The sequence below is a fragment of the Miscanthus floridulus genome, chromosome 5 (genome assembly GCF_019320115.1).
Source record: "Miscanthus floridulus cultivar M001 chromosome 5, ASM1932011v1, whole genome shotgun sequence".
Taxonomy (NCBI): Eukaryota; Viridiplantae; Streptophyta; class Magnoliopsida; order Poales; family Poaceae; genus Miscanthus; species Miscanthus floridulus.
The window spans coordinates 4,964,601-5,035,802 of NC_089584.1; the positions used below are offsets into that span (position 1 = coordinate 4,964,601).

At 43.4% G+C, this 71,202-nt stretch overlaps 5 protein-coding genes, 1 long non-coding RNA gene and 6 other non-coding genes across 12 annotated transcripts; all 12 read left to right on the forward strand.

The window, feature by feature from the left end:
* The first annotated feature begins 17,340 nt into the window (after positions 1-17,340).
* Positions 17,341-18,278, forward strand: LOC136451392 (RING-H2 finger protein ATL39-like). Its single transcript, XM_066452097.1, has one exon. The coding sequence runs from the start codon at positions 17,401-17,403 to the stop codon at positions 18,103-18,105; it is 705 nt and encodes a 234-aa protein (XP_066308194.1). The 5' UTR covers positions 17,341-17,400; the 3' UTR covers positions 18,106-18,278.
* Positions 18,279-19,616: 1,338 nt separating this feature from the next.
* Positions 19,617-20,559, forward strand: LOC136451393 (RING-H2 finger protein ATL39-like). The gene has a single exon (XM_066452098.1). The coding sequence runs from the start codon at positions 19,692-19,694 to the stop codon at positions 20,274-20,276; it is 585 nt and encodes a 194-aa protein (XP_066308195.1). The 5' UTR covers positions 19,617-19,691; the 3' UTR covers positions 20,277-20,559.
* Positions 20,560-22,022: 1,463 nt separating this feature from the next.
* LOC136454165 (eukaryotic translation initiation factor 3 subunit I-like) lies at positions 22,023-22,874 on the forward strand. Its single transcript, XM_066454697.1, has 2 exons — positions 22,023-22,538; positions 22,672-22,874. The coding sequence occupies exons 1-2, from the start codon at positions 22,139-22,141 to the stop codon at positions 22,872-22,874; spliced, it is 603 nt and encodes a 200-aa protein (XP_066310794.1). The 5' UTR covers positions 22,023-22,138.
* Positions 22,875-36,614: 13,740 nt separating this feature from the next.
* LOC136451394 (uncharacterized) lies at positions 36,615-38,824 on the forward strand. The gene is made up of 5 exons (XR_010758589.1): positions 36,615-36,780; positions 36,853-36,942; positions 37,542-37,628; positions 37,748-37,827; positions 38,720-38,824. It is a non-coding gene; the product is annotated as an uncharacterized lncRNA (long non-coding RNA).
* LOC136455721 (small nucleolar RNA U54) lies at positions 37,947-38,029 on the forward strand. Its single transcript, XR_010759196.1, has one exon. It is a non-coding gene; the product is annotated as a small nucleolar RNA U54 (small nucleolar RNA).
* On the forward strand, positions 38,354-38,433 carry LOC136455723 (small nucleolar RNA U54). The gene has a single exon (XR_010759198.1). It is a non-coding gene; the product is annotated as a small nucleolar RNA U54 (small nucleolar RNA).
* On the forward strand, positions 38,519-38,601 carry LOC136455719 (small nucleolar RNA U54). Its single transcript, XR_010759194.1, has one exon. It is a non-coding gene; the product is annotated as a small nucleolar RNA U54 (small nucleolar RNA).
* A 5,760-nt stretch (positions 38,825-44,584) lies between the features above and the next one.
* Positions 44,585-47,206, forward strand: LOC136454166 (eukaryotic translation initiation factor 3 subunit I-like). The gene is made up of 7 exons (XM_066454698.1): positions 44,585-44,613; positions 44,748-44,838; positions 45,043-45,162; positions 45,235-45,324; positions 45,924-46,010; positions 46,130-46,209; positions 47,102-47,206. Exons 1-7 carry the CDS (start codon positions 44,585-44,587, stop codon positions 47,175-47,177), a joined length of 573 nt encoding a protein of 190 aa, XP_066310795.1. The 3' UTR covers positions 47,178-47,206.
* On the forward strand, positions 46,329-46,411 carry LOC136455722 (small nucleolar RNA U54). Its single transcript, XR_010759197.1, has one exon. It is a non-coding gene; the product is annotated as a small nucleolar RNA U54 (small nucleolar RNA).
* Positions 46,736-46,815, forward strand: LOC136455724 (small nucleolar RNA U54). The gene has a single exon (XR_010759199.1). It is a non-coding gene; the product is annotated as a small nucleolar RNA U54 (small nucleolar RNA).
* LOC136455720 (small nucleolar RNA U54) lies at positions 46,901-46,983 on the forward strand. The gene has a single exon (XR_010759195.1). It is a non-coding gene; the product is annotated as a small nucleolar RNA U54 (small nucleolar RNA).
* Positions 47,207-48,709: 1,503 nt separating the features above from the next.
* On the forward strand, positions 48,710-49,242 carry LOC136451395 (RING-H2 finger protein ATL40-like). The gene has a single exon (XM_066452099.1). The coding sequence runs from the start codon at positions 48,769-48,771 to the stop codon at positions 49,231-49,233; it is 465 nt and encodes a 154-aa protein (XP_066308196.1). The 5' UTR covers positions 48,710-48,768; the 3' UTR covers positions 49,234-49,242.
* The last annotated feature ends 21,960 nt before the right edge of the window (positions 49,243-71,202 follow it).

Sequence of the window (71,202 nt, forward strand, 5' to 3'; positions counted from 1 at the left end):
CTGGAGTCGACCGGACGTTGGCCCTCAGCGTCCGGTCACTTCAGCTCTCAGCGTCCGGTCACTTCCAGACGACTTCACCTTGATCAAATAAACTGATCGAACTCTGCGCCAGCGTCCGATCACACCGAAGCCAGCGTCCGGTCAGTATTTGACCCTCTATTCACTTCTAACTTTCGAACGTATGTGAATGAAGTTTGCTCCAATGGATCTAAGGGCTTTTTAGGACCTACCTATTGCTAGGTTTAGTAAGTGCGCACCACACCTAACCCACTAGACTCACCTAGGTCAAGCTACCCGTCCATACCTCCCTTAATAGTATGGCCAAAGGAAAAACAAAGTCGTAAACTACTATAAGTGTCTCTTCAACACCAAACGACACTTAGAACTAGTCCATCCTTAACCTTATCGTCCATCCTTTGAAAACCAAAATGATTTCCATCGTAGGGGCATGACCGCCATGATAGCCCAATCGATCTCCATTACCATGACCTAACTTAATTGCCTCTGCAAAACACACGTTAGTCATAGTAATCATGTATTGTCATTAATCACCGAAACTGAAGGGTCGAGATGGCGACTAGAGGGGGGTGAATAGTCTTTTCTAAAACTTAATCACGTCGGCTAACCGATACAAATGCGGAATTAAGACTATCGGTCTAGCCAAGACTATACCCCACTATATATGTTCACTAGCACCTTGCAAAGATAACAATTATGCAACAAAGGTGTCAGGCTAGCTAGAGCTCTCCTAAACAATTCTAGGAGCAAGGTTACACAAACCTAGGCCACTAGTACTTTAAGCGACAAGGGAGCTCCTACACATGCTAGTAAGCAAAAGCACAAAGCTAACGATGCTCACTAGCAATGCTCAATAACAAGGCAACCAATGCCTAATTAGAGAGCGTAAATACTTAGCTACACAAACTAAGCAATGTGACTAACAAGGTTACTAAAACCAAATTAGCCATGCAAGGGAGCTACTTCTATGCTACACAAGCAAGAAGGTAATTAGCAAGCTACACAAGCTATCTAATTACAAGAGCAACTACACAAGCTTAATATGTATAAAAGTAATTGCAAGCTTGTGTAGTGGGGATGCAAACCAACGGGAAGAACAAGGTTGAAACGATGATTTTTCTCTCGAGGTTCACGTGTTTGCCAACACGCTAGTCCCCGTTGTGTCGACCGCTCACTTGGTAGTTCGGCGGCTAATTAGCATCACCCGCTAAGCCCGCACATCGGGCGCCGCAAGAACCTACCCCTTGAGTGAGGGTAGCTCAATGACACGCTTTACTAGAGTTGCTCTTCGCGGCTCCCGCGGAGCGAGCACAATGCCCCTCACAAGCTCTTCTCCGGAGCGCCGCACAAGCTTCTTGCGGGCTTCCACGGAGACCACCACCAAGCCATCTAGGAGGTGGCAACCTCCAAGAGTAACAAGCACCACCGGCTTGCAACTCGATCACCTAGTGCCACTCGATGCAACCTCACGATGTAATCGCACTAGAATCGTTCACTCACACAATCAGATGATCACTATCAAGTATATGTGTGATGGAGGGCTCCCAAGCACTCATAAGCATGGACACTAAGTCCCTTGAGGTGCTCATCACCAGCCATGGCCGAGGGCCACTTCTATTTATAGCCCTAAGGGCTAAACTAGCCGTTACCCCTTCACTGAGCAACGGTCGGGCTGACTGGACGCTCCGGTCGTGTTGACCGGACGCTGGACCTCAGCGTCCGGTCGCCCACAGACGACCACGTGTCCCAGTTCTAACAGTTACTTGACCTAACCGGACGCTCTAGCTTCAACTGACCGGACACTGGACCCTCAGCGTTCGGTCGTTTCTAGTAAGCTCCCGAGCATGACCGGACGCGTCCGGTCGAACACGATCGGACGCAGCCAGCGTCCGGTCACACTCCAGCTACTGCGTCACCATACGTCAGCCTAACCGGACACAGCCATCCAGCGTCCAGTGCATTCAGATCCAGCGTCCGGTCAGTTGACCAACACCAGCATCTTCTCCATTCTCTTCACCCTTGCTCAAGTGTGCTAACCACAAAAATTTGCATCCGGCGCAATAGAAAATAGGCATTCCATTTTCCCAAAAGCGCCGAATCCCGCCGACCCAAGCCCATCTCAACCCTGCAAACACCACCTCCTTTGTAAATGTGCCAACACCACCAAGTGTACACCATCATGTGTAAGTGTGTTAGCATTTTCACAATCATTTCCCAAAGGATGTTAGCCACTCAACTTGCCACGCCACTCGATCCTAGCGACAATGCAAAGTTAGATCACTCGAGTGGCACTAGATGACCGATATGCAAACAAGTTTGCCCCTCTTGATAGTACGGCCATCTATCCTAAACCCGGTCATAAACTTCTCTACACACCTATAACCGGTGAAATAAAATGCCCTAGATTATACCTTTGCCTTGCGCATTCCATTCCATCTCCTTCAATGTCGATGCAACACATGCACCAACATGATCAACAATGATATGATCCACTTCATATCATCACATGATCATATTGGTTCATCGATCTTGACTCTACTTGCTCTTCACCGTTGCCATCGTCCATCGGCGCCAAGTCTTGCTCAAGCTTCACCGCCACGCGGTCCATCACTCCAAAGCCTTCGACTTGCCCTTCACGCTTGCAACCGGTCCATCAAGCCAAGTCTTGTCTTGATCTTCTCCACCTTGATCACATGACTCAATGTCATGTCTCATGTGCATTTAAGCTCCTTCACCATCATATGTGTGAGCTTTGCAACATCTCTAAGCCATTTTCACCTTCATGGCATATGTTACTCACACATATGTACCTGTGGACTAATCACCTGTGTATCTCACATAAACACAATTAGTCCACCTAGGTTGTCACTTAATTACCAAAACCAAACAAGGACCTTTCAGAAACCCAATTAGGGGCCTAGATACTTTTAATCTTCTCCTTTTTGGTGATTGATGACAATACCACTTTGAGTATGTGAAAGAGTTAAGGTTTTAACATGTTTGGTTTATATAAGCTTTTGACAATAAGAATAAAAGAGTTAGGCAAGCTTATATAACCCAAGCCAACATGATGTACTCAAAAGATATGAAATAAGCATGAGTACAAGTAATAAAGCTCATTTGTATCGGAGTAAAACGCGGAAGCAAAGCAAATGAGCATAGCACAAGTGATATGACATATAAATAATTTAAAGTAGAGAGCACATATGTCATATATCACGGTCACGTAGACATCACTATCACATAAATATAGTTTGATGCATTAAAGTAAACACACGAATGCATAATAGTGTATCACACATAAAACTCCAAATGTAATAGATAATCTAATAGATAAACTTCTAAGCTTCCCCTAGATATGTCGCTCCTCCTAAGACTAACATACTCGATCCCTCTCCTCCTTTGGCGTCAAACACTAAAACCTAAGGGTCGGTCAGCGGAGCTGCAGCGGACGAGTCGGACGCTGAGGTACGAGGAGCAAGCTAGAACTGAGTGCCATCATCATCTGAACCAGAGCTCTGAGCAGTCTGACCCTCTGTAGCTGGAAGCGACGCTGAAGCGGTCTGGGTCGGATCATAGTGCTTAAATAAAGTTTGAAATATAAACTTTGTAGACATAAATGAAATACTTGTTGTAGAAAAATAACATTGCTAGCCAATATTTATAATAGCCTAGAAATGCAACTTGGAATCAAATTCAGCTCATAAACTTAGAAGATTTTTAAGTGTATAGACAGCTAGACAATGCCATGTTTGGTAATTTATTTTGCGAAATCGGGTTAAGAAAAGGTGTTATGTTTTAGCTCGGGTTGGTAGCCTCATATGCCATCTTGAGCATGGTGAAGATGGTTAAGGTTTAGAAGCAACCGTTTAGTGTTTATAGGCGCTTTAAAATTCATGCACGACACGGTCTTAGGCTGGTCGGTCGTGTGGGCATGGTCACCACGCTTGGGCGTTCGATGTTGCCAAGCTGGCTATCCCGCGTGCATGCGTGCCGCCGCACGTGGATGGCCACTGCTGCTTTGGCCTAGCTGTGGCCTAGCCGCCACTGGCTCCTATCGCGTGGAGCCACCGTGGCTGCTTGCGTAGCCAGGCGGTGCTGCCGCCGACCCTGCCGCGCTGCCGCACTGTCGACCCGCCCCATGCCTCGCCATCATGTCCATGCCTCCCTCTGCATCTCTGCGCCACTACCGGCCCAGTGCGATGCCGCCTCTGCTGCACGCACATGGTCGCGTGGGCCTCCACGATCACATCGACTGCATCCTGCCAAGGTGAGGCTGAGCCGAGCCCACTTGCCACGCCCCGTCTCTCTCTTTCTCTCTTTCTCCCTCTGCTACCGCCATGAGCCGCACCATCAAATTACCTAGCGAGCGATCATATCCATTTAATTCATCACATCCGCATCTTCACCATCACGTCCTCTCACTGCTCGACCCCACCTAGCCATAAAGAAGGCACTGCCAAGCTCTAATTTTAGAGTTTCCATGCCGGCGTGGAGACAAGGCCGCATCCGACCGTGGATGTAGACAACCCTTCTACCGTCCTTCCCATGCTAATTCGCCTGCACCACTAGCTTTGCCTTGTCTCCCTCTCCACCTTGCGCACGCCAGTGGAACCGCTACCGCCTCTCCGTCGTTGCTGGCGCGACTGTGCCACCGTGGTGCGCCGCCGCATGGCTCGGCCGCATGTGACCATCCTTCCTCCATCATCCTCCACACCAACTGTCATCTTGGCCTAGTCCATGGTAGCCTCCTGATACTCACGCGCTAACCAATTAGGCCTGTAACCACCCTAGCTCACCGGAACAGTGGCGCCGCCATCGTAGATGCCCACACGTCGCTGTAGCCTTTCCTAGCTAGTCATGTCACTCTACACCACCGCTTAGCATAGCTGCTCCGGTTAGAGATGGTGACCAGCCTATTAGGTGGTTTGTCGCAGGTCCCTGGTGGCCGGCGCAGCCGCGTTGTGTCATCGGCCATCGCACCGCCGTGCGCTGGGTCGTCGGGGGTGTGTGTGAGGGAATTCCAAGAAAGCCAGGGGGTTAAGTAAAAAGGTTTGAGAGAGAAAAAAATAGTGTTAGTACTTTGTTGTAATTCGGGAGAAGTTTGAGGTCTCTTTTGCTAAATCGCTAGGGCGTGCGGGCTTTCCCCGACGCGGGCTGTCTCCGCGTGGGTCAGACTCGCGTGGGCCACGCCTATGGGCTGCTGCGCGTGTGTGCTGTGTCATGTGGGCCGCTCGAGAGAATTAATTTTTCTTTTTCATAAGGAATTAGAAATAGTTTTCTAATTTAATTTCTGAGCTAATCTTGGCCAATTAATATAAAATTATGTAGGTGTCCAAAAATTATGAAATAAATTTTGTTAGGTTCCAAAAATTATGCTCTACCTGTTAGTGTATTTAGTATATATATATAAATGTTGATACCAGTAGCTATTAAATCATTTGAGAGTGTTCAATATTATCAGGTTAAATATTGTATGATTTTTTTGTGGTAAATTGGTGATAGCTTTAGTCCTAAAATTTTTATGGTAGCTTCATTGTATTATTATATGCTCACTATAATTTTTATAGCCTTAGAATAAACTAAACATTAGGGTAGTTAAATGCTCTTTGTTTCAATATATATTAAATCATTAGTAAAAATATAGATATATCCTTTATTTGTAAAGTTAGGTGTTTGTAGTTGAACCCAACACTTTGCTTGGTGAAGATGATAGTTAGCTTAGTATCTTAGTCATTAGAGCTAGCTTAGTAGCTTAGCATGTGTATTTTTATTTTAAGAGTTGATGTTGCCTAAATGCTAAGTGTTGCATCATCATCGCATGCATATAAAGAACGAGTTGGTGGAGATAGTGACTACTGACGATCACGAGTTCAAGGAGATCGTTGAGGAGTACGAGAAGAAGATTCTCGTGCAGGAGGAGGTCCCAATGCCACCACTGACTGACTCAGCTGACACCGCGCCTGTCCAAGGCAAGCCCCGATGCATAACTCCTTATTTTTTATAATCACAGTTTATATATGTTATGTGCATTTACGTTATAGAAATTTTATGAAAACCACATACATAGATATACTTGTCCTAAGAGTCTTACTAGTGCAGGTTTGAGTAGATGTTATGCTTAGGTCATCGATAGCGTGAGTAACCTGCCATTGCTCATAATAGGTGATTATTAAAATTACTCTCATGATAAAATGATGAAAGGAAAATGGAGACCAGACAGAGATATGGTATGGACATTGGTGGGTGTAACAGGTTGTGTCCCACGACCAACGGGGCTTAGCTTGGTTACAATGTTTTCCCTGTTCGTGTTGATTAAGGCACGTTCATTGCTGTGGATGGTAGTCAGGTCACATACTTATTATCCTCAGCACATACTTGCTTATGGGAGCGGGAAGGCTCATTACGCTCTTGCCGTGGGTTATGGCTCTTTCTGAACCGAATGATTGAAGGCAGAGAAAGGTGAAGGTCTAAGCACTGTATTGAGACCGTGTCTCAAGTGTGGGGGCTTGGAGTCCAAGTTTAAACGAGGACCTAGATCCCATGACATGAGTAGAATGGATTGATCTTGTTTATGCCTGTGGTATAAACGGGGCATGTGTTTCGAGGTACCTAGCTAGGATACATTGGTTCACGAATCGTTATTTCTGTGAGACGGTATGACTTGGCTATGGTATAGCACCGTAGTAAGAATCGAAAGATGACAGATGGTGAAATGGTTCTGATTGCTCAACCCTTGCTTGATAGCAGAACATGTGCTTACCTAGAATGGTTAGCTAATGAAGTAATCACGACTAATAATTAAACTTGATCTTAAGGACATACTTCTAGTAATGCTTTTTGCAAACAAAAAAAACAACAAACCCATATTGTCCATCATATCCTTGAGAGTTAGGAAACTATTTCCACTAGTCGGGTAAGTCTTGCGAGTATATTATGTACTCAAGGTTTATTTACCCCTGTTGTAGGTGCAACTTGAGGAGTAGCTCTTGTATGGAGGATTCTTCTGGTGAGCATAGACGGATTCTTGTATCGTTTTCGCTAGATGTTTATTTTTATTCCATTGTTTAATTATCGCACTCTGAACTCTGATATTGTAATAAATAATTTCCAAGAACTCTTATTGTATGAAATGAACTAAGTATTGTAAGCTCGTACTCATTATTGGATTCTGGATGTAAAACATGGATTGTTTCGAGTTCTCTCTTGGGGTGTGCTTGACAGAACTGTCCGATCTAGCTCACTTTCGAGGTGTTTAGTGTTTAGTGAAATATGAGCGTCTCCAAAAGCATGTTATTTCGGACGGTTCTGCCACAGAAAAGCGCCCGCCGTGGGGGAGGTAGCCGCCGGGCCAGGGTGGAGGACGGAGCCGCTCGGTTCAGTCGCAAGATCAGGGTGGGAGAGGCGAAGAAGAAGATATAAGGGTATTTTGGTCTTTGTATAGTAGCTTTAATGCCTTTAGTCCCTGAAACCAAACAGGATAAGGCTAAAGTTTAGCCCCAGGTTGAGTAACTAAAGTTTAGGAGGTCCAAAGCCTTATTCAAGCACAATGCGTCATCTCCTTGAGGATGCAACGCTCTCCCCTCCAGCCTGCATCGTGCTCCACGACCTCCCGGCCGATGCGTCCGACGTTCGACCCCGCTGCCTCTCGGGCCAGGCAATTATAGCCTACTGAACCTCGGGCATCCGCTAAGCCCGTTGCGGCCCGAGTTAAGAGCGTTTTGCGACGGAAAAACTCCACATTGCCTCCCTCAACTTTCACGAAAGTCTATTTTTCCTCCCTGAACTTCAAAACCAGGCAAAACACCTATCTGAACTTTTAAAACCGTTCATCTTAACTCCCTGGTCATGTTATAAGCAGTTTTAAAGTCGGTTTTGTCTTTTTCTTTTTTATTTATTTCAGCTAAATTTTTGAAAAATCATAGTAAATCATAGAAAATTTATAAAATAAAAAATCTAATTTTGTTGGACTTCACATGAGTAGATCTACACAGTGAACTTATAATATGGTATGCTTTAGTACAAAGTTTTTGTTGTGGCTTTAGATCTATGTTTTTCTATAATTAATCAGAATAATTCATACTTCAGTTTCTATGGTCCAATTGTGATGAAAATTTTATGTTTGGCTAATGATTGTATGATTGAACTGTAGTAAAAATTTTATACTCATTGGATCATGTATATCTTAGTTATAGATTTATTTATATTTAACAAGCATAAACCTAAATAAAATCTTTAACTAAGCTATACATAATCCAATGAGTATGAAATTTTTACTATAGTTTAAGCATATAATAATTAGCCCACCATTAAAATTTCACCATAATTGGACCATAAAAACTACAGGTATAAATTATTCTAATTAATTACAGAAAAGTATAGATCTAAAGCAACAGCAAAAACTTTGTACTAAAGCATATTATATTATATATTCACAGTGTAGATCTACTCATGTGGAGTCCAACAAAATTAGATTTTCCATTTTATGATTTTTCTATGATTTACTATGATTTTTTAAAGATTCAGCCAAAATAAATAAAAAGAGAGAGAAAGCCGCCTTCAAAACCGCTTATAACAAGACTAAGGAGGTAAGATGAACGGTTTTAAAAGTTGAGGGAGATGTTTTGCCCAATTTTAAAGTTTAGAAAAAAAAACAGATTTTCACGAAAATTTGACAGAGATAATGTGGACTTTTTTTCCTTTGACGACTTGGTCTGACTCCTCCATGACTCGAGCCTTCGGCCTATCACGCTCCCACGGCCCGTCGCGAGGGGTAGCATGCGACTCGGGGTCCAGTGAGCCCTCCTCACCTTCTTTTGTCTGGTTTTCTCAAAAAAAAAAAATCTGCTTGATTAGTACTCCAGTGATTATTAAGCCGAGAAGGGTTCGGTGAGAAACAGCGACACTTGAGTTGAGGTTGAGGCATGATTTTTTTTTCTAAGCCTGCAGCCTGCACACAGCATCAGCAAGGACGAGTGCACGACACGTCAACCAAGCCAAATGCCAAAAGCACTGGATCTGTCTGCGGTGTCTACTATTCAGAGCTTCCCAGCTCCTTCGTCGTGAGTCGAAAAAAAAAATGAAGAGGCTCGATCGTCATCAAACCCTGGGCGCGTTAAGTTCGGCAAAGTTAACTTTGCATAGTGCACGATTCTCTACTGTAGCATTTCGTTTGTATTTATGAATTATTGTTCAAACATTGACTAATTAGGCTCAAAAGATTCGTCTCGCAAAGTTAAAGCAAACTGTGCAATTAGTTTTTGATTTCGTCTACATTTAGTACTCCATGCATGTACCACAAGTTTGATATGACGGGGAATCTTCTTTTTGCATAGTGCACTTTTGGAGAACTAAACAAGGGCCCAGCCCCATCGACGGAATAAGCCACACGCCTCTGTTCGATTTCCTGCGACATTGTGACTACGCTTTTTTCTGTAGCGTTGCATCGTTCCTTTCTGTCTAAGCTATAATTGCCCTGTTCGCTTTGCTCATAAGGCATGACTGAAAGTACCGTTGGCTGATTTGATGTTAAAAAAATACCGTTTGTTGGCTGAAAAAATATGACTTATAAGCCAAGCGAACAGGGTGAATAGACCTAGTTGCTTTTAATCTGGCTTGCACAAGTCAGTCAGCACAAGCAAAATAACATGGTTGACTCCTGAGTCCTGGATCCCAGAAACTTCCCTGCCCCTTCGTACAAACACTAGGGGCCTGTTTAGTTCCCTTCCAAAACGTCAAATTTTTCAAGATTTTCTGTCACATTGAATCTTTGGACGCATGCATGAAACATTAAATATAAATAAAAAATAAAACTAATTACACAGTTTAGACGAAATCCACGAGACGAATCTTTTAAGTCTAATTAGACTATGATTGGACACTAATTGTCAAATAACAACGAAAATGCTACAGTATCGTTTTGCCAAAATTTTTGACAACTAAACTGGGCCTAGATACATAAGCAAACTCGAAATCCAGGATTTGGCTACCGCTTACTAGCGTGAAAGGCTACGCCTGCTTGCACCTGAATTTTCTGACCTTCTGATCAGAGATCAACAGCTCCTATTTGTCTTTGGCTAGGACGAGAAAAATCGAGTGCCAGAATATTTTTTTTCACCCGAGTTGTATCAGAAGCACAAAGGTCGGTTTTAATTGCTGTCAACTTACGATGTATTTGCCTGATTCTTACATCACCTTTTAATCTGGATCTGGAACTTCTTAAAGCATCCAATTTTTTTTTTTTATAATAACACATGACTTGGATGCATGAGGCGTGCTGACCTTCACGACCCAACGTTGTGCCAAGGAAAAGTCATTTGCCTGGAACAAACTCGACTCCAGCTAGACTTCTTCAGGGCTCGTTCGTTTAGGGCTATTCCTGATATGAATCAATCCTGGTGAGAGTTAGCTGTATAATTTACCGAAGCATTCCTGGCAGGATTGGTTCCAGGGGGTGATTCCCTGGGAACCGAACAGGGCCTCAAGCGGCTCATTCGGCTCTCAAGCTCACGTCCGGGAACAAAGCCATGGACACGTGTCAGAAAACTGAGCCATGTATGCAGGGCACCAGATACCGTTTCCACGCAAATTTTTTTTTGCCGAGTGACCAGGGAAACCAATTACGTCGAGACTCGAGAGGCGTAGCTAAGTGGTGATCCTGATACGTGCGGGGCACCAACCAGAACCACCCTAGTATTTTGGACCAAGGTATAGTAAGGCCCTGTTCGGTTCCCAGGGAATCACCCCCTGGAACCAATCCTGCCAGGAATGCTTCAGTAAATTATACAGCTAACTCTCACCAGGATTGATTCATGTCAGGAATAGCCCTAAACGAACGAGCCCTAAATGTTTCAGTAGCATGCTATGTTAAGCAAATTTCTTTGTTTATTGCTCATTTATTTATTTTTAGAGTTCAAGGGCATTATGCCCCGGCCTTTCAATTAACATCGAGTTATTACATTGGATTCAAAGCCTCAAGTTCGTCCACCAGGACCGAAACCAGAAAAGATACAGCGAGCACTGTTTTAACAGAAAAACAGCTAGTGACTAGCCCAACTTGCAGACAAGATATACAGGTTCAGCGAGGTATCCACCGAGCTCCACTGGGCACCTTCTTCGGACCCTGATCAGACCATGAGTCTTCAGCCATCATGACATTCCAGGACCGGTCTTCACCATCACATCTGTGGAACTTCAGGTGTTGGGGGACGCAGTCCCGGCACAGCTCCTACCGCAGCGCTCGACCCTTTCGTTGGCCTGGACAACTAGCCTCGCGGCGAACCGCAACCTTCGTCGCGAGGGTTCTTAGTTCACCTTGTGTTCCTTGTTTTCAGGAGACGCCGAAGGATCATCGTTTTCAACTGGGAGGCTGCCGCAAGTGGAGCGCTGTCCTTCGGTGGACAGCGAGCCTTCGTCTGGGGTTCCACAGAGCTATGCACAAGTCACAGCAAGGGGCTAGCCTAGAGACGGCGGTGGGTCCACCCAATCGATTAGGGTTTGGAGTAATTGGCCAAGGGAGGGAGATTACTGCCGTACCCTTGGCCATAGTGCCGTGATCGTGTTGTAAGAACTAACCCTAGCGTTATTTCACTGCGACCCTGGGTATGGCCTATAAATACTCGAGGCGCTCGTGTAAGAAACATAGTTCTTTTTCGAACAATTTAAGGGGCATTTAATCCGCATTTGTGCTTTGTCTTGAGCTCGGGAACCTTCGCCTTCTCGTTTGTGCGACCGAATTCCTGTGGGAAACCCTCGGCCTCTCCCCGTGTGATCCTCATCGAGGACGAGAGGCCAGGAGTGACCCCACATCAGGTGATGTCTTGGGTCACATACGGCAACCAGAGAGTCTTCCCTGTCTCGGCCTTGATCTTCTTGATGTAAGCCACCAGCAAATCCTTCTTGTCGGATGGGCACAGTACCACCCAATTCAGCAAGAGACCAGTACTCCTGAAAATGAGCATTTCAATGCTTCTCCAGCCAATCATCTGAAAACAGAGATCATTTCTAAGTTTCCAAATAGACCAAATGGTAGCTGAGGTTATCATATTCAAGATACAAAATTTCTTATTGCTTAACCAGTACTTCCCTATATCTATCATATTTCCCCCTACTTGGTAACCTAAAAGATCTGAAAGAATTCCCCAACATTGATTAGCTACCACGCAGTCAAAGAAAACATGCTGAATTGTCTCTTTTTCTTCACAAACCAAGCAACTCTGATCTTCAACTTTCCTTCTTTTAGCTAGGTTATCTCTAGTTAAAGCTCTATTATTAATCACTAGCCATAAAAAGAAATGCCCTCGGGGAGGGATTTTAAGACTCCAAACAGCTGAAACATGCACAGTTTTAATAACCCTGAAATTTATAACTTTATAGAGTGACTGAGAAGAATAGATACCATTTGTAAAGTGCCAGACCATATCATCCTCCTCATTAGTTAACTGAATGGTTGCTACAAGCTCTACTATCTCCAGCCAAGTCTGATACATCTCACTAGAAAAAATTCTTCTGAAGGTGCATTTCAAATTTACCCCATCAGATAACTCAGCTACAGTTTTCCCTTTCTCCTTAACAATTCTGTATATAGGCCAGAATTGAATGGCCAGACTTGAAGATCCCAACCAATTGTCCTCCCACAGCCTAACTTTCTGACCATTCCCTATCCTCCACCTATAGCCCATCTTAGCAGCTTGAGCTGCCCACATAAAACCTCTAAAAAAGCTTGAAGCACCTACTGTATTAGAACTAAAAATGTTAGGATTAGTAGTATCATACTTATAATCTATAAGCTCTTTCCAGAGCTTGTCTTTATCTACTTTATATCTTTTTAACCAGGAGGCCATCAAACTTATGTTAAGATCCCTAAGATTTGGAAGACCCAACCCCCCATAATCTTTACACATAGAAACTAACTCCCAATTAGCTAAGTGGTACTTGTGACTTTCTACAGAGTCATTCCGAAGATAATTGCTCATATGGGTGTTAATGATCTTGATGGCCCATTTAGGAAATTTAATAAAGGATAGAAGGTACACCGGTATACTTGCTAGGCAAGTCTTAATCAACATGGCCCTAGCTGCTAAAGAGAGAAGCCACCCTCTCCAACCTACAATTTTCTTAAAAAATTTATCAACCAAAGGTTGTATATCTTCTCTAGTCAAATTATCATAGTGAAGACGCACCCTTAGATATTTAATAGGGAAAGATCCTAGCAGGCAGGAGAAGATATGAGTTCACCTATGTGCCTCATTCTGTTCTAAATTTAAGGGAACTAACTCACTCTTTTGGAAGTTAATTCTCATCCTGGAGATCTGCTCATACCACATTGGCACGCATTTCAGATTTGTTAGGATAGATTCCTCTGCCTTAGCAAAAAGAATAGTATCATCAGCGTACTATAAAGAAATTATGCCTCTAGGCCTAAAACCCTCTAACGGACCTTTAACTAACCCTTTATTAGTTGCTTTAACCAACATCTTAGAAAGTCCATCACCAACTAAATTAAACAAGAAAGGGGATAAAGGATCCCCTTGTCTAAGTCCTTTACCGGTCTTAAAAAAAGCACTATCTTCCCCATTCAGCATTATGGCTATTGATCCACCTACCACAATCTGCTTAATCCAACTAATCAGCAACGGGTTAAAATTTCTAGATTGGAGCATGTCAAAGAGAAAAATCCAGCTAACTCTATCGTATGCTTTTTTCATAATCAAGTTTAAGGACAACTCCTTGTTCCCCAGACATGTTAATGCTATGAACAATCTCATGGGCAACAACAACGCTTTCTAAGATATATCTACCTTTAATAAAGGCAGACTGGGTAGGAGCAACAATTCTTTGGACTATAGAGCTAAGCCTAAGAGTTAAGATTTTGAAAAAAAAATTAAAACTACAATTAAGAAGACTAATTGGCCTAAAATGTTTCATATTGGTGGCTTCCCCAACTTTGGGGATTAAGGTAACTAAAGCACAGTTAAGTCTATAAAGGTCTAGTTTTCCTTTATGAAAGTCTTCAAAGAGATCTACTAAATCCTTTTTTAACTAAATCCCAAAACTTCTGGTAAAAAAGAAAAGGGAGGGCATCAGGGCCAGGGGCCCCTTCTGGGTAACAACTAAAGATGGCCTCTTTAATCTCATCCTCTGAAAAAGGAGCTATTCTCTTCAAGGGTAACTTTGTCTTGTTCATCCCAAAAGTTAGCACTAAGTTTAACACTAACATCATCTTCTTTATCAAACAGCTTTTTGTAGAATTCTACTGCTATTTGCATCATTCCTTTTTGATCATACACTAAACTTGTTGGACCTTCAAAGCAATCTACTTTTTTTCTTTCTACTCCTCTGGTTTGCTATAGCCTGGAAGTATGCAGTATTCCTATCTCCTTCCATGAGGTCTCTATCTCTAGACCTTTGTCTTGCTTTGATCTCCTCTAAATTCCAGATATGTTCTAACTCCTTTTCTACAGCTCTGAACTCATTGGGTTCCTCTGAATTAAGCTCTCTAGATTCAGACAGAATTTCTAATTTACTGAACTTATCCACCAGCACAACCTTAGTTTTGTTCATAGCAGCAACCTCATTGGCTGCCCATCCCCTCACCATCCTTCTAAGGGTTCTGATTTTAAACGGCCACCTATCCATACTATTAGCTAGCCTACAAGGTGTATTCCAAGCCTTTTTCACCATATCTTTAAAAGAGTCCTTCTCCAACCACCATTTTTCAAATCTAAACCTCTTCTTCCCAAAATTAGCATTCTCCCCCGAGTTAATAATTAGGGGGTTGTGGTCACTGGGTAATCTCTCTAAAGCTTTCACACTAACTAATGGAAAAGCAGCTTCCCAAGTTGTTGTGACAAAAATCCTATCTATCTTAGCCAAAACTGGAAAATCCTGGTTGTTGGCCCAGGTATATTTCTTATTACTAGCACTCAATTCAATCAAAGCCCATTTATCTACCCACTCATTAAAACTATTAACCCATCTGTGATTGATTATCCCATTATTTGTATCACTCGGAAATCTGACTAGGTTAAAATCTCCTCCAATAAGAATTGGACCTTGCCAACTATTCATCACTAAATCAGTAAATCTAACTCATCTAAAAAGGTTTGCCTCTGTTCATCATAGGCAGGACCATACACCACTATTAACTTCCAAGAGAACCTAGTTTTCTTACATGTCATAATTACACTAACTGAGTAGTTCAACATCTCTCCTATAGCGATATTAAAAAGATCTGTGTTTGCACCCATCAGGATTCCTCCTGCTAAGCCATTTGCTTCTAAATGAATCCAATTAAAAGAGATATTATGTGTCAGGGATTTAAAAAACCCAGATGACAAATTGTTCTTCTTGGTTTCCATAATGCCAACAAAATCAAGATGATGATCTCTAATTCTACTCCTTAAAGCAGGTAATCTATCAATTTTCCCTAAGCCTCTAATGTTCCAAAACATACCTATCATTTTCCTTTTTTCTTCCTATTTTCTACTTTAGACCAACCCATTTCTTGGTCAGTTTTCTGAATGTCAGGGTTTCCATCCTGGCAGTTCTTTACAGGAGACTGAGAAATTGTACTACTAGAGGTAATCTCAGTCTTATCCATTCAGGGCAGAGATCCACCACATGCTAAAAACTATGACAGATAAAGCAAACTTTCAGCCTATTGCAAGCAGAACTAAGATGCCCAATTTGCCCACAAAAGAAACACACGACATGCAGATTGCCGCCTTTGGACTTCCCATCCATACCTTTCTTAGCAATGGGTTGAACCTCTTCTTCAGTTGTGGGGATTTCTTCTCTAGCCGGTTCATTCACTTGCGCTTGATTTGGAAGTTGGTTCTGAGTCTGCCTGGGGATTTGTTGTTGTCTCCCCCAACCTCTTCCTTGGAAGCCACCCCTGGGGCGTGCTCCTTCGAACTGCCTGTTGAAACCCGCTTGCTGATGAACAGGGAGCGGAGGTGGAGGTTGGTTGGGGTAGAATCCATAAGGCGGCGGCGACGGATTGTAGAACGGCTACGGCGGGGGTGGGAATTGCTGGAATTGGTTCCAGCTTCCACCGTCCCACCTCCCCCCAGTCCTCCTACGCCCTTAGCCTGGGACCTCTCCCCCTTCCTCGTCCCGCCATCGCTTCCTTCACCACTTGAGCAAAATTCTTCTTCTTCTCGTCACCCCCGACCAACTCCTCAAAGCGCAGCTTGGACGGGGGCTCACTCTAGGAACCCCCCTCACCAACGGGATAGCAATCAGGGGGTTTGAAGGATTTTTCTCTCCATAGGTCTCTCCGAATCCACACTAAGTTTTCCCGGTCTCTCACCCTAACCCTAGATCGAGGAGAGGTGAGCTGCGAGTTGGGGATATACCACAGTTGCCCCAGAAACTCTGGATGTCATCCTCTTCGCCCGACGGGTTGTAGGGTTTGGATCCCACGTCAATCCGCTTGCGGATCCGCCATTGTCGAGAGCTTGCCACCTGCTCGCTCCTCGACGCTCCACGTCGTTCCCAACTCGACAGGAGGCTTGCAGGCGGGGCCCGACGTGCAAAAGCACCTCTGGACCGAGGTGGGGAGCCACGCTCACGAGTGGGTGAGTCCGGGGCCCTTCTCGCCGGCGACGAGGGGGCGCCGCCCCGAGTCGCCGTGGGGTCGCCCGAGCGTCCGGTTCTCTCTCCCGTGTCTATCATCCCAGTCCTCTATTTTCCAAGACAACCCACAGACATGTCACCTGAAATCACGAGTGGTAAGTCTATTGCTCATCTAATCTGTGCGTATTATGTTTCAGTACGTACTCACTCCGTCCGCAAAAGAATACAATTATAGAACAGTGTGATGATTTAGTACTTCAAGTTTGACTGATTATAGTTAAAAAATATAAATATTTATAATATCAAATAAACATCATTAGATTAATTACGAAATATATTTTTATAATAAATTAATTTAAAGTTATAAATGTGAATACTATTTACTAGAAATATGGTTAAACGTGAAGCATTTTAACTAGCACGTATACCATAGTTACTTCCTTTCACAGACTGAGGTAGTATTATTGAGCAAATATATTTTGAGTTGGATCATCCTAGTTAAAAAACTTCCAACGTCAGTGATCGCGTCCCTAGCCGCGCGGCGACCGTTCTCGCGCACTAAGTACAGAAGTGGGCGCTTGGAATTCTCGGCACCATCACACAAGTCATCGGCCTCTCGGTATGGACACAAAACATTTTTTTTTTTCTAACACGCGCCGGCGTTGACCACGTCACTACCTACAAACGCTAACGTATCCTACACTCCATTGCAGACAAGAATCACTTATCCCTCCGCGTCCTGCCAAGTTCTTGATTACAAAACTTCTAGTTGGCCTTGGCCCGTGCGGCCGTTCGTGCCCATCCATGTCGAGCCCTCCGCCGCTGGTGCCCGACGGCGGCGGGCCGATCCCGTTCATGAACCGGCAGCAGCAGCAGCAGCAGCATCCGGACTACAGCTTGAGCGGCCACGTCCTGCTCACGGCCGTCGTCATCCTCGCCATGATCACCGTCGTCTTCGTCCTCATCCGCCTGCTGCTCTACCAGTTCGTGGCGCGCGGCCGGGGCAGCCTGGCCCTGGGCGTCCGCCGCTCCTTCGGCTCCTTCGGCAGGAGGAGCGCCCGCCACGGGCTCGACGCGTCCGCGCTCGCCGCGCTGCCAGTCACCACGTACCGCGTCCGCTGGGCCGACGACGGCGGCGGCGACGGGCCTAGCTCCGCCTCCGGCAGCGCCGGGACCGGGACGTCGTCGGCGGCCGCGGACTGCGCGGTGTGCCTGTCGGAGCTCGCGGACGGCGAGAAGGTGCGAGCGCTGCCAGGCTGCGGCCACGTCTTCCACGTCGACTGCGTCGACGCGTGGCTGCGGTCCCGGACCACGTGCCCGGTGTGCCGGGCCGAGGTGCGGCCCAAGGCGACGGCGGGGGCGGACGCGCGCCCGTCGCCGCCTCCGGCGTTGATCGGTGCGGAGGGGGGGACGTTGGTCGTGACCGTGGAAGGCGCCGCCGTGGGGGCCGGGGACGCGCGCCGCACGTCCGTGCTGGGTTTCGGTCAACCGTCCAGTGCCGTAGGGTAGAATCGGCGAAAACGACGTTGCGACTGATTAGCCCTTGTTTAGTGTATTATATATACGAACCAAATACATGTAATGTAATTAGAATTATTGTGTACTACTTTATATTGTGTGAAGATGCATGATACCTTGTTAAAGCATCTCCACCAAAATTAATTATCCATCGTCTTCGAAAATTCTATATGGGTGATATCCTATTATTGACAGTGTGGTTTTTTCCTTTTCTCATCCAAGAGATTACCAATATTTTAAAGTGGGTATTAAGTGGGATTGGATTTCCTGCATTTAAGAGAGGGATGGGTGGAATTTGAGTAATTATTAAAACTTTTTAGGTATTGAAGAATATGGTTAATCTGTTCGAGCAACCGCAATTCTTTATATTGCATTTTTTGTATTAGGATGAGATAAATAATATTTTGGAGCTACCACAATCCCTTATACTGTTTTTTGTGTGTGTTAGGATGAGATAAATAATCTGTTGGAGATGCTCTTAAATTTCTCTATAATAACTTTGTGCTTACTCTTCACATATTATGAATGAAAAGTTGGCAATATAAGATTACTTACAGAAACTCAACGCGCTTGGGTCACCATAAGGACCTATTGGCCCAAGAGGGTTGAATTGAGTTAATAAAATTTAAGCAATAAATCTTAATTTATGTAACAACTAAAAACCTCTAAATCTTTTTAGCTCTTAAGTTCTTTCTAATTTCGTAGAGAATTTAATGAAACTTATTTTATGTTGCAAATATTGGTGTAAATTTTTTATTAATAATTTGCTTAAAGTTAGACTAGTTTGACTTAGGAAAGCTAAAGCTAAAGTGAACAACAATTTGAAACAAAGTGAGTACAACAACTGTGTGGTCTTTCCATGGATGCAAGCTTTTTACTTAATATTTGGATAGAAGACAAACAGATGATCCTCATATCATGGGCATGGCAGATCAGTGTAATCCTACGGAGAGGAAGTCCTGCTATATGCGTCCTGTTCGTTTGGGCTTGTTTGGCTAATAAGGCATGGCTGAAAGTACTGTTGGCTGATTTATTGATTTATTGTGAGAGAAAAATATTATTCGTTGGCTAAAAGAGTACGGCTTATAAGCCAAACAAGCCCAAACAAACAGGGCGACGATCCTCCTCCGTATGTTCAGCTAGCAAAAAATAAAAAAAAAAAGTAGCCATTGATTGACATGGGCAATGGCACTGCTTATGTAAGGCCGGCCTGAAGACACACAATAAATTTTTCAGTTTTTTTATTTATTTGAGAATATATGTGCTTATGATAAGCCATTCTCTAATCTAGTCAACGCTCGTATATACACACGAATTCCATCTGCCAAAGCCCATGAACGGCTAGACCGGCCAAATGTGAAAGAGGCGCGCCAAACTTTCAGCTTGAGATTTGACAGCTACCTTATTTTTCCAAAAAACAATTTTTGCAACAACTAAAACTCTCTTAAAACGGGGGGGGGGGGGGGGGGGGGGGGGGGGGGGGGGTGGGGGGGGGGGGTTAAACCACCTTTGCTAAAATAGCCAAATAATTCGCTCGCGGCTTACGAATCCTCCTATACTCCGTGACCACCGCGACCATGTCCTCCAACGGCACGGCCTCGCCGGGAGCCGGCGGCGGCACCCGGTGCTGCAAAGCGACGACGCTGGTGGCCGTAGCCGCCACGTCATTCGTCTGCTGCTTCATCCTCGTCGTCGCCTTCCTCTTCGTGCGCTTCCTCCTGCTTCGCCAGCGCTGGCACCCCCGAGCGAGAAGGCTCCTGCAGGAGCAGCATCATCGGTCCAAGCCCGGCCTTGACGCCGCGGTCATCGCCCTGATCCCGCCCTTCCCGTACCTGCGGCAAGCCGACGCCGAGGCTGAGGGCTCGACCTCAGTGCCGGCCGCCGCCACTGAGTGCGTGGTCTGCCTCGGCGTCCTGGACGAGGGGCAGATGGTGAGGCAGCTCCCCGGCTGCAAGCACGTGTTCCACCAGGAGTGCATCGACGTGTGGCTCGCGTCGCGCGCGTCGTGCCCGGTCTGCCGCGGCAAGGCCGAGCCGCCGGCGCCGGCACGGGCCGAGGACAGGGCCGCCGCAGCTTCCACGCCGGCGCGTGTCGCGGCGGTCGATATGTTCGGCGACGAGGAGCGTACCTCGTCGTCCACGCCGCGAGGCTCGAGAGGCTGAGAGGGCACCGTGGACGACGCGGCCGGAGGCCGGAGGCCGGTGGCGGCTTGGCTTGACTTGACAGCGTCCCGCCAACAGCCTTGTGTATAACAATGGCCAATCGCAGTGATTGCCTGGTAGAAGCTTCATTGTCTGTTGGTCAAGAATCTAAGATAGCAACATCTGTAGGTCGTCGCTCTTGAATATTTTGCTACATTTTGACCATTCTCTGCTATCTATATTACGTGTCCATCTAAAATTCTGTATTACTTGTGAACAACAAGTGGATTAAATCAATCGCAAAAAAAAGAGTGGATTAAATCTGGTACTTCTCGATTGCTATGATCGTTTACAAAAAAAAAATCGAGAAACGTGCGCTGCAATCTCGATCGGTCATGTTTACAAATCTTGATCAGGCGTTTACAAATCTGGTGCATGTTTATAAATCTTGATCGGGCGTGTTTCTTGTGCTGTCTTGGCCAGAACGACGTCGTAAACATGTACTGTCTGCCTGTCGCTACAATTCTCCCTGGCAAACATGAACACAAACGCACAGAGGAATTATTAGGCGAGGATTATGGCGGTTTACGCCACTACTCTCTCCCCGTCTCAAAAATATGCAAACTCTATAGTAATATTAAATCAAATGATTTGAAATTTGATCAAATTTATATAAAAAAGATACTAAATTTTTTAATGATCTGAAACCTGACCGATGGACCGTCCGGTCTTCACAGTGGCATAGTCTACAAGAAATTAGGGCTCCTATGCAAGCTATTTGTCACTGAATCACTCTGTTTGTGATGTTTTCCAAGAGTTGGTTCAGCTTATGGACGAAAATGTATCGCTTGTTATTGATCACGATCCGAAATCATCATAACCTACTTTGTTTTATAACTATGGTGACTTTGTTTGTCATAATTGTTTAATTGTTATAGCAAATATAAAATTATCACTACACGGTAGTTAGATGATTAGTAATAGTAATGGATTAATATTTTGCACATTTTTTTCTATGTCATATGTGTAACAATGCAAAATAAATCACATATTTGAAAATGTCCTCTCTTATGGAAATGCCTCCTGATTTTTAATGATTTTTTCTCACATGTTGATGCATTTAAAATATCCTTGTGCATATATATTATAACAAAGGCGACAAAGAAATAAGACTAAAAAATTAGTTATCCAATTATTCTTCGCACCAAATATATTTGGTAAAATTCCTATGATCTTTTTAATCAAATTCAATCCAACTAAGCTTTTATTAAGTTTGAATTTGAATACAATAGCTTCAAACAAATGTCAGATCCTCTCTCCCTCTCCTATCAGAGCTTGGACCTAATTAATCTTTTAACGTGCCTAGTTTTTTTTTTTTTTTTGAGAAGGTAATGTACCCTCCTTATCCAGCTGCGGCCCAACTGCTCACTCCTCTTCCTCCCCACGGGCTCGGCCCGCACCCCCCTCTTGGAATGGACAGCCGACGCTCTCTCTCCCCTCTCCTTCTTCCCTCCCTTAATGGGCCAAGTCAGTGCAAATTTTCTAGTGGCCAGCAGACGGATAAGCCCGCTTGCACACCTAAGGCACAGCCGCAACAGGCACGTCTCAGCTTGGAAGGAGAGGCCGTTAAAGGCCCAGTTGTCTCTGCCTCTCCTCCCTGTGCCAGCCGCCGTGCTCTGCCTCTCTCTGGGCTACCGCCGCCATAGCCGTACAGCTACGCGCCTACGCCAGTCAGGCAGTCACCACTCACCATTCACCACTTCACCAGGTGCCGAGGCCTTCGCCGATTACCAGCAGCGGTGAGCACCACCACCACCCAGATCCGCCCCTGCTCCTCCTCCCTTTCCGGCGGTGGTGAGCACCACCACCAGCAGCGCGCCACGATGAGGCCGATCCTGATGAAGGGCCACGAGCGCCCGCTGACGTTCCTGCGCTACAACCGCGACGGGGATCTCCTCTTCTCCTGCGCCAAGGACCACACCCCCACGGTCTGGTACGCCGACAATGGCGACCGCCTCGGCACCTACCGAGGCCACAACGGCGCCGTCTGGACCTGCGACGTCTCCCGCGACTCGGCGCGCCTCATCACCGCATCCGCCGACCAGACCGCCAAGCTCTGGGAGGTCAGCACGGGGAAGGAGCTCTTCAGCTTCCGCTTCGACGCGCCCGCCAGGTCCGTCGAGTTCGCGATCGGGGACGCGCTTGCCGTCATCACCACATACAACTTCATGGACCACGTCCCCACCGTCCAGGTCAAGCACATCGCCGAGGACATCGACGACCGTTAGTGCTTTGCCTTCTCAACGCTTCATTTATGCCCTCCTCTGTTGTTTTGTTTGAATGGCACAAGCCAGCACCCTTGAGATCCTGTGTATGAATGGAGTTTTTAAGCAAAGTCATGTGTTGGTGGATACAGAGCCGGACGAGTCTGCACTCGTCATCACCGGCATCAAGGGGAGGATAAACAGGACCGTTTGGGGGCCACTGAACAGGACCATCATCACTGCCGGGGAGGACGCCACCATTCGCATCTGGGACTCGGAGGTTAGGATAGCATGCTGTTATATGCCTGCACATTTTATTTGGATCCAGGGACTAAAGATTAGATTTAGATACTAATTAGAAAGACTAAACATGAGTCTAATTAGGCTTAATAGATTTGTCTCGTAAATTAGTCTCAATCTGTGCAATTAATTTTGTAATTAGTCTACGTTTAATACTTTATGTATTTGTCCAAATATTCGATGTGACATGAACTAAATTTTAGTAGTGGGAACCAAACACCCGCTTACTGATGGCCGCTATATTATAATTTGGGTATCTAGCCCTAAGAATGCCCCTATCAATTGCTTGTTGGTACGGGGGCATCCGGTGGGAATCGAATTCTCCATTACTATATAGGCCTTGTTCGCTTATTATAATCTATACTTTTCAGCTTGTTTTTTCGACCGAAACAGTGTTTTTCTCTCACGACAAATTAGTCGGAACAGTGTTTTGGCTGGTTTTTTCAGCGAAGCGAACGGGCCCATAATATGCAATGTTTTTTTTAGGGGTCCTGTTCAGTCACAATCGGGTTAGTTAATATGTTTAGCTGTATCCGTAGAAGTTTATAATGTCAAATTTCACCTTACTTTTATCAGCTTAGTGAACTGAGACAACAACCAACTAATATGGTAGTAGTACTAGTATCTGCGGAACTGGACACATCCTTACTGATTACTGCTTCCAGTGTAACTATAGTCTATCCAACGAGGGATTTTTAACTTTTTGTCATTCTTACGGATGGCACTCCTTCGTTTGCTAGTTTTATACGTGCTCCTATATAATTGCCATCATAAACAATGAACCTCCCGCGCTTTTGCCATTTTCGTTGATGTGGCACGCCAGGTGGACATGCCAGCGTGACAGTGAGGCTAGGAGTCCTAAGAAATAACCTATTTACCCATGGTGCTTCTCTCCCTCTGCTCTGTGACGTGTGGGTCCCATATGTCAGCTTCATCTTCAACCTCCGGCCATCACCACGCAGCGAAGGGAGGGGAGGAGCTCGTGCGGAGTCCCACGCAGCGAAGGGAGGGGAGGAACTCGTGCGGAGTCCTGTCCGCAGCCTGGCCTCCTATGCCTCCGCAGCCTGGCCTAGAGTGCGCCTGAGCCTGCGACTCAAGCGAGCTCAAGTCGGCGAAGGCGTTCAGACATGGAGCGTGGCCTGCGACTCCAGCACGAGAGGCGACGCGGTGCGCCGTCTCCTTGAACGTGTCGAATCGGTGGAGCTTCTCTACGAGGTCGTGTTCTACATTGTAGCGCGCACCCCACGGCTGGTAAAGCCCCCATAGCGACAGGGGCGGACACAGTGGTGGGGCGGGGGGGGGGGGCTCAAGCCCCCCTACCCATTTCGCAGCAGTGGAGCCCCCATGAATTTTTAGGCAAAATTCTATAGTGTAGGGGGCTGAGACTTAAGATCGAACAACAGTGTTGTTCAGCCCCCTTGAAATATTTTCTGGGTCCGCCGCTGCATAGCGACGCCTCGGAGTTGAGGTCGTCGGTGGTGAACTTGACGCCGGCGGCGACGGCCGGCTCCAACAGAGCTAGCAGTGCCAGCAACGCCACCACGCCTGCCAGCTTGGCAAGCTGCTGCTTCATCATGGTCGTCTCGGTGGAGCTAGCGATCGGCCTGCTAGCACTACTACTCTCTGGTTTATTTGGCGATAGATATTCTGCGAGCTAGCTAGCTACGTACGTACATGTTCGTGTTGTGGAAGAAGCGATGGATCGAAGTGATAGATATGGGCCGGACAGTGCTACGGTGCCTCCTTTTATAGACGGGCAGCCAGCCAGTGGTGTGCCGCGCGAGTCGAACCTCGAAGAAGATGCAGGTGCGCTGCGGCAAGCCAGGGATCGGACGAGCTAGCTGTCTAGCTGCTTGTTTGCATTGGCGTCGTTTGGGTAGCCGATCTAACAGCCGGTGGTTGGGCTAGCTGGTTCGGTCAGTCTGGTATACGCCGGCCGGGTCTGACACGGCCAACTCACTCCCGGGCCAGCTCGCACACGCGTCGAGACGGTAGCCGCCGCTCATGCATGCCCGGCCGGCCTACTGTGGGCTGCGCGAACCCGCAAGTTATTGGTTGCCGTTGTCTCAAGATAAGATGGCCGGCCGAGATTAACATGGATCGAATCGAAGCACCTCGAGCTGGCCGATCGGCGGCATGTAGTTTTCACGAGCTCCTCCCCTCCCCTCGCTGTGTGGTGATGACCGGAGGTTGAGGATGAAGCTGACATGTGGGGCCCACACGTCAGAGAGTAGAGGGAGTGAAAGGACCTAGGATGCCGCCTAGAGGGGGGTGAATAGGTGTTTTTGAAAATTAACACCTTTAAATGCGGAAATAATTAGTAAAGGGAGTTTCCAAAATGGAAACTCCAAATAAGAGTAATACCACCCCTCACAAGTTGGCCACAGAGTATACAAGGTATAAATAATGTATCTAGAAGCTATAACCCTGCAACACAAAGTTAGAACTGAAAGTAAATATTTTCAGCATAGAGCTCTAATACCGGACGTGTCCGGTATGCATGGTTTCTGCAGAACAGTCCCGAACTTGCTCCTTTCGATTTCTATCTTCGAACCAAACTGCAGATACCTACTAGAGATATCGGTAAACATAGAGAACATGCACAAGAGCTAGAGCAACACAAATATCGAATGAAATGCAACTTGAGACACGGTATTTGTTTTACCGAAGTTCGGACTCGTTCGAGTCCTACTCTCCGTTAAGGGGGCTGCGGGCGACCCAACAAAGGTCAGCCCTAGAGGGTACCATGAAGGTCACTCTAGCCGAAGTCTTTTCCAACTCCTTTTCCTCCTTCCACTAAATGATTCCGAGGCAGCGGAATCGACCGTTACAAACTTTCTAAAGCAACCACAATCTCTCGGTTGCTCTCCGACGACGCCTAGCCATCTAGGACCGAAGAGTCCAAGAGTAACAAATGTGAATCACGAGATTGACAATATGCACAAATGCTCAAGTGGTGGCTTGCTCTCCTTTTCAAATTCTCTCTCAACCCACAAATTAATTTTGCAATTTGGATCACACACTCACTAAGAGAGGGTTTTAGAGAGTTGGCAAGACTCAAAAACATGTGTCTATGTCAGCAGAATCAGCAGCCTCCAAAGGTGGAGGCTTGGGGGTATTTATAGCCCCCTTGGAAAACTAGCTGTTTTTATAGCCGTTGCAATACCGGACACGTCCGGTATGACTCATACTACGCCAACGGTAACTAAGCTACAGTGATGTTATGAGGCGTCGGAACTCTCGATGAATGACGGGACTTCTGACCGTCGGAACTCCCAACTTACTTCAGAACTCCCGACCCTCAGCAAATTTGAAAAACATGTAACTGAGTTAAAGTTAGTGATGTGTCGGAACTCCCGACGCATGTCGGAACTCCCGACCCTCACGGCTTTTGAAAACTAGCCGTTGGCTTCTGGTCATCCATACCGGACACGTCCGGTATGACCAGGACAGTGAACCCTCCAAGTCAGTTGAAGTGCAAGAGGTCAGAACTCTCGACCCATGCCGAGACTCCCGATCATCAGAACTCCCGACCTACGTCGGAACTCCCGACGAACCAACCCAAGAATAACAATTTTACAGCTGTTGGACAAATACCGGACACGTCCGGTGTGAATACCGGACACGTCCGGTATTGCCAGACCAGCAAGAAATCAGTTAGCTCTTTTGTCGCTCAAATACTCAAAACTCACATGGGTTGGATTGAGCACTTATGAAACATTATCTATCAATATGATGCATCCCTCTTAATAGTATGACATACCTATTAAACTCAAGATCAAAGGAAAAATAAATTTATACCACTTGAGTCGATTTCTTTTGAATTGATGCCGTCCCTTCCAATCTTCATCAAGTAAGGGTGCTAACAAGTTGATGTTGATCTTTTCACTTGAGCATAGCCATCTTGAGTATGTGACTTGATTCCATTCATCAAATTTGAATAATTTCAAATATATCAAGTCACTTCCATCAAATACTTCATTATAGATTTGATTCTTCACATCAATATAACCATCTTAGCTTGATTAGTACCTCAACTAAATGCAAGTACTTTCTTCTTCACCCTAGCTAGGTTCTTCGGCCACCAAGCCGTCACTTGCCCTTCACCCTTGCTTAGTACCTCGAAGCCTTTTCTTGCTATCTTCACCATCTCAAGCCATCAAGTCACATTTTGTTGTTGAATCATCCATTCATATGTATTGTTATTTTTTTTATTTTAATTTAGCAAGCTTCAAATATGAGACCATTCCATATGTAATCCCTCATGTCTCATTAACTAATAACCACGAGCTTGTTTTCACATAGTACATAGAAATCCCACAATAAATAAGCCTTCACATGAATTCCATTTGCATTGTTGTCTTGTGCTTGAACTAGATTGTTTATACAACAACACATCATTTTGGCTTTCACTAAGTACCTGTGAGATAACCTATTACCTGTCCACACTTAGCAAACGGGTTAGTCCTTTAATCATGTTGTCATTCAATCAGCCAAAACCCACTAAAGGGCTAGATGTACTTTCAATCTCCTCCTTTTTGGTGATTGATGACAACTTAATTAAAGCTTACACAAGGATATAAACATTTAAACTTTTGGGTTCAATAATTTATGAGAGGCTCCCCCTTAATATGTGCTTATGATTAGAATTCACAAAATGACCTCAATTGTCAATTGCACATACTAAAATATATAGGAGACTCCCCCTAAATCATTGCATCCGTGGGGTGCATGTGTGTGTGACAAAGTGAAACCGTGATGCATATGACAAGATATATCACACAAGAATAAATAGAAAGACATCACATCAAATATTTTCATTCTAGCATGCATAGTCCTTATGACAATAAATATAACTCATGTAATTTACACATAGCACTCATTATAAATTTTCTCAAGTCCATAAGCCACTGAAATATATATATTAAGATCATGTCTCACGAGATACATAGATAAAGCATAAGTCTCATCTCTCACAAGATACATGTCTATCTCAAATCCAAGATACATCAATGAAGTTCAAAGACAAGAAACTACAGCCTGCAGTACATATCTTCAGGTACAAAGATAAGCAAATGAAACTATCCTGAAGCTTTAATCAGTCTCTCTCCCCCTTTGTCATCTATCACCACAAAGGTCCAACAATGACATACTAAGGACAAAGGGGCTACAAGCTGTTACTAATCTCTGACATCACTCATCATCATCATCTTCGTCTCTCCCAGCATCTTCGTCATCAAAGCGGGTAACACCAGCTGGGCGAGAACCACCTGCACCAGATGGGTCATAGCCACCAGACCCATAGTAGCCGCCACCACCTGTCAGGTCACTCCACCAATCTGAAGCAAGGTCATCTACAGTGCTGGGACGTGGCTGAGAGTGAGTAGGCACACGAGCCTAAAGTGGTAGAGTGTCAGGGTGCTCAGGTGCCTGCTGCTGCTACTGCTATCACTGTATGAACTCAACATACTCTCTGTCATATCTGGCCTGCTGCTGCTCCTCAGTCTCTGGCTCACTAGCTACCTCATCTGATAGAGGAGACCTAGGAGGATCAAGCTCAAGCCTAGAAGCAATTTGCTTCAAGGTTCAAGTATCCTTCCTCCTAGCCTCCCTCTCCTTCTGCTGCCTGGTTTGGATGTCACGGTACATCCCAAATATGGAGCTGAAAAGCCAGCGGATAGGTGAGGGAGGACTGCCACAGCGTGAAGTAGAACGTGAAGGAGCACGTGGTGAAGGTGAAGCTCCTACTGGTGCACCACTCCTAGGTGCATCTGCCTCTAGGTGCTGCTGCCTGCCTCCTCCTGGTCCTACTAGGAGGTAACCCTGTCTCAGGCAGATCTGTAATAATCTTTAGGGCCTTGTGAATCTTATCATACTCGAATGTGTGCCCTGTCACCTGCTCAATCATATGCATGATATAAGGAGCAAAACCACATTCCTTGAGGGGCCTCTCTCCAACACTCCTGATCTCGGACCAAATAAAATCAAACACGCTGAAGGGCCGAGCATCAGGTGCCATCCTATGAAGTAGGTTCCTAGAGTAATCAGCAATGTTGCCCTTGTCTCCACCCTTATAATTAATAGTCTTCCTGAACATCCTGTCTAGGTACCTGTAGGTAGGGTGAAGACCTAGAACCTTCCCCATAGCTCCTCTCTCACCACCAGGAGGATACATATATGCGAGCTGCTCAGGGGGTAACACCTGCTCGGTGTGGATCCTATCCCTCTAGAGATCATCCTTTGAGAAGCCAAGGTGGGCGGCAAAAACATCATAGTCAACACTGTACCACTGGCCCTCAAGCATCCTAGTGCATCCGCCGCTCATCCTCCTCAACAAACAGAGTAGCATAGAACTGAGCTACTACCTCTGTGTTCCTAGTCATGCTAAAACTCCATGATCTCATAAACTCCTGTGCTCTGGCAGATGGCAATGGCATGATCAACTGAGGCCTTCTGCAACTCTCTAATATATTGCCTAGTCAATCCACTGAGACCTAGCAATCACTGGGTTCCTAGGTGAGAATCACACTGGAGTAGAAATCCAGGTGAAAGGCTGTCTAGAAGCTGGTGATCGTACTAAACCTTAGGTAAGTCTCTCAGAATCAACCCTTCGCTCATCTCTAGCTCTCCTGGTCATACCCTTTCCTCTGTAGTCAACCCTTGGGAACATAGGAGGGCACATTGGGCATACGTGTCTCAAGAAGACCATAATGCATCCCCTGATCAGGCTGGTGTTGAGCTAGAGGAACTGACTCCTCCTCCTCAATCTCTTGCTCCTCATCTAAGCTGTCATCATCTGATCCTCTATCAGTACTCTTCCTCTTTCTTTCTTCTCTAGACTCCATTCTGAACTCATCAGTGTCTGTGTCAGAAGAAGAGCTCCTAGACCCCTCTGCATACTGAGCTGCTGCACTAGAGGTAGCCCTAGTAGACCTCCTGCTGGTTGGCTTGAATCCAGGATGCATATCCTGTCTCGCCTTCTTGTACTTCTCAAGTGCTGGATCATGCCTGTGCTTGGACCTTAGCTCCTGTTGTCCACTTATAGCTGCTGTCCTGTATCCAAAGATTTTCATAGAATTTTAGATACATGCCCATAGCTTATTTTTGAATTGTAATCAGACATAGATTCTTTTATCCAAGGTTTTACAATCACCTCGACACACATTGTCACAAGGTTTGTAAAGCATAGATACTGAAGAAACTATGCCTAATATACAATTCTAGGATAGGATTGAATCAAAGGAAGCAGAGAGCCTGCTCTGCTGGGCCATACCGGACACGTTCGGTAGCATACCGGACACGTCCAGTATGGGTGACCAGCAACCCTAACCAGGGTTCCTTGATTCAAACCAACATGGATTAATACCAAACTTTGGGCATTACTTCTACATCACCAATGCAGCATATTGACTGAAGGAATTTCAAAATCATGTATTGACCATGTAGATCGGACGAGGTCCGTGATTATGGTACCTTGAGAGAAGAGATGAGAAGGCGATGAGAAATCCAAATCCACGGGCCTTCGATCCTTGATCCAAGCCTTCTCCAATGCAATCTCCTTCTCTTCTTTTCCTTGGTGAAATCCTCGGTCACTCTAGGTGGGAAGAAGGGCATCGACTAGTTGGTTCAGGAGGAGACAAGTCTGTTTGGGCCAAAGGGGTACGCTCTATTTTTATAGTCCCGCTCATATCGGACACGTCCGGTATCATACCGGACACGTCCTAGTATACATGGGCTGGCCCAATTTATTCCAAAATGTGTTTTCTCTCTTCCAATCCCCTTTTCTATTATTTCTTAGTCCAAAAGGTATATAATCTTGATCCAAGCTGAGTATCATCACTTTCCTTATCCAATGCCTGCAAAAAGATTTTCTCTTTTCCAAATATTTGGCATATACAAGATTTCGCTTACTTGAGAGAGAGAGAGAGATAGTGGATTGTGGACTTAAGAAAGCCATATCATGTGTGATTAGTCAATCAAACAATCAAGGAGAGCTATAATCATCACATGATAAGGCTAGGTCACAAAGACCAAGATTCAAATAATTTTTTAAATTCACACTTCCTACTCATGCTAGTTAGTGGTTTTGAAAGACATCTCTCCTATGTCACACAAATGCACATTCTAACATACAAAGGGCCTTAGATGCACTTACAATGTATGTATGTAAACACATACCTTTGCCCTGAGCCCACAAGAATACCACTAAGAGGATAAATAGCATGATGATCTTTATGTTGACCTCAATTGCCAAATAATCATGCTAGATACATTTTCATCCAAAGAACTACAAAGAATGCTAGATAAATTTGTTAGGTCACAATGGTGCAAAATAGAAATTTAGCTCTCCCTAAATAAGTGCTTCAAGTAATTTGAATGACTTTCAACAAGCACTTTATTCTTTTAAGAATTTGAGAGTCAATTTTCTATTTTGACCATAAATCAAATAAAATTGCCATATTTAAAATTAAGTTCGGGAGATGCTCACAATCCATTTAGATTTAATAAATCACAAGCTTCTTAGTAAATTAGTGATATATGAAAATATATGAATCAAAAACTCAGTTGCAATCTAATTAGTGTTCTGGTTCCTGTAATACCGGACACGTCCGGAATACACAGAACAGAAACACTGCATTCTGTCCCTAGCCATACCGGACACGTCCGATAGTAATTCCGGACACGTCCGATAGGTTCAGGATAGAACCAATTAATTCACTGCTTGTAATTCTTCATTTAGCTCTAGTATTTATTGTAAACTTGCATCTCAACAAATGAATTGGTTTACTAGAGAGACGTTAAAAGCATCATATGGCAAAGTAAAATTCTTTTTAATTGAATCTAATTAGCCACTTTCATTATTTCACAAATGTACCTATTTGTGAACTATAGAACACGAAACGAACAAAGTGACTATCCTAAAAGGTTTAGGTACTTGTTACCAATGGTGAGGATGAAATATATGATATGTTCATTGAATTATCTTCTGGTCAACCATATAAGAGATTATGATAAGAATTGGTTGATAGATTGAGCGAATATTGTCAAATTGCTTGCTCAACCACCCCAAGACCTTCATCTCATCACCAAGTACCTACATCATTAACTTAAGCACACTTTGGTACCCAACTCTTGTTGGGTCCTTTTGAGTTAGTCAACAAGTGCTTAGGCACCCAAATGGCTTTAGCACTAGTTTGTGGTGAACACATCACCTTACTAGTGCTAACTCCATTTGTGGTCTTCCTAAGCATATTATTATAAACAAATGTGTTTGGCTTAGGAGTTTTACCATTTGGGCATTCATAGCTTAGATGCCCTTTTCTTTTACAAGCATAGCATATGCAGCCTTTGTTTGCTCTATGCTTGCTTTGCTTGTATGGACATCTATCAACCTTGTGGCCCATCTCATTGCATCCATAGCATCTTCTTGTTGCAACTTGGGCTTCATTTCTTGCCTCCTTGTACATTGGGCATTTCTTGGTTGGATGCCCCAACTTCTTGCATATGAGACAAGTGCTTTGTCCATTACTTTTCCTTTGGTTGGCCAACTTGTTTGGCCACTTCACACTTGTCGGCCCAACTCTTGTGTGGACACATGGTAATCTCATGTCCATTCACTCCACAGCCATAGCATAGTCTTTTTTCATGTTTCTTGCTCTTGATTGTGTAGGCCTTGCTTGAGATGTGATTCTTTTGTTGGGCTTTGGAGGAAGCAAGGTTTGAACCCTTCTCAAGCTTCTTCACCATGCTATCATGGTTATCTTGAGAAGGTTGTGCTTTCTCCTTACCCTTCAACCGAATCACATCTTTCTTTAATCTTTGCACTTCTTCTTTGAGCTCTATGTTTTCTATAAGATTTAGCTCAATCGAAGATTGGCTTGCTTGAGGAACACACTCATTAGTACAAAAAATATTTAATTGAGATAATGTACTAGTGAGCGGATGTGTGAGAGGTTGACAAAATTTTACCGATGTAATCACAACCTCATGAGCCACCTCAAGCATGATGCTTGATTCTACTACTTCCTCATGAGAGCACTTTAGATGAGCAAAATTTGCTTGTAGCATATTATACTTGCTTGATAGTTCATCTAGCCTTGCCTTGAGCTTGAAGTTTTCCTTCTCTAGTTGTGAAACACTAGAAGAGGAGTTAGTAACTAAAGCATGCTCAATTGACAATTTTTCATACTTCTCATTTATTGCCTTTAGCTCTTGCAATTTGGAGATGAGAAACTTTTCTTGATTTTGAAGTGATTGCTCTTGTTTCTCTATCTCTTCTTCAAGTTCATCATTCTTTTCAACTATCTTCATGATGATGAACTTGTCTTTGCGGTTGAGATGATCAAGGTTGTAGTTGTCTTCAACTTCAACATCACTCTTATCTTGATCATCCACTTGTGCTTTCTCCTTTTCTTGATCTTTCTTGTTATTCTTTTTCTTGCTTTTCTTGGCCATGAGACACAAGTGATGAGTATCATGAGATACTGAGGTTGACTCTTCACTTGGTTGCCACTGGGCTTGAGCATCGTTGCAAACAGCTGCTTGCTGGTCTGCTGCCTCGGCCATACCGGACACGTCCGGTAGGCATATCGGACACTGCAGGCAGACAGCGGGTCATGCACTGCTTGCACTTCTTGCTCCGACTCGGCACTCTTGAGGTCTTGCCAGGCTTCTTCGCTGTATGATGACACAATGGACATACTTTCCATTGACTCGATCTCAAGTGCATCATCACATTTGGATTTTCCATATAAATCAAGAAGTCTAGTCCAAATGAGATGAGCACTCTCCAGAGGTGGTTGTCCATTGAAGATTGCCTCAACTTGAACCTCTACACTCAATGTACTCAAAATAATATTAATAGCTTGAGCATTGAGTTGCACGCATATCTCTTCCTCTTTTGACAAATTTTTATAGTTGCTCTAATCAACTATAGAAAGAGGTATGCTTGCATCCACAATATGCTCAACAAGAGGACTAATATCTCTAAAAGCATTGAGTACATGTATTGACCAAGTTAGAAAGTTTGAACCATCATTTTGGAGAAGCACCGGTTCTAACTCGATAGGCGTCGACATCCTTTTTTCATGGCGGTGAAGCTTTAGGTGAGAACCTTGCTCTGATACCAATTGAAAGGACCTAGGATGCCACCTAGAGGGGGGTGAATAGACGTTTTTGAAAATTAACACCTTTAAATACAGAAATAATTAGTGGAAACTCCAAATAAGAGTAATACCACCCCTCACAAGTTGGCCACATAGTATACAAGGTATAAATAATGTATCTAGAAGCTATAACCCTACAACACAAAGTTAGAACTGAAAGTAAATATTTTCAGCACAGAGCTCTAATTCCGGACGTGTTCGGTATGCACGGTTTCTACAGAATAGTCCCGAACTTGCTCCTTTCGATTTCTATCTTCGAACAAAACTGCAGGTACCTACTAGAGATATCAGTAAACACAGAGAACCTGCATAAGAGCTAGAGCAACACAAATATCGAATGAAATGCAACTTGAGACACGATATTTGTTTTACCGAAGTTCGGACTCGTTCGAGTCCTACTCTCCGTTGAGGGGGCTGTGGGTGACCCAACAAAGGTCAGCCCTAGAGGGTACCACAAAGGTCACTCTAGCCGGAGTCTTTTCCAACTCCTTTTCCTCCTTCCACTAAATGATTTCGAGGCAGCAGAATCGACCGTTACAAACTTTCCGAAGCAACCACAATCTCTCGGTTGCTCTCCGACGACGCCTAGCCGTCTAGGATCGAAGAGTCCAAGAGTAACAAATGCGAATCACGAGATTGACAATATGCACAAGTGCTCAAGTGGTGGCTTGCTCTCTTTTTCAAATTCTCTCTCAACACATAAATTGATTTTGCAATTTGGATCACACACTCACTAAGAGAGGGTTTTGGAGAGTTGGCAAGGCTCAAAAACATGTGTCTATATCAGTAGAATCAGCAGCCTCCAAAGGTGGAGGCTTGGGGGTATTTATAGCCCTCTTGGAAAACTAGCCGTTTTATAGCCGTTGTAATACCAGAGACGTCCGGTATGACTCATACTGCGCCAACGGTAACTAAGTTACAGTGATGTTATGAGGCGTCGGAACTCCCGATGAATGCCGAAACTTTCGACCGTCGGAACTCCCGACTTACTTCGGAACTCCCGACCCTCAGCAAATTTGAAAAATATGTAACTGAGTTAAAGTTAGTGAGGTGTCGGAACTCCCGATGCATGTCGGAACTCCTGACCCTCACGGCTTTTGAAAACTAGCCGTTGGCTTCTGGTCATCCATACCGGACACGTCCGGTATGACCAGGACAGTGAACCCTCCAAGTCAGTTGAAGTGCGAGACGGCGGAACTCCCGACCCATGCCGAGACTCCCGACCTTCAGAACTCCCGACCTACGTCGGAACTCCCGACGAACCAACCCGAGAACAACAATTTTACAGCTGCTGGACAAATACCGGACACGTCCGGTGTGAATACCGGACATGTCCGGTATTGCCAGACCAGCAAGAAATCAGTTAGCTCTTTTGTCGCTCAAATACTCAAAACTCATATGAGTTGGCTTGAGCACTTATGAAACATTATCTATCAATATGATGCATCCCTCTTAATAGTACGTCATACCTATTAAACTCAAGATCAAAGGAAAAATGAATTTATACCACTTGAGTTGATTTCTTTTGAATTGATGCCGTCCCTTCCAATCTTCATCAAGTAAGGGTGCTAACAAGTTGATGTTGATCTTTTCACTTGAGCATAGCCATCTTGAGCATGTGACTTGATTCCATTTATCAAATTTGAATAATCCCAAATATATCAAGTCACTTCCATCAAATAATTCATTATAGATTTGATTCTTCACATTAATATGACCATCTTAGCTTGATTAGTACCTTAACTAAATGCAAGTACTTTCTTCTTCACCCTAGCTAGGTTCTTCGGCCGCCAAGCCGTCGCTTGCCCTTCACCCTTGCTTAGTACCTCGAAGCCTTTTCTTGCTATCTTCACCATCTCAAGCCATCAAGTCACATCTTGTTGAATCATCCATTCATATGTATTGTTATCTTTTTTATTTTAATTTAGCAAGCTTCAAATATGAGACCATTCCATATGTAATCCCTCATGTCTCATTAACTAATAATCACGAGCTTGTTTTCACATAGTATATGAAAATCCCACAATAAATAAGCCTTCACATGAATTCCATTTGCATTGTTGTCTTGTGCTTGAACTAGATTGTTTATACAACAACACATCATTTTGGCTTTCACTAAGTACCTGTGAGATAACTTATTACCTGTCCACACTTAGCAAACGGGTTAGTCATTTAATCACGTTGTCATTCAATCAGCCAAAACTCACTAAAGGGCTAGATGCACTTTCAGGGAGAGCAGCAGCATGGGTAAATAGGTCATTTCCCATGCTAAGTGAGGGCTTCCTGGCTTGCTGCCACGCTGGCATGCCCACCTGGCGTGCCACATCAGTGAAAGTGGCAAAAGCGTATGAGTTTTACTGTTTGTGATGGCAATTATGTAGGAGCGCGCATAAAACTGGTAAACGGAGGAGTGCCATCCGTAAGGATGGCAAAAAGTTAAAAATCCCATCCAACGAGGCCATGATGATTTATGTAATGCACCATTTACTCAAGGGAGGAAATGAGGAAACTGAAAGTGGGTGTGGGATTCAAGATCAAACCTGCTATGCTTTTATATAATATCAATGCTGCTCTTTCTCTGCCATTTTTACACTGTAAAAAATGCTAATTGTTTCTCCATAATATGGAGACTGTTTTTTCACATCACTCATGGGATCCTCTTTGAGTTGTATGTAGACTAGACAACTGCTGAAAGAGTCTGATAAAGAATCTGGACATCAGAAGACCATTTCATCATTGTCAAAATCCTCAGATTGGTCACATTTCATTACTGGCTCCTTGGATAAATCTTCTAAGGTTAGAATTTGTTCAGGTTGATTGACATGACGATATTTGTAGTTTCCCTGACATTCAATTTTCCATGCCTAGCTATGGGATACAAGAACGCTAACCCTGATCAAGACGTATGTCACAGAGAGACCTGTTAATTCTGTTGACATCTCTCCTACACATGATACAGTATGTTCCTCTTCATAAACTTATTTATACACATCTTTTCTATTCCACTTTCCCTTGCCACATGGCAAAAGCTGAAAAGCATAAAATGCCTGTCGACCTGTGTAATATTCACACATTGTCACGAGCTTTGTGTTGAATCTGTGATTCGTGAAGTAGCATGGGGTCTGTCTAAATGCTCAGGTTGTGTGCACTGCTGAGCTAATTTGTTTGCCAATTGGGTTTCATAATCCGTATAGCGGATCTTCATATACCTGGTATTGCAAAGTGGCTCTTTGTCCAATTTAGTGCATTTTTATGTAATAATCATAGGTCGTGATTTTGTATATATGTAACTGCGCTGTCACTCTGTCAGCCATTGCATATTTGCTGTGTACACTAGGAGAAAAGTATTTTATCACATTTAAGCTATTGACCTATGGCTTATGCATTTTGTTAGCTGTTGCGCTTCTTTTTGTATTTACACTAGAACACTATTTATCATGTTTGATTTTTTTGAGCTGTAGATGAATGCATTGTGTTTATGGTCTACATGTGATTCTTAGCTCAGTGGTACCATCATCTGTGTTCCATTTTCCTAAGATTTTCGTTTCTGTTTTTAGGTAGTTCTAGGAGGTGGTCAGGATGCAATGAATGTGACTATGACAGACCGCCGTGCTGGTAAATTTGAGGCTAAATTCTATCACAAGGTAAGTTCTTTTCCAGTTAATAAAGTATCGAGGTATTACCCCTTTTGTGTTGCTTCCTTGCCAAACTTTGTATGCTTACAATATTTGAACTGTTCTGATTAAAACTTGCTCTCTTTTAGATTTTGCAAGAGGAAATTGGTGGTGTTAAAGGACGTTTTGGGCCAATTAATGCTTTAGCATTTAATCCTGATGGGCGAAGGTAATATTTTTTGTTCTGACAGTGCTTTTCTTATCTAGTCATTGTTGTTACTATCAACATTTGTCCACTGTCCATTGTATAAGGTTATGCCCATATTTCGTGTTTTTTGTTGTTGTATATGCTCAATGATTCTACCATGGTAAATCATGGTAATATATGCTATTCTGAGCCACACAAGGATGCCATAAGCTTTCTGAGAACAGGATTTTATTTGCTATGTGTAATTTTCATTAGGTTTTCATATTGATTTATCTTATGCAAATTTACTCTCTGAAAAATCTCTTTTTCTAGCTCATTTGTGGAGCAATGTAACGACCAGTCCTGATTCTCCATTTTATCCCACTTTTCTTTTAAGTTAATTAGTCTGAAATATTTTATCTACATTGACACTTTTCTTTATGTAAACATTATTTTATCTTTTTCATATGTCTACGACATATCTGGTCTTCATTGATTTCTGAAGCTATTTATTTTTACCTTTTATATGGCTGAATCTCTCCTCTTCAGCCATGCTACGTTTACATGTAGCTCAGACTGATTGTAGCCAACATTGGCAATATATGCTATGCTGACCTCAGTTCGATGAACATTTTGAGTATGAGAGCTACATTCTGCCCACAGTAGCTTTACCATTAATCTGGCCTTTTAAAAAGATTCTTTTTTATTATCGTATGCATCTTTGGGATCTGATAGCTCAATGACTTCAACCAGACACACTGGTTATATATGCTATTCTGATTGCCGCTGTTGAAAAAAAAATGATTCATGAGAGCTACCATTGTACACTATCAACATGTGCTGTAGATACTTTTCTCTTATGTTCTGAAGTTGCTTTTTTTTAGTAAAAAAGGTTTTTCTAATTCTGTCCATGTTCTTTCTTTAATCTTATTAGCTTTTCGAGTGGTGGTGAAGATGGATATGTAAGGCTGCATCATTTTGATTCCGACTACTTCAACATCAAGATGTAGATAAAGAATACCACAGGCTAATCCAAGGTAATATTCAGCTGCCAGCAATTCAAGAAGATTGCACCTATTTTGATGCACCAATGTGTACTGTTGAACTATCTAATGGTTTAGATAACAGGCAGTAGAAAAATTATCTTTCCCAGCATTAGTAAATATATATGGCAGATTGTTTTCTTGCAATCCAACCTTGCGTTTTTAGGAAGTGTTTGTGTTATTATTATACACATGTCAGCTGCATCTCTCGTCTGTTCTAACAAATCATCGATGATATCTATCCTAAGAATTCCATTTCTTGCATTCAGATTCAAAATTTAGGCCGTGCTTCCATCCTGCAACCCCTGTGTGCGCTGGTTTTCAGCTCGTGTTTGTGTTAACCTTCATTCTGTAATTCCTTTTCAGGTTGTTTGAGACTCAACTGGTACAGTTTCTTGGTTCAGATGTTGCTGGTTGACCGTGACACATGCAGAGCTGGCTCAGATCCTAGATGGTGTGGCAGTGTGTTGCTTATTAGACGATGTTGCTCTGGACAAGCAGCTCTTTGGTCTGCTTGAGGAATCTGTACACTTTGGTAATGAAAAGATCCTTGAACTGCTATCTTGAGTTGTCATTCTCGCTCCATGGATTCCCATTTTGTTTCGATTTGTATTCTCTGTTAATCTAAATCTTCCCTAATGGCCACTACTGAACTCTTCTGCTCGCAGGCAGCAGAAACTCACACGCTAATACACACTGTCATTCTCTTGTGCCGGACTGAGCTGCTGGGCTCCGATGTACGCGGCTCCAGAAGGCCCTCCTCTGCTGTCTCCTAATACTGCTGGTACCCCGAGTTCTCCGCTTCGTCCTAGTATATCCCTGCGAATGTTTGTTGCGCCGAAACATCCGGAGATGCTCACAATCCATTTAGATTTAATAAATCACAAGCTTCTTAGTAAATTAGTGATATATGAAAATATATGAATCAAAAACTCAGTTGCAATCTAATTAGTGTTCTGGTTCCTGTAATACCGGACACGTCCGGAATACACAGAACAGAAACACTGACATTCTGTCCCTAGCCATACCGGACACGTCCGATAGTAATTCCGGACACGTCCGATAGGTTCAGGATAGAACCAATTAATTCACTGCTTGTAATTCTTCATTTAGCTCTAGTATTTATTGTAAACTTGCATCTCAACAAATGAATTGGTTTACTAGAGAGACGTTAAAAGCATCATATGGCAAAGTAAAATTCTTTTTAATTGAATCTAATTAGCCACTTTCATTATTTCACAAATGTACCTATTTGTGAACTATAGAACACGAAACGAACAAAGTGACTATCCTAAAAGGTTTAGGTACTTGTTACCAATGGTGAGGATGAAATATATGATATGTTCATTGAATTATCTTCTGGTCAACCATATAAGAGATTATGATAAGAATTGGTTGATAGATTGAGCGAATATTGTCAAATTGCTTGCTCAACCACCCCAAGACCTTCATCTCATCACCAAGTACCTACATCATTAACTTAAGCACACTTTGGTACCCAACTCTTGTTGGGTCCTTTTGAGTTAGTCAACAAGTGCTTAGGCACCCAAATGGCTTTAGCACTAGTTTGTGGTGAACACATCACCTTACTAGTGCTAACTCCATTTGTGGTCTTCCTAAGCATATTATTATAAACAAATGTGTTTGGCTTAGGAGTTTTACCATTTGGGCATTCATAGCTTAGATGCCCTTTTCTTTTACAAGCATAGCATATGCAGCCTTTGTTTGCTCTATGCTTGCTTTGCTTGTATGGACATCTATCAACCTTGTGGCCCATCTCATTGCATCCATAGCATCTTCTTGTTGCAACTTGGGCTTCATTTCTTGCCTCCTTGTACATTGGGCATTTCTTGGTTGGATGCCCCAACTTCTTGCATATGAGACAAGTGCTTTGTCCATTACTTTTCCTTTGGTTGGCCAACTTGTTTGGCCACTTCACACTTGTCGGCCCAACTCTTGTGTGGACACATGGTAATCTCATGTCCATTCACTCCACAGCCATAGCATAGTCTTTTTTCATGTTTCTTGCTCTTGATTGTGTAGGCCTTGCTTGAGATGTGATTCTTTTGTTGGGCTTTGGAGGAAGCAAGGTTTGAACCCTTCTCAAGCTTCTTCACCATGCTATCATGGTTATCTTGAGAAGGTTGTGCTTTCTCCTTACCCTTCAACCGAATCACATCTTTCTTTAATCTTTGCACTTCTTCTTTGAGCTCTATGTTTTCTATAAGATTTAGCTCAATCGAAGATTGGCTTGCTTGAGGAACACACTCATTAGTACAAAAAATATTTAATTGAGATAATGTACTAGTGAGCGGATGTGTGAGAGGTTGACAAAATTTTACCGATGTAATCACAACCTCATGAGCCACCTCAAGCATGATGCTTGATTCTACTACTTCCTCATGAGAGCACTTTAGATGAGCAAAATTTGCTTGTAGCATATTATACTTGCTTGATAGTTCATCTAGCCTTGCCTTGAGCTTGAAGTTTTCCTTCTCTAGTTGTGAAACACTAGAAGAGGAGTTAGTAACTAAAGCATGCTCAATTGACAATTTTTCATACTTCTCATTTATTGCCTTTAGCTCTTGCAATTTGGAGATGAGAAACTTTTCTTGATTTTGAAGTGATTGCTCTTGTTTCTCTATCTCTTCTTCAAGTTCATCATTCTTTTCAACTATCTTCATGATGATGAACTTGTCTTTGCGGTTGAGATGATCAAGGTTGTAGTTGTCTTCAACTTCAACATCACTCTTATCTTGATCATCCACTTGTGCTTTCTCCTTTTCTTGATCTTTCTTGTTATTCTTTTTCTTGCTTTTCTTGGCCATGAGACACAAGTGATGAGTATCATGAGATACTGAGGTTGACTCTTCACTTGGTTGCCACTGGGCTTGAGCATCGTTGCAAACAGCTGCTTGCTGGTCTGCTGCCTCGGCCATACCGGACACGTCCGGTAGGCATATCGGACACTGCAGGCAGACAGCGGGTCATGCACTGCTTGCACTTCTTGCTCCGACTCGGCACTCTTGAGGTCTTGCCAGGCTTCTTCGCTGTATGATGACACAATGGACATACTTTCCATTGACTCGATCTCAAGTGCATCATCACATTTGGATTTTCCATATAAATCAAGAAGTCTAGTCCAAATGAGATGAGCACTCTCCAGAGGTGGTTGTCCATTGAAGATTGCCTCAACTTGAACCTCTACACTCAATGTACTCAAAATAATATTAATAGCTTGAGCATTGAGTTGCACGCATATCTCTTCCTCTTTTGACAAATTTTTATAGTTGCTCTAATCAACTATAGAAAGAGGTATGCTTGCATCCACAATATGCTCAACAAGAGGACTAATATCTCTAAAAGCATTGAGTACATGTATTGACCAAGTTAGAAAGTTTGAACCATCATTTTGGAGAAGCACCGGTTCTAACTCGATAGGCGTCGACATCCTTTTTTCATGGCGGTGAAGCTTTAGGTGAGAACCTTGCTCTGATACCAATTGAAAGGACCTAGGATGCCACCTAGAGGGGGGTGAATAGACGTTTTTGAAAATTAACACCTTTAAATACAGAAATAATTAGTGGAAACTCCAAATAAGAGTAATACCACCCCTCACAAGTTGGCCACATAGTATACAAGGTATAAATAATGTATCTAGAAGCTATAACCCTACAACACAAAGTTAGAACTGAAAGTAAATATTTTCAGCACAGAGCTCTAATTCCGGACGTGTTCGGTATGCACGGTTTCTACAGAATAGTCCCGAACTTGCTCCTTTCGATTTCTATCTTCGAACAAAACTGCAGGTACCTACTAGAGATATCAGTAAACACAGAGAACCTGCATAAGAGCTAGAGCAACACAAATATCGAATGAAATGCAACTTGAGACACGATATTTGTTTTACCGAAGTTCGGACTCGTTCGAGTCCTACTCTCCGTTGAGGGGGCTGTGGGTGACCCAACAAAGGTCAGCCCTAGAGGGTACCACAAAGGTCACTCTAGCCGGAGTCTTTTCCAACTCCTTTTCCTCCTTCCACTAAATGATTTCGAGGCAGCAGAATCGACCGTTACAAACTTTCCGAAGCAACCACAATCTCTCGGTTGCTCTCCGACGACGCCTAGCCGTCTAGGATCGAAGAGTCCAAGAGTAACAAATGCGAATCACGAGATTGACAATATGCACAAGTGCTCAAGTGGTGGCTTGCTCTCTTTTTCAAATTCTCTCTCAACACATAAATTGATTTTGCAATTTGGATCACACACTCACTAAGAGAGGGTTTTGGAGAGTTGGCAAGGCTCAAAAACATGTGTCTATATCAGTAGAATCAGCAGCCTCCAAAGGTGGAGGCTTGGGGGTATTTATAGCCCTCTTGGAAAACTAGCCGTTTTATAGCCGTTGTAATACCAGAGACGTCCGGTATGACTCATACTGCGCCAACGGTAACTAAGTTACAGTGATGTTATGAGGCGTCGGAACTCCCGATGAATGCCGAAACTTTCGACCGTCGGAACTCCCGACTTACTTCGGAACTCCCGACCCTCAGCAAATTTGAAAAATATGTAACTGAGTTAAAGTTAGTGAGGTGTCGGAACTCCCGATGCATGTCGGAACTCCTGACCCTCACGGCTTTTGAAAACTAGCCGTTGGCTTCTGGTCATCCATACCGGACACGTCCGGTATGACCAGGACAGTGAACCCTCCAAGTCAGTTGAAGTGCGAGACGGCGGAACTCCCGACCCATGCCGAGACTCCCGACCTTCAGAACTCCCGACCTACGTCGGAACTCCCGACGAACCAACCCGAGAACAACAATTTTACAGCTGCTGGACAAATACCGGACACGTCCGGTGTGAATACCGGACATGTCCGGTATTGCCAGACCAGCAAGAAATCAGTTAGCTCTTTTGTCGCTCAAATACTCAAAACTCATATGAGTTGGCTTGAGCACTTATGAAACATTATCTATCAATATGATGCATCCCTCTTAATAGTACGTCATACCTATTAAACTCAAGATCAAAGGAAAAATGAATTTATACCACTTGAGTTGATTTCTTTTGAATTGATGCCGTCCCTTCCAATCTTCATCAAGTAAGGGTGCTAACAAGTTGATGTTGATCTTTTCACTTGAGCATAGCCATCTTGAGCATGTGACTTGATTCCATTTATCAAATTTGAATAATCCCAAATATATCAAGTCACTTCCATCAAATAATTCATTATAGATTTGATTCTTCACATTAATATGACCATCTTAGCTTGATTAGTACCTTAACTAAATGCAAGTACTTTCTTCTTCACCCTAGCTAGGTTCTTCGGCCGCCAAGCCGTCGCTTGCCCTTCACCCTTGCTTAGTACCTCGAAGCCTTTTCTTGCTATCTTCACCATCTCAAGCCATCAAGTCACATCTTGTTGAATCATCCATTCATATGTATTGTTATCTTTTTTATTTTAATTTAGCAAGCTTCAAATATGAGACCATTCCATATGTAATCCCTCATGTCTCATTAACTAATAATCACGAGCTTGTTTTCACATAGTATATGAAAATCCCACAATAAATAAGCCTTCACATGAATTCCATTTGCATTGTTGTCTTGTGCTTGAACTAGATTGTTTATACAACAACACATCATTTTGGCTTTCACTAAGTACCTGTGAGATAACTTATTACCTGTCCACACTTAGCAAACGGGTTAGTCATTTAATCACGTTGTCATTCAATCAGCCAAAACTCACTAAAGGGCTAGATGCACTTTCAGGGAGAGCAGCAGCATGGGTAAATAGGTCATTTCCCATGCTAAGTGAGGGCTTCCTGGCTTGCTGCCACGCTGGCATGCCCACCTGGCGTGCCACATCAGTGAAAGTGGCAAAAGCGTATGAGTTTTACTGTTTGTGATGGCAATTATGTAGGAGCGCGCATAAAACTGGTAAACGGAGGAGTGCCATCCGTAAGGATGGCAAAAAGTTAAAAATCCCATCCAACGAGGCCATGATGATTTATGTAATGCACCATTTACTCAAGGGAGGAAATGAGGAAACTGAAAGTGGGTGTGGGATTCAAGATCAAACCTGCTATGCTTTTATATAATATCAATGCTGCTCTTTCTCTGCCATTTTTACACTGTAAAAAATGCTAATTGTTTCTCCATAATATGGAGACTGTTTTTTCACATCACTCATGGGATCCTCTTTGAGTTGTATGTAGACTAGACAACTGCTGAAAGAGTCTGATAAAGAATCTGGACATCAGAAGACCATTTCATCATTGTCAAAATCCTCAGATTGGTCACATTTCATTACTGGCTCCTTGGATAAATCTTCTAAGGTTAGAATTTGTTCAGGTTGATTGACATGACGATATTTGTAGTTTCCCTGACATTCAATTTTCCATGCCTAGCTATGGGATACAAGAACGCTAACCCTGATCAAGACGTATGTCACAGAGAGACCTGTTAATTCTGTTGACATCTCTCCTACACATGATACAGTATGTTCCTCTTCATAAACTTATTTATACACATCTTTTCTATTCCACTTTCCCTTGCCACATGGCAAAAGCTGAAAAGCATAAAATGCCTGTCGACCTGTGTAATATTCACACATTGTCACGAGCTTTGTGTTGAATCTGTGATTCGTGAAGTAGCATGGGGTCTGTCTAAATGCTCAGGTTGTGTGCACTGCTGAGCTAATTTGTTTGCCAATTGGGTTTCATAATCCGTATAGCGGATCTTCATATACCTGGTATTGCAAAGTGGCTCTTTGTCCAATTTAGTGCATTTTTATGTAATAATCATAGGTCGTGATTTTGTATATATGTAACTGCGCTGTCACTCTGTCAGCCATTGCATATTTGCTGTGTACACTAGGAGAAAAGTATTTTATCACATTTAAGCTATTGACCTATGGCTTATGCATTTTGTTAGCTGTTGCGCTTCTTTTTGTATTTACACTAGAACACTATTTATCATGTTTGATTTTTTTGAGCTGTAGATGAATGCATTGTGTTTATGGTCTACATGTGATTCTTAGCTCAGTGGTACCATCATCTGTGTTCCATTTTCCTAAGATTTTCGTTTCTGTTTTTAGGTAGTTCTAGGAGGTGGTCAGGATGCAATGAATGTGACTATGACAGACCGCCGTGCTGGTAAATTTGAGGCTAAATTCTATCACAAGGTAAGTTCTTTTCCAGTTAATAAAGTATCGAGGTATTACCCCTTTTGTGTTGCTTCCTTGCCAAACTTTGTATGCTTACAATATTTGAACTGTTCTGATTAAAACTTGCTCTCTTTTAGATTTTGCAAGAGGAAATTGGTGGTGTTAAAGGACGTTTTGGGCCAATTAATGCTTTAGCATTTAATCCTGATGGGCGAAGGTAATATTTTTTGTTCTGACAGTGCTTTTCTTATCTAGTCATTGTTGTTACTATCAACATTTGTCCACTGTCCATTGTATAAGGTTATGCCCATATTTCGTGTTTTTTGTTGTTGTATATGCTCAATGATTCTACCATGGTAAATCATGGTAATATATGCTATTCTGAGCCACACAAGGATGCCATAAGCTTTCTGAGAACAGGATTTTATTTGCTATGTGTAATTTTCATTAGGTTTTCATATTGATTTATCTTATGCAAATTTACTCTCTGAAAAATCTCTTTTTCTAGCTCATTTGTGGAGCAATGTAACGACCAGTCCTGATTCTCCATTTTATCCCACTTTTCTTTTAAGTTAATTAGTCTGAAATATTTTATCTACATTGACACTTTTCTTTATGTAAACATTATTTTATCTTTTTCATATGTCTACGACATATCTGGTCTTCATTGATTTCTGAAGCTATTTATTTTTACCTTTTATATGGCTGAATCTCTCCTCTTCAGCCATGCTACGTTTACATGTAGCTCAGACTGATTGTAGCCAACATTGGCAATATATGCTATGCTGACCTCAGTTCGATGAACATTTTGAGTATGAGAGCTACATTCTGCCCACAGTAGCTTTACCATTAATCTGGCCTTTTAAAAAGATTCTTTTTTATTATCGTATGCATCTTTGGGATCTGATAGCTCAATGACTTCAACCAGACACACTGGTTATATATGCTATTCTGATTGCCGCTGTTGAAAAAAAAATGATTCATGAGAGCTACCATTGTACACTATCAACATGTGCTGTAGATACTTTTCTCTTATGTTCTGAAGTTGCTTTTTTTTAGTAAAAAAGGTTTTTCTAATTCTGTCCATGTTCTTTCTTTAATCTTATTAGCTTTTCGAGTGGTGGTGAAGATGGATATGTAAGGCTGCATCATTTTGATTCCGACTACTTCAACATCAAGATGTAGATAAAGAATACCACAGGCTAATCCAAGGTAATATTCAGCTGCCAGCAATTCAAGAAGATTGCACCTATTTTGATGCACCAATGTGTACTGTTGAACTATCTAATGGTTTAGATAACAGGCAGTAGAAAAATTATCTTTCCCAGCATTAGTAAATATATATGGCAGATTGTTTTCTTGCAATCCAACCTTGCGTTTTTAGGAAGTGTTTGTGTTATTATTATACACATGTCAGCTGCATCTCTCGTCTGTTCTAACAAATCATCGATGATATCTATCCTAAGAATTCCATTTCTTGCATTCAGATTCAAAATTTAGGCCGTGCTTCCATCCTGCAACCCCTGTGTGCGCTGGTTTTCAGCTCGTGTTTGTGTTAACCTTCATTCTGTAATTCCTTTTCAGGTTGTTTGAGACTCAACTGGTACAGTTTCTTGGTTCAGATGTTGCTGGTTGACCGTGACACATGCAGAGCTGGCTCAGATCCTAGATGGTGTGGCAGTGTGTTGCTTATTAGACGATGTTGCTCTGGACAAGCAGCTCTTTGGTCTGCTTGAGGAATCTGTACACTTTGGTAATGAAAAGATCCTTGAACTGCTATCTTGAGTTGTCATTCTCGCTCCATGGATTCCCATTTTGTTTCGATTTGTATTCTCTGTTAATCTAAATCTTCCCTAATGGCCACTACTGAACTCTTCTGCTCGCAGGCAGCAGAAACTCACACGCTAATACACACTGTCATTCTCTTGTGCCGGACTGAGCTGCTGGGCTCCGATGTACGCGGCTCCAGAAGGCCCTCCTCTGCTGTCTCCTAATACTGCTGGTACCCCGAGTTCTCCGCTTCGTCCTAGTATATCCCTGCGAATGTTTGTTGCGCCGAAACATCGTGCAAAGCAAATGGATGCCGCTGGGGAATGGATGATGATAAAACAAAGAGCAAGTGGCAGTCCGCCGACCGGCAACCGCGTTTACCTACTTTATTACCGCGGGCGGGACGCGGACCATTGTGCTGGGAACAGAGTCCAAAGAAACCCACTGCCGCGCCGCTTGCCGAACTCGGAGTCTGGGACAACCCACGCGCCCCGCAAAAAACAGCAGCCATGATGATAATTTTGGACTCTCAATCCACTGCACCGACTTGTGTGCGCCTTCGCGAATCCGGAGCACGAGACACACATTGCACCGATACGGGATACGGATACGATGATACAGCGATACTTTATTTTTCATTCAATGTTACTAGTATACATATGTATAATGTATATTTAATAGTAATATATAGAAAACAAAATATCGTGATTGGACACTATGTGTGGGACTTGGAGTATCGGAGGTGTATCGAGATGTATCAACAAAGTATCCTCGTTAATTTTATTTATATCTTCGGCTCGATTTTCCGATACTTTATACGGTATCGGCTGCTTATTGGAGCATCGGATCGTATCGCGTTACCGGTACGGCGCTTGCGTGAAGTACCGGGGTCGATAACTACCCGTGCCAGCATGTGCGTAGTACTCCGTATCTCTGTAGCATTATTAGCGGCTCCTTGTTGCTAGTGAAAGTCCACGCCGCCTCTCCGTCCGTCCATCCGCGCTCAATGCCGGCGGCCACCGGATCGGACATCGTCGGCGCGGGAACGGCGGCCGTCGCCGTCGTCTGCGAGTACGACCGCGTTAGCGTGGTCCTCGAGCTCGCCGCGCTCTCCGCCTTCCTCCTCCTCCTGCGGTATGCTGCGGTCCTCTACGCCAACCACCGGCTCGCTACACTGAGCGCCGACGACGACCTCATCCCGCCGGCGGCACGGAGCGACGGCGCCTCATCATCAGGCCTCGACAACGCCGCCATCGCGCGGCTGCCATGCTTCGTCGTCGTGAGCCGCGGGGCCGGGGCGGCTGCCGCCGCGACCGCGACGGAGAAGTGCGCGGTGTGCCTGGGCGCCGTCGAGGAAGGCGAGACGGCGCGGGCGCTCCCCAGCTGCGCGCACGCGTTCCACGCGCGCTGCGTCGACGCGTGGCTGCGCCTGCGACCGACGTGCCCCGTGTGCCGGGCGATGTGCCGCTGAGACACCGGAGGCGGCAGGCACCTGCACGCCGCGCCGCGACCGCTGGTGCTCAAGATTCGTCCATGTCGATTCAAGTAGCCGTCCTTCAGTTCACTGAGATCAAGTAATTTTTCTCCATGTCTTTGTCATGCGAAATGATATTGACGATTTTTTTTTTATCTCAAAGAACACATTAAGTACAGTACAGCTTTGTGAAGGAAGATAAAAATAAGTAAATTTCACCCATCGTACAACAACTTATTTTTATACCACTTTACTTTAGTTTAACAATACGCAAAATGCACAAATAGATGCATCAATTTGTCATGTATGCTCATATACAGTGCGAATATGCTTTTTTTATAAAAAAAGATCCGGCTGCCCGGCATATATATTAATAAGAAGGAAGCAGAATTGCGCGAGAAGCGCAGCCTAGTACAGAGGAGGAGGGCTGCCTAGGATAGTTTCAGAGTTTATTACTCGCTGGGGTTTGAAACTATTACTAGGGGTCTAAGTAGGGATGAAAACGGTACGGATATTTTCTGATCGTATTCGAAACCGAATCCGTTTAGAGGGGTTGAGATCTGTCCGTATCCGAGTCCGGATATTCAACATCCGATACCGTATCCGTATCTGAATACTCAAATCGCATATTTATGATGTCGATATTCAATCGTATTCTATCCGACATAGTTGACACTATCCGTATTCGAATTCGAATCCAGATAAAAATATGAAAACAAATATAATATCGGTGATATCCGTCCGCATCCGATCCTGTTTGCTAAGTGTGGACAGGTAATAGGTTATCTCACAGGTACTTAATGAAAGCCAAAATGATGTGTTGTTGTATAAATAATCTAGTTCAAGCACAAAACAACAATGCAAATGGAATTCATGCGAAGGTTTATTTATTGTGGGATTTCCATGTACTATGTGAAAGCAAGCTTGTAAGAATTAACTAATGAGACATAAGGGATTGCATATGGAATGGTCTTATATTTGAAGCTTGCTAAATTGAAATAAAAAGGATAACAATAAATGAATGGATGATTCAACACAAGATGTGACTTGATGGCTTGAGATGGTGAAAATAGCAAGGAAAGGCTTCGAGGTACTAAGCAAGAGTGAAGGGCAAGCGACGGCTTGACGGCTGAAGAACCTAGCTAGGGTGAAGAAGAAAGTACTTGCATTTAGTTGAGGTACTAATCAAGCTATGATGGCCACGTTTATGTGGAGGATCAAATCACTATTGGAGTGTTTGATGGAAGTGACTTGATACATTTTGGAGTTATTCATATTTGATGAATGGAATCAAGTCACATGCTCAAGATGGCTATGCTCAAGTGTAAAGATCAATATCAACATGTTGGCACCCCTATTTGATGAAGATTGAAAGAGACGGCATCAATTCAAAATAGATCAACTCAAGTGGTATAAATTTATTTTTCCTTTTATCTTGAGTTTAATAGGTATGCCGTACTATTAAGAGGGATGCATCATGTTGATAGATAATGTTTCATAAGTGCTCAAGCCAACCCATATGAGTTTTGAGTATTTGAGCGACAAAAGAGCTAACTTTATTTTTGCTGGTCTGGCAATACCGGACGTGTCCGGTATTTACCCAGATGTGGTAAAATTATTGTTCTCGGGTTGGTTCATCGGGAGTACCGACGTAAGTCGGGAGTTCCGACGGTCGGGAGTCCCGGCAATGGTCGGGAGTTCCGACGGTCGGGAGTCCCGACAATGGTCGGGAGTTCCGATGTCTCGCACTTTAACTGACTTGGAGGGTTCACTATCCTGATCATACCGGACGTGTCCGGTATTCATATTGTACGTGTCTGGTATGGATGGCTAGAGGCCAACGGTAAGTTTTCAAATGCCTTGAGGGTCAGGAGTTCCGACATGAGTCGGGAGTTCCGACGGTCAGAAGTTCTGACATGTGTCGGGAGTTCTGACACCTCGCTTACTTTAACTCAGTTACATGGATTTCAAATATACTGAGGGTCAGTAGTTCTGACGTGAGTCAGGAGTTCCGACGCCTCACAACTTCACTGTAACTTAGTTACCGTTGGCGCAGTGTAAGTCATACCGGACGTGTCCACTATGGCAACGGCTATAAAACGGCTAATTTTTCCAAGGGGGCTTTAAATACCCCCAAGCCTTCACCTTTGGAGGCTGCTGATTCTACTGATACACACACACACATTTTTGAGCCTTGCCAACTCTTTCAACCCTCTCTTAGTGAGTGATTGATCAAATTTGCCAAATCAAATTATGGGTTGAGTAAAATTCAAAAAGAGAGCAATCCAACCACTTGAGCACTTGTGCATATTGTCAATCTCGTGATTTGCATTTGTTACTCTTAGACTCTTTGGTCCTAGACGGTTAGGCGTCGCCGGAGAGCACCCGAGAGATTATGGTGTGCCTCGAAAAGTTTGTAACGGTCGATTTCGCCGCCTTAGAATCAACTAGTGGAAGGAGGAAAAGGAGTTGGAAAAGACTCCGGCTAGAGTGACCTTCGTGGTATCCTCTAGGGCTGACCTTCGCTGGGTCACCCGTAGCCCCCTCAATGGAGAGTAGGACTCGAACGAGTTCGAACTTCGATAAAACAAATATCGTGTCTCAATTCGCATTTTATTTGATATTTGTATTGCTCTAGCTCTTGCGTAGGTTCTCTATGTATATTATCATCTCCAGTAGATACCTGCAGTTTGGTTTGAAGATAGAAATCGAAGGGAGCAAGTTTGGGGTTGTTCTGCAGAAATCGTGTATACCGGACACGTCTGGTATTGATCACTGTGCCAGGCTGTTCTACAGAACACGTGCATATCGGACACGTCCGGTATACCTACCGGACATGTCCGGTATTTCCTGGCTATGCTGAATATATTTATTCTTTGTTCTAACTTTGTGTTGCAGGCTTGTAGCTTCTAGATATATTCTTTATACCTTGTATACTCTGTGGCTAACTTATGAGGGGTGGTACTACTCTTTATTTGGAGTTTCCATTTTGGAAACTCCCTTTACTAATCATTTCCGCATTTAAAGGTGTTAATTTTTAGAAACGCCTATTCACCCCCTCCTCTAGGTGGCATCCTAGGTCCTTTCAATTGGTATCGGAGCAAGGTTCTCACCTAAAGCTTCACCGCCGTGAGAAAAGGATGTTGACGTCTATCGAGTTGGAGCCGGTGCTTCTCCAAAATGATGATTCAAACTTTCTACCTTGGTCAATACATGTACTCAATGCTTTTAGAGACATTAGTCCTCTTGTTGAGCATATTGTGGATGCAAGCATACCTCTTTCTATAGTTGATTGGAGCAACTACAAAAATTTGTCAAAAGAGGAAGAGATATGCGTGCAACTCAATGCTCAAGCTATTAATATTATTTTTAGTACATTGAGTGTAGATGTTCAAGATGAGGCAATCTTCAATGGACAACCACCTCCGGAGAGTGCTCATCTCATTTAGACTAGACTTTTTGATTTATATGGAAAATCCAAATGTGATGATGCATTTGAGATCGAGTCAATGGAAAGTATGTCCATTGTGTCTTCATGCAGCGAAGAAGCCTCACAAGACCTCAAGAGTGCTGAGCTAGAGCAAGAAGTGCAAGCAGCGCATGACCTGCTGTCTACCTGCATGTACCGGATATGTCCGGTATGCATACCGAACGTGTCTAGTATGGCTGAGGCAGCAGACCAGCAAGCATCTATTTGCAACGATGCTAAGCCTGGTGGCGACCAAGTGATGAGTCAACCTCAGTATCTCATGATACTCATCACTTATGTCTCATGGCCAAGAAAAGCAAGAAAAAGAGTAACAAGAAAGATCAAGAAAAGGAGAAAGCACAAGTAGATGATCAAGATGAGAGTGATGTTGAAGTTGAAGACAACTACAACCTTGATCATCTCAATCGCAAAGACAAGTTCATCATCATGAAGATAGTTGAAAAGAATGATGAGCTTGAAGAAGAGATTGAGAAGCAAGAGCAATCACTTCAAAAGCAAGAATTGTTTCTCATCTCTAAGATGGAAGAACTAAAGGCTCTAAGTGAAAGGTATGAAAAATTGTCAATTGAGCACGCTTTAGTTACTAACTCCTCTTCTAGTGTTTCACAACTAGAGAAGGAAAACTTGGAGCTCAAGGCAAGGCTAGATGAACTATCAAGCAAGTATAATGTGCTACAAGCAAACTATGTTTATCTAAAATGCTCTCATGATGAAGTAGTAGAATCAAGCATTATGCTTGAGGTGGCTCATGAGGTTGTGATTACATCGGTAAATTTTTCTCAACCTCTCACACATCCACTCACTAGTACACCATCTTAATTAAATATTTCTTGTACTAATGAGTGTGCATCTCAAGCAAGCCAATCTTTGATTGACCTAAATCTTATAGAAAACATAGAGCTCAAAGAAGAAGTGCAAAGATTAAAGAAAGATATGATTCGGTTGAAGGGTAAGGAGAAAGCACAACCTTCTTAAGATAACCGTGATAACATGGTAAAGAAGCTTGAGAAGGGTTCAAACCTTGCTTCCTCCAAAGCCCAACAAAAGAATCATATCTCAAGCAAGGCCAACCCAACCAAGAGCAAGAAACATGGAAAAGAATGTGCTATGGTTGTGGATTGTATGGACATAAGTGGGCTATGTGTCCACACAAGAGTTGGGCCGATAAGGTTGAAGCGGCCAATCAAAAGGCTTCTACCAAGGAGGCCAAGCAAATGAAGAGTGATGGACAAAGCGCTTGTCTCATGAGCAAGAAATTGGGGGTATCCTACTAAGAAATGCCCAATGTACAAGGAGGCAAGAAAGGAAGCCCAAGTTGCAACAAAAAGATGCTATGGATGCAATGAGATGGGCCATAAGGTTGATAGATGTCCATACAAGCAAAACAAGCATAGAGCAAACAAAGACCACATATGCTATGCTTGTAGAAGAAAGGGGTATCTAAGCTATGAATGCCCAAATGGTAACGCTCCTAAGCCAAACACATATGTCTATAATGATAAGCTTAGGAAGACCACAAATGGGGTTAGCACTAGCAAGGTGATGTGTTCACCACAAACTAGTGCTAAAGCCATTTGGGTGCCTAAGCACTTGTTGACTAACTCAAAAGGACCCAACAAGAGTTGGGTACCAAAGTGTGCCTAGGTTAATGATGTAGGTACTCGGTGGTGAGATGAACGCTTCGGGGTGGTTGAGCAAGTAATTTGACAATATTCACTCAATCTATCAACCAATTCTTATCATAATCCCTTATATGGTTGACCCGAAGATAATTCAATGAACATATCATATATTTCATCCTCACTATTGGTAACAAGTACCTAAACTTTTTAGGATAGCCACTTTGTTCGTTTCGTGTTCTATAGTTCACAAATCGATACATTTGTGAAATAATGAAAGTGGCTAATTAGATTCAATTAAAAAGGAATTTTACTTTGCCATATGATGCTTTTAACGGCTCTCTAGTAAACCAATTCATGTGTTGAGGTGCAAGTTTACAATAAATACTAGAGTTAAACGAAGAATTACAAGCAGCGAATTAATTGGTTCTGTCCTGAACCTATCGGACGTGTCTGGTATTACTATTGGACGTGTCCGGTATGGCCAGGGATAGAAGGAAAGTGTTTTTGTTTTGCGTATTCCAGACGTGTTCGGTATACCTACCGGACGTGTTCGGTATTGCAGGAACCAGAACACTAATAAGAGTCTTTGATCCATATATTTTCATATATCCTCAATTTACTCAGAAACTTGTGGTTTACCAAAACTAAGTGGATTCTGAGCATCTCTTGAACTCAAATTTAAATATGGCAAATTATTTGGTTGTGGTTCAAAATAGAAAATTGACTCCTAAATCCTTAATAGAATAAAGTGCTAGATAAAAGTCATTCAAATCACTTAAAGCACTTATTTAGGGGGAGCTAAATTTCTATTTTGCACTGTGGACTAACAAATTTATCTAGCATTCTTTATAGTCCTTTGGATGAAAATGTATCTAGCATGATTATTTGGCAATTAAGGTCAACATAAAGATCATCATGCTATTTATCTTCTTAGTGGTATTCTTGTGGGCTCAAGGCAAAGGTATGTGTTTACATACATATATTGTAAGTGCATCTAAGGCCCTTTATATGTTAGAATGTGCATTTGTGTGACATAGGAGAGATATTTTTCAAAACCCATAACTAGCATGTGTAGGTGGTGTGAATTTGAAAAACTATTTGAATCTTGGTCTTTGTGACCTAGCCTTGTCGTGTGATGATTATATCTCTCCTTGATTGTTTGATTGGCTAATCACACATGATATGGCTCTCTTGAGTATTTGAGCGACAAAAGAGCTAACTTTATTTTTGCTGGTCTGGCAATACCGAATGTGTCTGGTATTTACCCAGATGTGGTAAAATTATTATTCTCGGGTTGGTTCGTCGGGAGTACCGATGGTCGGGAGTCCCGGCAATGGTCGGGAGTTCCGACGGTCGGGAGTCTCGGCAATGGTCGGGAGTTCCGATGTCTTGCACTTTAACTGACTTGAAGAGTTCACTATCCTGGTCATACCGGACGTGTCCGGTATTCATACTGTACGTGTCTGGTATGGATGGCTAGAGGCCAACGGCTAGTTTTCAAATGCCTTGAGGCTTAGGAGTTCCAACATGAGTCAGGAGTTCCGACGGTCAGAAGTTCCGGCATGTGTCCGGAGTTCTGACACCTCGCTTACTTTAACTCAGTTACATGGATTTCAAATATACTAAGGGTTGGGAGTTCCGACGTGAGTCGGGAGTTCCGACGCCTCACAACTTCACTGTAACTTAGTTACTGTTGGCACAGTGTAAGTCATATCGGACGTGTCCGGTATGGCAACGGCTAGTTTTTCCAAGGGGGCTTTAAATACCCCCAAGCCTTCACCTTTGGAGGCTACAGATTCTGCTGATACACACACACATTTTTGAGCCTTGCCAACTCTTCCAACCCTCTCTTAGTGAGTGATTTATCAAATTTGCCAAATCAAATTGTGGGTTGAGTAAAATTCAAAAAGAGAGCAATCCAACCACTTGAGCACTTGTGCATATTGTCAATCTCATGATTCGCATTTGTTACTCTTGGACTCTTTGGTCCTAGATGGTTAGGCATCACCGGAGAGCACCCGAGAGATTGTGGTGTGCCTCAAAAAGTTTGTAACGGTCGATTCCGCCGCCTCGGAATCAACTAGTGGAAGGAGGAAAAGGAGTTGGAAAAGACTCCGGCTAGAGTGACCTTCATGGTATCCTCTAGGGCTGACCTTCGCTGGGTCGTCCACAGCCCCCTCAACAGAGAGTAGGACTCGAACGAGTCTAAACTTCAATAAAATAAATATCATGTCTCAATTCGCATTTCATTTGATATTTGTATTGCTCTAGCTCTTGCGCAGGTTCTCTGTGTATATTATCATCTCCAGTAGATACCTGCAGTTTGGTTTGAAGATAAAAATCGAAGGGAGCAAGTTTGGGGCTGTTCTGCAGAAATCGTGTATACCGAACATGTCTGGTATTCATACCGGACACGTCCGGTATTGATCACTATGCCAGGCTGTTCTGCAGAACACGTGCATACCGGACACGTCCGGTACCTATCGGACACATTCGGTATTTCCTAGCTGTGCTGAATATATTCATTCTCTATTCTAACTTTGTGTTGCAGGCTTGTAGCTTCTAGATATATTCTTTATACCTTATATACTCTATGGCTAACTTATGAGGGGTGGTACTACTCTTTATTTAGAGTTTCCTATTTTAGAAACTCCCTTTACTAATCATTTCCGCATTTAAAGGTGTTAATTTTCAGAAACACCTATTCCACCCCCCCTCTAGGCGGCATCCTAAGTCCTTTCAAGTGGGCCATGAGGCAGAATCATGCTAGACCGTAATATAATAATAAGATCATAGGCTAACACATCTTTCAACCTATCTTTACTTCAACGGTCTCATGACGTGAATTGTTCGTGAAAGCACTCGATATCAGCTAAAACAGTTGATTCAGACATAGCGCACAGTTAAGGTCATGCCCTATCAGGAACAGATCTATCAAATAACGATCCCCACTCCTACGGTGCTAATAGTGGGGTGAGGCAGAATCACGCAGGCCATGATAACGGGCCATGAAACGGTTCTCGCTAGCCAATAGATCTACTCAAGATCAAACATGCCTTACCCGGACGCCATGCACGATCAAGATTGATATAAAACAACCAATAAAACATAACTCATCGTTTAAAGTATAGATTAGATTAGTATAGATTAACAAACGATGTGTTAAATAGGATATAAGGTCGATCTAGATCAATTCCAATCGGGCAAAGTGATATTGCTGTAATTGAATAAGTAATGGAAGCAATAAGCAATATCGGTAACTTAATGAATCTATCCGAAGGAACGCCACCCTTAGATAGAGCCGATAACTTGACCTTAATCTAGTTCGAGCAGTGGAGATCGACCGGATCGATGCAGCCTTACTTGAACTAGACAAGAATCGATAACTAGCTTATACTAGAGTCGCAGTGGAGGTCAACCGGATTGATGTAGTCAGTACGAACAAAAGTATAAGCCATGACGACACTTACAGACAAGTAGTGGAGGTCGACCGGATCAATGCAGCCATACTTGCTGAAGAACTCACCGAGATCTACTCTATTCCTACTCCTAAGGGGTGGTCCGAAGCTGAAAAAAGTAAGTAACTTGTATTTGATTGATTGTGTGTCCTTTACAATAACTGAGGTCCAATATTTATACCCGGAACCTACACAGGAATCCTACTTAAGCACTGACTCATTATAATTTCTTGGCCTAAAAGAAAACATTCCTAATTTAAGATAACTTGGACTCTAATCTTCCCTTTTGTAGAGTCCAACATGCTTTGTCCTGGTGCCGATCGTAGCCTTTGTCGTTATCTACTAGCGCTATCTGAAGAAAACCGATTCCAGTGTTGCATTTGAATCAGCTGACATCGATCTGCAGGCAATTGATTCCTTAATGATATGATCTTAGGAGCTTTCGAGTTCCTGCGATTCTTCTTCCTAAATTTTGGTGTAAACACATGCCCCCCCCCCAATTTTGGGATAAAAGTAATTTTATTCTAAAATTATCACGTCTGTATCCCTGATAGATCTGCAGTCACGGGTAGAGAATCTTGATCTAGGGTCTACCATTTGTCGCTGTCCATGTCGGTTCATGAGCCCATACTTCAAAACTTTTATGAGAGCATCATTGCTTCATGGGTAGTTGGATTCATCTTTCTAGGCTGGCTATAAAATGTCTATCCAACCCTGCTGAGAGTAATTCAATAATTCAGCTATGTTTCTCTTCCATATGCCCCCTCGAGTGTTTCTGACTCCATCAGACCCTCCATGGTCTATCTTTTTACTATGAAGATCTTGAGCGGTTAGAAGAATTTTTGTGCATAGGGTGATTGTGTCGCTCATCTTAGCACCTTATCGAGCAAGAGGATCTGCTACTTTGATTAGAAGAATCCTTGTGATATCACCTGGGTCTTCACTCTATGCTCATAGAGCTGTTCTAGTGTTTGCAAGGGCTAAAATGTGTGGACAACTTCTCCTTGTTTGCTCCATCAAATGCCCATCAAAAAAGCTACAGGCTTCTTTCCTGTGGTTTCCCGATCACCGAGAAATTAGCTAGGCATCTGTTAGGCAGACAACTTTCCCCTTCTCTGGCATAATTTAATAAACGGGCCGATGTGACTCGGTTCCTGATGACCTTTGGCCCTGTGGGGATTCGAACTCCCTTCAATCCAAAGAAGTCTCGGTGGGCTGATTGCCGGTCAATGTAAATCTTTTGTATTCATCCCACGATACTTTGTAACTTGGGGGGCAATAAGTTCAAACCTGTTATCCCTTCATTATTCGTCCCCTGAATTTCCAGAGTGCTGATCCATTTCCATATCTGACTTTAATTTCACACCCCCAGGTGAAACCTAAACTTCTCACCTTTTTGAGCTATATATATGGACCACGGCTGTGGATCGAAAAACAACCCACTTCGTCTCAAACCTTTTGCATCTTTTAGTGTGGTTCCTGCTTTTTTAGATCATGGAGAACAGTAAGAGGTCTGCTGAGGAGTCTCTCAATAGATCTGCATCATCGTGCTAGTGCCTTCATCATCAGGAGGGTACAACTCGTGATGCCCCCACTTCCTCAGGGGATAGGGCCGACTCTGTTTGGCCTTTAGGGTTCTCTTCATTACCAGCTCGTCACTAGCTCCCTTGTTATCAGAGGAGGTGGATTGATAATGACGATCTGCTTGCCTCCATTGATCGGCATGGCTAGGGTCTCGCTGAATGTCTCCCCCTCATAGAATCGGCTTTGGCCATGGTTCAATGCTGATCGCCTCTCGAGGCTGATTCGATGGAGGATAGGTTGGCCAAGGCTGAGACCAGAATCATGGGTGAGATATCTATCATAACATTTGCTTCCTTTCAATTTCATCTTTAAGATTCTAATCATCTTCCTTTTGAATATTTTTAGATTTGTCTGCTCAACTGGAAAGCCTCCGATTGGCTACGGAGTACGTGGCAGGATTCATCAACGCTAGGGGTGCCATCCCGGTGGTTTGCCTACACGACATCCCAAACCGTGTTAGGGAGGTCACTTTGCATGGCGTTCGCCATGGTGCCACCATGGCATTGGCTTCTGCGCAAGCCCAATTCTGACCACGACCTTCGGTTCCTTCCCCATGGCTTTCTAGCCATGGCGCACCCTAGGGATTATGAGCTGCCTAGTTGAGGATTTCTTCAGCGCTGCTAACTCCATAGCCTTTATTTCCTAGGCCGATGATATAGGAGCCAAATTGTTTTTTGGCCTGAAGTTTGTAATAGGTGATATTAGCAAACAATTTCTCCATCTTGAGTGATTTTTCTTTTGTTTCAGTACTTTATACTATATGCATCACTTTGTTAGTGTTTGCTTTGCTCCTATAGGCGATACACATCATACCAGCTTTTACCCCTTTGGGTTTATTTTCATGCTAGAGGCGATACCCTTCTGGTACCGGACTATTAGAGCCAACGACCGAGCAAATTGGTTGTCAAGTATTAATCCAAACGCTATGGTAATATTTCTTTAAATATTTTCCCATTTGATTGCTCTACCGAATTCTTCTTCTCCTCTCAGTGTTTCCACAGCATAAGCATTATCAGGTGTACAATGTTTGATCCAATAAGGTCCTTCCCAATTAGGTGACCATTTATCGAGCTTGCTGTCCTTTGACCCGATCGACTAATTTTACATTCGAGACCAAATCCCCTTCAGATATTGCTTATTCTTGACTCTTTTATTGTAATATTTTGCAACCCTTAGTTCATTGGCTTCAATATTTTCAAGAGCACGTAGCTGAAGGCAACTCAAATCCTCTAAGTCGTCTATCACAAGATCCTTGTAGACTTAGCTAACAAATCATTCTACAACATAACACGCCTCGATCTAGTTTGAACTTCCTAAGGAAGGACTGCATTATGGCCATACACAAGTTCATAAGGCAACCATATCAACTCTTTTGCTCTTAGCCATTAAGGGTAATCCATCCTCAGCCCTCTCTAGAGTCTTGTCTCCCTTTTCCATTTTTGAAAATCAGGTCCTGAAGGTGAAACAGGTTCAGAGGAGTCTCTTTGATCGTAAAACTCTTTTCGCCAAGGGGAACTCGAACAGACAAGAGGCTAAATAACTGTCATAGTCGATTGATCACATTTGTTTCGGCTAAAGAGCCGATTTTGAAAATAGCCGATTCCAAACTCTCGGTCTTAATCCTATTTAGGTCTGAAAACATGGCCTTTATTAAGAGAGCCCTTCGATCTTCTATCCTTAGTCATCTGGCGTCGTACTCTCTTTGGTACTAGCGAGGTGACGCTTCGCCTCCTATTAATTGTGGTTGCCTTTTACATGACCTGAGGCGTCCACCCCTTCATCCTGTGGCTTCAAATATCGGTCGAGGGCTCCGGCCTTGAACACATCCGCACTTGCAACCGTTCCTGTTTCTTTGCTTTTCTCTGCCCTTGCAGAACTCTATAGCAGCCTTTCTCTCTTCCTATAGATTCAATCAACCTTATGGCCAGTGAGGAGAACCGTGATAAGCGCGTAGTGGAGGAGGTCCTGGAGGAGAACATGCCGATAAACTAGCGTATTGGACTCATGAGGTAAGATTGACATCCTCTATTCATGATGATGATCTTTTCTGACTCTTCTATAGGTTCATCATGAATGACATCCTTTGTTCCCTTCCCTAGGTCGGCAAGCCCTCTGACACTGCATCTTTTGTGCCGGCTTTGTCATTGGACTCTTCCAACTCATATAATGACGACGATTCCCGACGCTTCTTCTAAGAATGGAGAGCGGTCGAGGACCACTATTCCGAGGCGATTCAGAAAAATGTCTAGCTTGAGATCTGTCTAGGGGTCTCCTAAGTGGCCCTTTATGCGGCCGAGGAGGACGCTAGTGCCGTTCGAGCGCAGCTGGCTGAGTCTGATGCCGCGGTGGCAGGTAAGACGAGTTCCATGAATGCTTCTATTTTGATTTCCATCATCTTTATCTTGATAGTCTTCTGTGATCGCTAGCCCTAATGGTGTAGTCAGAGTCTCTCCAACAGGTGGCGAACATGGGCCAGTGGATGTTGTCAATGCCTGAGGCTCCCTCATCAATGCTCGCCTTAATGACGTTTCAGGCCCACGTTCAGGAGATCGCCCTCCATGGCGTTCGTCATGGCGCGGCGATGACGCTGACCACGGCGCAAGTTCAGACTAGGTACTGAGCTCTACGCCATGGAGACTAGTTTCCCAATGGACTGACAGGCCTTGAGGAACATAAGGACCTGCTTGAAGAATTCAGTCATTGCCGTGGAGGCCATTGTGGACATTACATCCGCTCAGGATGTAGTGAACAAGGTCTTTGATTAGTTTGTATTTAGGGTAAATAGATTAACAAAGACTCCTATTCTTTTATGAATGTGTCTCAGTGCAATGCCCTTGTATGTGTCATGAATGTTTTTTGTATTTTATTCTTCGCTCTAGAGGTGATACATATCGTATCGGCTTTTATGTCTTTTAAGTTTCTTCATTTTTTGAACTAGAGATGATACCTTCTCTAGTACCGGCTATTAAAGCCGATGACTAAGCGAATCGGCTATCAAGTATTGATCAAATGCTAGGATAGCATCCTTTAAATATTTTTTGTCTATCACCATTGATAGGTTGCACCAGAACTTCTTCAAACCAAAGGTTAAGCAAGCACCTCATCAAGTGCAATGAAAACTTCATTCAAGAAATCTATCAATTCTTACTCGCACTTAGGATTCCATTTAGCATTCATACGTCGGCCTGAACCTATATTCAGAACTAATGCTTATTTTCCCTTATTCCAATGACCGATGTGAAGCCATGACTACTAACTAAAATAAACTCTCAGAGCCAATTGCTTGCATCGGTTGTTGGCTCTCATTGCTGATTTTAATGAAGCCTCCTTCCCATAACTTGTCAGAAAAGCATTCGAAATCTCCTAGTTTCCAAAAGACTGGATCGGCTGTTGTGATGCTCACAGATTTATCAGCGTGAACCAGCTCGACATCGTCTCCATGCCATTGAATCAAACCCTGATGCATGGTCAATGGTACACAATAGTTCGCATGAATCCAATCACGACCAAGGAGCAAACTGTATGACCCTTTTCCATCGATGACGAAGAATGTGGTGAGTAGAGTCTTACTCCCAATTGTTAATCCAACGTTTATTGCCCCTGGGTCTTAGATGTATTACCTCCTAAAGTCTTTAAGCATCATATCAGTCTCAATCAGATCTCCTGGTCCCTTGCTAAGTTTACAAAAAGTGGTGTAAGGCATAAGATTCATAGAAGCACCCCTATTCACCAACATTTTGTTCATCGACTTCCTATCAACAAAACCTTTCATATATAAAGCCTTTAAGTGTCGATGCTTAACTGGTTTATCAAATATTGCTTGTTGTACAACCATCAACTTGGCAACTATCTCCTCATACTCTGATTCATCGAAATCTTCTTGATCTGCCAGAGCTCTAAATTCTGATGGCAACAGAAAAGTCATTTGAATATTAGTCGATAGGTTGGTTTCTATCGACCATGTTGCTTAGCACGCCATACTTGAGGTTTACTAGATGCCTGAGCCTATTCTAACTCCTTATTCCTTAGGCGTTGCACCCTTCTCTTATGGCTTCTTATCAAACCTCCTGGACACCATTGGCCTTCCTGCCACACGTATTCTCTTTCATTACCTTCTTCTCCATAATCAACCCAGTCTTGGTCAACAACTCATTTTTCCAAGCTGATCATGAATACTTTTATTTTTTAAGTGCCGATCCATGTTATTATGGTGATATGCATCTTGAGCATGGATAGACCGGTGGTTGGCTTAAGATTGCCTAAACTCTCAATACTGATTGCTGCATTCTAGATAGTCATGTCTAGTAGGCAACTTCAAACATTCATTCTAGCAATATCTGAAGAAAGGACAATTCCAATGTGTTCAGCTCGTTTCCTTTCATACCTCTCTTTTTTCAGTTGACGCTGGTATTCTTGATCCTTTAACCAACTGCTGATAATCATTTTTCTTCTGCCAGCTGCCACTTATTCAACAGAATTCGAGATGTAACCCACGGCTTTGTCCCCCCTACTTTTGACGTTTCTCCCTGCTCATATCATCTCTTTTACTTATCGCGACGTCTTTTAATTTCCTTATATTCGTCCGTCGATATTTGCCTCTCGGGATCGATGGTTCCAGCTTCTTTTGGTTTGGTTGATGTTAGGACTTTAGTCTTTCCTTTGAGCAGCCTAGCATCAACCATATTTTGATCTCTTGGAAAAGAATTATCATCAACTTTCATTTTCTGAGACGTATCAAATTTGAGCCTTCCTTGCTGAATAGCCCTCTGTATATGCTGCCGGAAAATTCTGCATTCATTAGTGGAATAAGAAGTAGCGTTGTGAAACTTACAGAACTTCTTATTCTTCAACTGATCAGGGGGCAACATAACATGATTATCGGACAACTTAATCTGCCCCTTCTCAAGCAGGAAATCGAAGAGCTTGTCCGATTTTGTGACATCAAAGTCATAGCTCTCCTCGACTCCTTTTCCCAAGGATTTGGCACCATTACTGTTTTCTTGCCCCAATTCCATTTAGCTGCTAGCAACCTCTTCTTCTTCATCTTCATAGCCATCATCGACTAAGTATGGATTATAAGCTTCAGCCACTGTGGTACTCTTCTAGGAATCGGGTATCTCTACGCTATACTCTGGAATTAGGCTATTGAGCGCTGTCCACTCGTTGAGCCAATTGACCCAAGTTGTCAAATTCTTAGTCCCAAGCAGTTTTTCTTTCCATATTGGCTAGCATTTCTTGAATGGCTAAAGTAGCTAGCTGATCATCAGCTAAGTTTAATGAGAAGCATAAGTTTCTAGTTTCTCGAAACCTCTGAAAGAAACTCAGTGCCCGATTATTAGTCTTCTGCCTTATAGTTGTCAGATCGGTAATCTTCTTTTCTCTAGTCCTAGTATAAAAATATGTATGAAATTTCTTTTCTAGATTAGCCCAATTGGCAATGGAGTTGATCGACAGTGATGAAAACCAAGTGAAGGCTGGTCCTGACAGGGACAAGGAGAAGAAACGAACTCGATGGGCCTCCTCAACTGATGCCTCACCTAATTATGTAAGATACCAACTGATATGCTCTATTATGCTTGTGCTATCTTAGCTAGTGAACTTAGCAAACTCTGGAAGCCTATAATTTGCAGGAAGAGCGACCAAATTATACCATTAGTGAATATGGGCATTTGTATGAAAAGGTCAGCCCTTTTGGCTTCAGACCGAACTGATTCTTTATCATCTCAGTCACCTTTAGCAATAACTCATCAGCATGTGAATTTGGATTCATCTGCACCTACTGACCCATCTATGGATTAAAATCCTATGTGCCTTGATACTCTGGATTCAGAATCATGTGAAGAGTGTTATAATCTATGCCATAGTGATACCCTTATGGAATCTCTATCTGTTGGGTCCTTTGTTGGTTTACTATTTGAAGTCTCTGATGATAGACATGAGGATCTATATCTCTACGGATCCTTTGAATTAATGGTGCTATTTTTTGAGCCGACAATGGTATGTGGCCTAATGTGCCAAAATTAATCACCTAGGTTCTGATCTTGCCCCACCGGCTGTTACACATGCTGTACTGATGATCCAGGATTATACTGTATCTGATTCAGTAGTAGTTCCTTGAGCTTGTTCAGATGAACCCTAAACTACCTGGACATTACCATTACCAGTTGGTGCTGCTTTTTGATGGCTAGTACTGACTTGATTAGTCCCTTGGGTCGATGGATGTGGAATGTTGTAATAGGCCCAGCCCAACTTGACCAACTAGGAAACCCATGAATCGCCTCTTTGATGGTATTGTGGAATATAGTCCAAGAAAACTTTATTATGGCTTGATATGGCATCATGAATAGATTTATCTACAACTTCCATAAAGAAACGTCCTATCTTCAGCTTCAACTACATCTATCTACCCGTGTAATAGAACTCTTGGTAGTGAATAATTCTGAACAATTGTGTTGTCATGTGTTTTGGTGTAGGACAACAAACACTTGTTCTGAAAATTCTTCTATAGCTTTGCTGACGACACCTTTATCTCCATCAAGTAGATCTTCATAATGTACCATAAGGATGTCGTTGTTGTTGTGAACCGCCATGATGATTGTGGTGTCCCATCGGGCGTGCCAAGAACGTGTGTTGGCATGAAATTTTGTTCTATGCCGAGGGCACATGAGCAAGCCGGAAGGGTCCGCTCGATGGAGCTAGAGATCTGCCTAGCTTCAGCACAGGGATGGTCGATTCTACGCACTCCTTCCGAGATGTACCAGTCAATTTGACCCTGCAATTCATAAGGAGAGAAAGCTTATTAGTAATTTAGGGCGGAACGTGTCGGTGTTGCCAGACAGTCCCGAATGTGTGGCTCTAGGAGCCGATATGAAAGGAGATTGACTAAATAGTCGATTCCAGCATATTCGTAAGAATAGACCAGTTAAAGTTCGTGGGGTTGTGTAAAAAGAATCGATTATCGTTTAGGATGAATGTCATTATTTAGATAAATTTTGATCAATGGTAAAAGGATGTCAACAATGATTAATTTATGCTAAGCCAATGACTGTAAGTAACCAAACCCCTTTTATATAAAAGAAATAGCTCATCATCATTCAGCCATTTAATAAAGATAAATCTAATGAACATATTAGATCTCATCTATCGCTATGACCAGTGGGGCATGAGGCAGAATTATGTAGGCCGTAGTAACAATAATAGACTCGATGACCCTAACTTATTACTAATACCAGTGGGGCATGAGGACAGAATCATACAGGTCGTAATACAATAATAAGATCATGGGGCTAACACATTCTTTCAACCTATCTTTACTTCAATGGTCTCGTGACAGTGAACTATTCGTGAAAGCACTCGATATCGGGTAAAATAGCCGATTCAGGCATAGCGCACAGTTAAGGTCATGCCCTATTAGAAACAGATCTATCAAATAACAATCTTCACTCTACTGGTGCTAACAGTGGGGTGTGAGGTAGAATCATACAGGCCGTGATAACGGGCCATGAAACAGTTCTCGCTAGCTAATAGATCTACTCAAGATCAGACAAGCCTTAACCGCACGCTATGCATGATCAAGATTGATAAAAACAGCCGATAAAACATAACTCATCGTTTAAAGTGCATATTAGATTAGTTTAGATTAACAAACGATAGGGTTAAACAGGATATAAGGTCGATCTAGATCAATCCCAATCGAACAAAGTGATATTATTGTAATTGAATAAATAATGAAAGCAATAAACAATATTGGTAACTTAATAAATCTATCCGAAGGAACACCACCCTTAGATAGAACCGATAACTTGACCTTAATCTAGTTCGAGCAGTGGAGGTCGATCGGATCGATGCAGCCTTACTTGAACTAGATAAGAATCAATAACTAGCTTATACCAGAGTCGCAGTGAAGGTCGACCGGATCGATGCAGCCATACGAACAAAAGTATAAGCCATGACGGTACTTATAGACAAGCAGTGGAGGTCGATCAGGTCGATGCAGCCATACTTGCTGAAGAACTCATCGAGATCTACTCTACTCCTACTCCTAAGGGATGGTCAAAGCAAAAAAAAGTAACTTGTATTTGATTGATTGTGTGTCCTTTACAATAACCGGAGTCCAATATTTTTACCTGGAACCCACGCATGAATCCTACTTAAGCACGACTCGTTACAATTTCTTGGCATAAGAGAAAACATTCCTAATTTAAGATAACTTGGACTCTAATCTTTTCCTTTTTGTAGAGTCGAACATGCTTTGTCTCGGTGCTGATCGTAGCCTTTGTCGTTATCTGCTAGTGCTATATGAAGAAAACCGATTCCAGTGTTGCATTTGAATCAGCTGACACCGATCTACATGCAACTGATTCCTTGATGACATGATCTTAGGAGCTTTCGAGTTCCTATGATTCTTCTTCTAAATTTTGGTGTAAACAACGCTCATAAAAGCTTTTGAGTGATTGCTCGTGCATATAAAATGGGAAGGCTGGCGCTCGGACGTCTGATGGATAGGGATCCATCAGATGGTTCCGTGGACACACTCTCCCAGTGCACGCTCTTCCTTCTTAGTTCCGCACCGCATGCTACCAGCACGCCCCCCGACAATGCGCGCAAGGACCGGGCCTGCTGGACCGATGTCGCTGCCCTGAGATCGCGTGCTCACGCGAACTACCGCTATTGCGTCTTCATCGAACGAAGAGCCCCGCTAACACCGATGAACCCGTGACCCGCGATGCCTACAAAGAGCCCCGCTAGCCTCTATGCCGTGCGAGTCTATACGCCCCCAGATTGCCCCGTAGCCCATCACGTCCACCCCACGCCCGCGACAAGCATGCTGCATGCCTAGTGCCCCCCATGGCCACATCACCCCCTATCCGCTGGCCCTAGCAACTCCGCCTGCTAGGCCCCAATGAACCATGTGCCCTCGTCTGTTGTGGCTCGCCCCTCTCTGACCAAACAACATAGAAAGATGGAATAAAAACACATGCGACAACATGAAAACAACTACTGCAACATTAGGCTGAAGCAGCTAAAACACCATGAACATATATATTGCAACAACAAGGAACAACAACTGCAACATTAGGATAAAACAGTTGAAACAACATGAACATATTATTGCAACAACAAGGAACAATAGCTGAAACATTAGGCTGAAGTAGCTAAAACGCCATGAACATATTATTGCAACAACACCAAACAAACTGCTGCAACAATAGGTTGAAGGAGCTAAAACATTTGGAACATATTATTGCAACACTGGTGTGAAGCATATGAACAACGATCGAAAATAAAAACACTTGCAACAACATGGAACAACTACGACAACATAAGACTGAAGCAACTAAAACATACTACAACATCTCAAGCAGTACTACTGCAACATCGCAAAAACATTTGTTGCAACAACCCAAAAAAATCCCATTACAACATTTGAAATCATCTGTTGCAACATAAAAAATAACCATTGCAACACGGCGAGATCTGACCCCGAGAGCTCGTTAGAACCCTAGCAACCACCGCATCGCTTAGATCCAGAGGAGGAGGAGGAGGAGGAGGGCTCAGATCTAGATCCAGAGGAGGAGGGCTCAAATCCAGATCCAGAGGAGGAGGAGCAGGCCTCAGATCCAGATCCCTCCGCCACCTACCTCGTTGGAGCCACCGCCGTTGTCCTCATCTCTGGTGGGGTGTGGGAGCCAGGTCGCAGGGACAGTGGGGGTGCATGGAGGTCGTGGTGGGTGAGGGACAGAGGGAGGAAGGGAGCACCAGCGAGCGAGGGCGCACCCCCCCTCCTAGCGACGGCGTGGAGAGCGGGCAGGAAAGCGACATGGAGGGAGAGCGGGTGCGGGGGAGCGACATGAAGAAGAGCGAGTGAGGGGGAGAGGATGCAGGGGAGCATACGGAGCCGGGGAAGTGGGCCAAGTGTGAGTGGGAGTGCGGGGCATCCGACCGGTCGAACGCTCGGTCTATAGCATTACCAATATAAAATAGAAAATAAATGATGCGTGGGACCATGATTTTCGTTTTGCTGCCTTCCTCCCTAGCGCTTGTTGACCAGAAAGGAAGTCCTGATTTTTTACAATTTGGTCCTTTTTGAAGAAAAATTTACGTTTAGCCCCCTGGGGGACGTAAACTCATCTTTGGACCCTAGGGGGTCGGCGCCAGGACTCAGGGCTCTGAGGTAACACGTCTTGGCACCATAGATCTTGGCTCCGAGGTGCCTGGCCATGCACAGCAGGGCATCCTAGGTGGTGTTGACATGGTCGGTCGCCAAGATCTGTGGCTCCGAGCTCAGAGCCGTGGATCTCGGCTCTGATCTCGGAGCCATGAATCCTAGCACCGAGCATGGATTCAAAACCCATGGCCAAGTTTCCATTGCCGAGGCTGTTTTCATTTCTTTCTTCTCTCTCTCGGATTCTTTCTCTCCCTAACCCGCCCAATCTCTTAAATCGACGAATGTTGTTATGTTCTGCGTTATTTAGTTTGTCGTCACGTAGTTCAAATGTTGTTATGTTGATTAATGTGCTTTATTATTGGACCTTTAATAGTGTTGTTGGTTTCATTATTTGTTGTCATAATATTGAGTTTAATATTGCATAGGTAGTGAAATGAGCTCACAGTAGTGCAAATAAAACATAACGAAGTAATGGATTACCTAATTCAACACACACTACACATGAAATAGCATGTGATAACATGTACCAAACTAGGGTACAGAGGTCTTGGACTAAACCTAACATGTCTTAGGTAATTAAAGCAAACAACAAGCACATGAAATGGCATGTGAGAACATATGCCAAACAAGGGTACATAGTTCCTTCAACTAAACATAACATGCCTTAGGTAATTAAACCAAAAAAAACAAACACATGGATGTGGCCCGTTAAAAAGATTGGTTTGTCCTAGTAGTGTGGCCACATAGCAAATTGTGTTGCACCTTCTCCATAGTATCCTCCCATTGTTGGTGGTGGCGGCGGCGGGGTGGCGGCGGAGGCCCCTTGTTCCTGTGATTAGGGCAGGTGCAATATGAATTATTGCAGAGTGCCTCCTATGAACCGACACCATTGTTGTTGTCGTCCTGTTCGTCATTCTTGTAATCGCTGCTAACTTCCCTTTCTAGATCGAAGATACGGTCCTGTAGATAGTAGATGTACTCCGCATACACATAAATAGGTTGAGGATCGACCCACCTAGTGAACCTTCGGCCAAGGAAGACTACAATAAGTATGTCATGTAAATTATATAGAAGAAGAACATATTGAAGAAATAAATAGTAATAACAATTACTCATGCTCGCGGTGCAAGGTCTCATAGTCTATCTCCTTCTTTTGTTTCCGACCATCCATCCTCTAGGTTGACAAAAATAAAAATGCAAATTTACAGGCTTCAACAGGTTATCATAACAAAATTGGAGAGCAGACACTCTGACAAAATGCACGGATTAACATTTTTGTTGCAAACACGTAGTTGTCGCAGCACGACCACGAGCCTGGTGTGCGTTGTGCCCACGCATGTTTAGTCAAAATGTCTAGTAGTAGTGTGCATGAATGCATCCTATAACAAGTGATGTGTGTATATCCTGATGAAAATTAAACTAGGGACAATTGGCCACGGGACATGCCAAATGAGCACCGACGGCTGGTGGACACCCCAAATCCGCAAAGTTGCTGCTGGACACTATGTTTCCACTTTGAATTGCCAGAAGACACCGCGCCCTGGTTTCAGCCAAGAAAAGTGATGATTTGCCCAAATTGCCCTTGGCCCAACTGGTCAGCCCATTCCATCTGCCGCGACGCGGTCCTCGTCAGCGAGCCAGACA

Bases quoted from the DNA above. Each gene is read 5' to 3' on its own strand.
- LOC136451392 (XM_066452097.1), top strand. From the start codon at position 17,401: ATGTCGAGCCCTCCGCCGCTGGTGCCCGACGGCGGCGGGCCGATCCCG.
- LOC136454165 (XM_066454697.1), top strand. From the start codon at position 22,139: ATGAGGCCGATCCTGATGAAGGGCCACGAGCGCCCGCTGACGTTCCTG. The intron at 22,539-22,671 runs GTTAGTGCTTTG...TGGTGGATACAG, and splicing joins CGCCGAGGACATCGACGACC to AGCCGGACGAGTCTGCACTC.
- LOC136454166 (XM_066454698.1), top strand. From the start codon at position 44,585: ATGCACTTTCAGGGAGAGCAGCAGCATGG. The intron at 44,839-45,042 runs GTAATGCACCAT...AGTTGTATGTAG, and splicing joins ACGAGGCCATGATGATTTAT to ACTAGACAACTGCTGAAAGA. The intron at 46,210-47,101 runs GTAATATTTTTT...TAATCTTATTAG, and splicing joins TTTAATCCTGATGGGCGAAG to CTTTTCGAGTGGTGGTGAAG.
- LOC136451395 (XM_066452099.1), top strand. From the start codon at position 48,769: ATGCCGGCGGCCACCGGATCGGACATCGTCGGCGCGGGAACGGCGGCC.
- LOC136451393 (XM_066452098.1), top strand. From the start codon at position 19,692: ATGTCCTCCAACGGCACGGCCTCGCCGGGAGCCGGCGGCGGCACCCGG.